Source organism: Zosterops lateralis, assembly GCF_965231275.1.
Source record: "Zosterops lateralis genome assembly, chromosome: 35".
Classification (NCBI taxonomy): domain Eukaryota; kingdom Metazoa; phylum Chordata; class Aves; order Passeriformes; family Zosteropidae; genus Zosterops; species Zosterops lateralis.
The window spans coordinates 72,214-126,844 of NC_139795.1; the positions used below are offsets into that span (position 1 = coordinate 72,214).

At 47.8% G+C, this 54,631-nt stretch overlaps 1 protein-coding gene and 2 long non-coding RNA genes across 7 annotated transcripts; 1 reads left to right on the top strand and 2 right to left on the bottom strand.

Annotated features, from left to right (window-relative positions):
- Positions 1-950: 950 nt before the first annotated feature.
- LOC310921533 lies at positions 951-21,473 on the bottom strand. Of its 3 annotated transcripts, none has more exons than XR_014592156.1 (7): positions 21,359-21,473; positions 19,447-19,566; positions 17,279-18,887; positions 14,627-14,690; positions 2,390-2,497; positions 1,918-2,033; positions 951-1,702 (listed from the first exon to the last, which is right to left on the bottom strand). It is a non-coding gene; the product is annotated as an uncharacterized lncRNA (long non-coding RNA). The 3 variants fall into 3 exon arrangements; XR_014592158.1 differs by lacking the exon at positions 21,359-21,473 and adding an exon at positions 20,114-20,179; XR_014592157.1 differs by lacking the exon at positions 19,447-19,566 and having other exon boundaries at positions 21,359-21,460.
- LOC310921532 (uncharacterized protein) lies at positions 21,383-28,238 on the top strand. 3 transcript variants are annotated; one of them, XM_083881698.1, is made up of 4 exons: positions 21,383-21,620; positions 22,729-22,927; positions 23,726-23,798; positions 23,979-28,238. In XM_083881698.1, exons 3-4 carry the CDS (start codon positions 23,753-23,755, stop codon positions 25,082-25,084), a joined length of 1,152 nt encoding a protein of 383 aa, XP_083737824.1. In that variant the 5' UTR covers positions 21,383-21,620; positions 22,729-22,927; positions 23,726-23,752; the 3' UTR covers positions 25,085-28,238. The 3 variants fall into 3 exon arrangements, with proteins under 3 accessions (XP_083737824.1, XP_083737823.1, XP_083737825.1); XM_083881697.1 differs by lacking the exon at positions 22,729-22,927; XM_083881699.1 differs by lacking the exons at positions 21,383-21,620; positions 22,729-22,927 and adding an exon at positions 22,964-23,276.
- A 10,239-nt stretch (positions 28,239-38,477) lies between these two features.
- LOC310921527 lies at positions 38,478-40,820 on the bottom strand. The gene is made up of 4 exons (XR_014592154.1): positions 40,709-40,820; positions 39,845-39,934; positions 39,082-39,210; positions 38,478-38,720 (listed from the first exon to the last, which is right to left on the bottom strand). It is a non-coding gene; the product is annotated as an uncharacterized lncRNA (long non-coding RNA).
- Positions 40,821-54,631: the final 13,811 nt, after the last annotated feature.

The following is a 54,631-nucleotide window of genomic DNA, read 5'->3' on the forward strand; positions in this document are numbered from 1 at the left end:
TCTCTTTCCTTCTAAAGGCTCTGCCTCCCCAAGACCTGGTTGCCTGCTGTTCTTTGGTATGAGAGCCATTCCAGCCCACAACACAAGGACAGCGGACTTCGACTGCAAAGCCTCTCTCTGCAATGGGAATATCTGGGGACTTCCCGTTCAGTCTCCGTGGGCAAGGGCTTTGTGGGACCAGGGGCCATCACAGCCTGTGACCTGCACACACAGCCAGGAAAAGGAGCAGATCCTGCTGCCTTCTGCTCCTGCTGATCTGAGCAGCAACTCCCCTGGGAGTTCCTCCAGGGAACTTCACACCAAGGGCTTCCATCATTCTTGTGGCTGTGAGAACTTGTTGCTTTCCAGTTCTCCATCATCCTTGTGGATTCTGGAGCATGTCAGCACAAGTGTCCATGGCCCTTCCTTCATCCCCAGCCTGCAGTAGTCACAGTCACTGTTGCCTCCCCCTTGCTGCAGCTCATTTGCCAAAGGCAGCGGAGCTGGCTCAGGATGCCTGTTGGCTCCTGGGCTCCAGGATGGCCTTCAGAGGGACACTTGGAGCGCTTCCTGAAGAGCTGCCTGAGGCATGGGGGGTGGATTTGTCCTCCCTGGGTGGCTCTGGTTGGAGTTGGACACTCAGTGGAGTCCCGGAGTTTTCTCAGCAGGCCTTTGCAGCAAGTTCTTGGCCAATGTGTGGCTCTGCTGCCATCCCAAATCTGCGCTTGCCTTGCCCAGCCTGGGTGCAAGTGGATGATGTGCTGGGCATGGATGGAGAAATCTATGGACAAAATTCTCCCCTATCATCAGCTTTACATCTGCTCATTGCTCTGGATAGCACAAATCTACAATTCTTTTAGTGGAAAGATTGAATTGCTTGCAGATTGTTACATCTGTAATACTAATGTACAAATACACAAAAATCAACTTTGGTTTAAAAATGCAATTTATTTTAAATGGCTATACCTGCACTGCCACTGTTAATATCAATTAGATATTAGCACTGCCACTATTAGCACTGCTAATATCAAGTAGAATTTTTAAAACTAGTTTATTGTTACAATTGTGCTGTGTAAATAGATATAAATATAAACTTGGTAGGAAAATTAATTTATTGCAACCCTCTACAAGCACTCACTATACACAAATATGAATCAAAGTTTAAAAGTTTAATTCATTACATATTACTACAACTGTACAGTCCACATACAAATACAAAAATATCAGTATTCCTCTCTAAAGAATCCCAGACCCAGTACTAAAGAAATAGAATTCTATAATCAGACAACTCAATATATATTTAAATATTTGTAAATTCATAACCATAGAATATACAGATGTAAATCTATAATTCATATTTCCTAGGACATAAAGCAAGACATATAGAAATACACACATAACAAACATATCTATAAATACCCAAATATCACTGTACCAATATAATAATCCTTACAACCCCATCAACACAACTATATAGCTATACATCTGAACAAGCATGTAAATATAAATACAGATGTAAACACATCAATATACATGCATCAAGAGAACAATATACATACATCTATGCCTGTACAAGTACCAGTCTACATAGGTAAACAACCAACAACTTCTAATTCTCTCAGTCCTGAAACCATCTCTAACTCCAACTCCATCAGCAGGGATTGCAGCTGCCCAAGTTGCCAGGCTCTCCCTTGGTCTCTTCCTCCTGTGCAGAGCAGCTTTCCTGGACAGCAGCAGCAGATGGGACATGTGGGAAGCAAAGGGAACATTGAGTCAGGATCGGGACATTTCCCCTGGCATCACCTGCCCTTGAGTCAGGGAAGGGCAAATCTCACTGCCTCCCCAGGAGGGTCAGAAAGAAAAAGTTTGGCCAAAGTCCATGGCCAAAGCCCAGGCCACCCTCATCCCCAGCCTGCCTCACCGGCCCTGCGGCCTCACCCGGGCTCTTGGCTGGCAGCAGCAGCTCCCTGTTCACTGCTGGAGCTGGTGGCCTTCAGATAATCTTCCTGCTGGCTCCTGGCAGTCTCTGCCTATCCTCAAGGTCTTCAGAACAGCTGTAGCAAAAGCGGAGGCTCTGGAATTCGTTCCAAGGCCTGGCAGAGCTGCAGGTCTGGAACCCTCTGTGCTCCCTGCTGGCCTCCTCCATCCCCTCAGTCCCACTGTCCCCTCAGCAAACCCCCGGCCCCTTTTGTTTTCTTCAACCCTCACAGTCTTCTCACCCCACTCAATCCCTTCTGACCCTTCCTGTCCCCTTAGAGCCACCACCCCCTCAGCCTGTGCCACTTCCCTTTCCCCTCAGTGCCACTGTGGCCCTCTGCTCCCCCACAGCCCTCAGTGTCCCCAGCAGCTCAAGGTCACCATCCCTGCAGCGTTACCACTGCCTCAGCCCCCTCAGCCCCCTGTGTCTCACCATCTTTCAGCAGCTCCTCAGGGGACAGTGCCTGGGGCCATCAGCAGCTCCCAGTACTCCAGGGACACCTGGGGCTGCAACTGCTGCTCCGCCCGGCCCGGCCACCAGCTTGGACCCAGCACAGCAACAGGGGACACAGGAGGCACAGGGGGAAAAACAAGAGGCGAAAAAGGCAGCTGAGGGGGGAAAGAGCTAAAAATGCAGCCTAGGCCTACACAAACATCAGTCTAGCCACCTGCATAAATTCACAGACCAATGCGTTTGCTTTGTGATGTCAGGGCACAGTTGCAACATCGTTGTGGTGACATCACAAGGTTGCCTTGGTGCACAGAAGGCTTCAGTGGTGTCAGAGCAGCTCTTGGGCTTGCTCAGTGCAGAAGCATCCTCCTGCTTGAGGCTTTTGTCAGTGGGCAGCTGCACACTGACAGGAGACTTGTTTTAACTAGCATTAGAGCACAGTCTGCAAACTTGCACAGCAGTGCCATAATGATTGAGTATCTTGCTGCTGCAGTTTGCACTGTTTATGAAATAACATATTACAGCTATTTCCTGGCTAACCTGGCATGTAAGTAGAGGTTTTCCCTGGGCATTGTCTAACCTGGCTTTTGTATGTCTTCTTGCTCTTAGTGACTGAGTTGATTTGGAAACAGAAAGACTGTTTGGATGCCACTTGGGTAAAGCTCCTGTCAACACCTTCAGCTCAAAAGGGGATGTCTGTAGCCAGGGCTGTGCGGGCAGCATTTGCAAGGGAACCTGCAGGGGTTGCATTTTCTCTATGGGAGAGTCTGTGGCAGCAGAGTCTGTAATTTCCTCCCTTTGCTGGGTCAAGCAGGACAACTTTGAAAATGTAGGCTGGGAGACCTTCTTGGAAGACCTGCTAAAAATACTGTGGTTGTCTCCAGTTTTCTCAAAGAATCTGGTTCATTTTCCCTTGCCCACTGCAGGTCACCTGAGCCGGGTATTTAAAGGTGCTGATCCTGAGGTGAGTGAGAAAGGCACATTTGATGTTCTGGTGTTTAAGAATTGTGGAGCAAGCTGTGAGCTTGGCCTGTGGCAGTAGAGGGTAGAGGGTTAGCTGAGTAGGCTGCAAGAAAATCCATTTCCATGTCTGCAGCAGCAAGAGCAAAGGCATCACTGGCTATTTCCCAATTTTCCATTTCTTTATTTTCTGTTTCAGAGCTTTCAAAGAACTAAAACCCCAGTTTTGCAGAGAGAACATTGCTTCCTGATAGTAGCCAGGGGGGAATATCGAATTCAGAGCAATTTGCAGTCCAGTTGAATCAGCCCATTTGAATTTAGTTTGAGTGACTTAGAATCCCACTGCTATCCAAGTCGATGATTTGTGTTAGTAGAGCTGGTTCTTGAGCTGAATATAAATAAGGTTATAAATAAGAGGTGATGCCCTGTGTCTCACATCCTGTCTGTCCACAGAGCACAGAAATAAGAGCAGACTCTACTCTGTCTCCCTGTGCTCCTGGAGAAGAGCTCTAAGAGGAGCAAAATTACCACAGCTCTCCAGCTGTGGTCACACCACAATCTGAACTTTCCAAGAGAAATAAGTGCCAGTTCTGGAGGGCGCTGCTTTTAGTGCAAGGCAGAGCTGCAGGTTTCTGAGCAGCCAGCTCTTGCTGTTGGTGGCTGAGGATGCTGAGTGCTGGAGTCCTGCCAGGACTGCCATTCCCCTCAGCCAGTGACACTTGGAAAATGGGCTTTGATCTGTCATGTTTAGGCCCCAAGGCGGCAAGAGAGTGCTCTGGGTATTCCTGCTGCCTCTAAGGGCAGCTTGGATGTCCTGGGGTTTGCCTGAGCTTCCCTGTCTGCTAAAGGCAGAAGCAGGGATTGTTCTTGCATCAGCCGAAAGCTGTGACCTAGCAAATGATCTGGGCAAGTCCTGTGTGCTAGTGGCCAAACTGGATAGAATGGTTAGCTTCCTAAATTCTCCTTAGACTCCTGACTTCTCACCCTTCATCAGAGCAAAAAACTTCACAGAAAGTGAATGGTTTTGGCATTTTGTCTTTTGGTTGTGGTTTTAGTATGGGGTGTTTTCTGGATTTTTTTGGGTAGAGATTTTTTCTCCATCCTGAAGGAGCTCTTCTGCCCCATGTGTCTTACTGGTGTCATTTTTATGACTGCTCTTATTACCAAAGCTACATCTACAGTTGTTTTTTTTTAATGAGAATATTATATTTTTGTCAGTGAGAACTCCTTTAAAAGAACATCAGGTGACAGCAGAAACAGAGAGCAAGAGGTGTTTTTATTGTGTCCCCAATGAAAAACCAGATATTTTATCACAATCTGTATTTAATATCCTAGTTTTGTTCTTAGAAAGATGTGTCCAAGAGACACATCCCTGGGGCGTAATCAGATAAAAGTGCACTGTAGGCATTTCTCAGGAGTGAGCCTCCAGCCCCTCTGCTGGATATTCCTCAGATCCTTGGCACTTTTTCCTACCTGATTCCCAGTCATTCCCATGACTGTTAGAATGCTACCCATTGGCCCAAGCCGTGCTCAGATCAGTCTCTGGAACACACATCAAGCCCTTTGTGATTCTGTAGCACAAGTCATTTAATCTGCTTCTTGCCCACAACAGCTGCCAGTACTGTACTCTCAGATAAGACCTGGCTGGTCTGAGAACAGAGCCCAGCTGACTCTCTATCTCCCATCACCTGTTGGCACAAAAAGGGCACTGATCTGCACCTCAGTGTGTCTGATCTCAGAGCCAATCCTGCTGTGTCCTGAATGGGGGCACCAGCTTGGAAGGGGCTGGGTCTGGCTTTGCCTTCTTGCCGTTGCTTGTCAGTGCTCATGCTTGGGCGTTGCCAGCTTTGCTGTGGTGGCTGCCCTGGCCCTGAGTGCTGGTGTGACTGCAGAGGCTGGAGCCTTCCTTAGCTGGAAGAGTCCCACTGCTGCCCGGCCACTGCAGCGCGGAGCTGCCCCGAGGCGGAGCCCCTTCTGTAGCAAATACTAAAGAAAGGTAAGAAGGCTTTCAGAAAGTCGTGAGAGCAGGCCCCAGAAACAGAAAGAGCAGAATAACTTGGAATTAGCTGCAAGTGCAAAGCTTGAAAGTAGGAAAAAGTACAATAGCACAGCAAACAAGGACATGAAACAATACTTTGAGTTTTTAGGTTTGGCTAGGATAGACCTTCAGACTGCAGAAAAATATGCTTAGCAAGATAGTAGAAGGTTTTAAGCTTAATAATGAAATATTGTTTATTGTTAATAGAAAGCATACAAGCAGGCATTGTTTGAAGCAGGTGTACGTGCGCTTTTAGTGATTGGCTAGAACAATTGTCTGTAAGCTTTAGGAATTTGCTATTGGCTAGAAAGTTTTTTAAGTGCCCTGTAACAAAGAAATCTTTGGCTGCTGCTGGCAGACATGAGCTGTTGCAATCTTTCAATTGTCTCAACCTGTTATAAGGCTGATGTCGCAATAAAGGCTCGAGGAATGTCTCACAGTGATCCCGTTCCATTCACGTACAAACCTCCAACACACTCCTGGTCTGAGCTGACTTCTGCATGGCCTGGGCTGGGCTCACAAGAGGGTCAGCATCTCCTCTAGGCAGCTGTTTGTGTCATGCCAGCACTTGAGGAGCACTGCTGTCCTTGCTGCCCTTGCCCACTGGGGGAAGATGGGCATGTGTGCAGTGCTGAGAGGGCAAGTGCAATGGCAGTGACTGATCCGTGCTGTCAGGGGGAGGAGAAGCAGTGTGGTTCTTCACGTGGGGCATGGGCAAGGGCATCTTTGAGCTCAGCCTGCTCATCAAGGGTGAGGGTCCTGATGCTGAAGGCTCCCTTGGGATTGGTTATAGCATGAGGTGCTTTGGTTTACAAAAGGAAAGGCATTCTTTTGGCAAACTGCTGCAAGGTGGAGAAGATACCCTCCTCTCCTGGGAACGCATCTCCCTGTGCTTTGTTTTCTGTCAAGAGATCTTTTCAAAGGATTGTAGAAAATCAGCCTCTGTGCTGGTCATTTGTACTGCAGAGCTTCCTATCTTGCTGTGGTGGTTGTTGTTGTTACCCAGCTGACCACAAAAGACTCAGAGCCACAGACAGTGGGGCTGTATCTTCTGGATGGTGGGATGTCTGCTTTCAAGTGAGCATCTTGCATTTCGTTTCCCTCAGGGCAAATGGCAAGCATGGAAAATCCTTTAATGAAATACACTGAACAGGAAAATCTTGGCAATGAGTGAGTCCAACCACAGTCATTTCTACACAATCATGGGGCAGGTGATTTGCTGCTGGAATATCTATAAAGTGTGAAGTCAGGCAAGCTGCAAACATATTCAGACACTGGGTTAGTTTGCCCCATCTCTCAGTACCGGCCAGAATTTGTAAGTGTGGTCAGAAATCATTGTAAAAGACACTTCTATTTCATTGCCAGAAATAGCAACCTACCCCCTATCATAGCAGTGAGAAAACAGTTCTCAGGAACATTTCTTCCCAAGAGTTTGCTGAAGGAAATAGTCTGTGGTCAGGATAAACACTGCCCAGTTTGGAAACTGAAATCCGAGATGAAAGAATCAACTGGCCTTTTGAGATGAGGCAGTGAACCCCAATGCTTCAGGAACAGGCCCAGTGCCCATGCACTGGAGAGGAAAATGCATCATCTGCTTTCAGGCAGATCCCTCCTGCGTTCTGCAGGTTTGAGGCATTTACAGCAGACACCTCCTGTCTGGGCTGGCTTTCACTCCAAGATCTAAATGGCTTCTCTTTTCTTTGCTGCTGTTTTGCTTCTAGGACTTTTGAAGATATTTGTAGAGCAGTCGACACTGCCACAGGAGGAGAGGTAAATGGCAACAGCCCCTGCAGATTCTGCTGTGCTTGAGGGCTTTCCTTTCTTGTGTCAGCTGTGGCTGGAGCTTTGGGTCCAGCTGTGCTGCACAAGAAGCACAGACTGGTGCCAGCCTGCCAATTGCATTTGGGACAGTCTTTGTCCTTCTCAGCTGCCAGAAGGAAGGCAAGGAGGGCAGTGGTTCCTTTCAGAGAAAGGATGCTTTCCCTCGCTCTCAATTGCTCAAAGGTGGTGCCTTAGAGCATCTCACTGCTCTTTGAGGCTACGGCTTCAGAGTCCTGAATTCTCATTTCTGGCTGCCAGCAAATACATCTGAATGTTCTTGTCAGTTTCTTAGCCATCCGCAGTGCTACACTTGGGAACTGCACATAGGGAGAGATCTGCAAGGTGTCCCTACAAGCCCTAAGCCCTACTTATAGCCCAAGATCTATTCACAGAGTACCAAGGCATGCATTACTTCTTCTGAAGTGCAGACAGAGAAACAGAGTGTGCTCAGAGCTTTGAGGTGATAGTTGAGACACCATTGTTAACAAGTGGACAAGGCAAAACGTCAGTGGCCATGTGTCCTGTAACTGGCCCCCAAAGGAGCAGAGAAATGAGGTGTTGGAATGTCAGTTCCTAATGACTCCTTTGTCTAATCATGAGGCACTTTGGCATGGCTCGGCTGTGTCATTGCAAAATCACTCACCCCACGTGTGTTGTGGCCTCATGCGACCGACTTCTAAAGTTACTGATTTTCTATGTCATTCTAGGTGGCCATCTGTCAGGGTCCACAAACATATGGGGGAAGCCTGATGGTTCATTTTAGGGATCTCAGAGCGCAAAAGACACAGTGGGGGACAACTCAGTTTACTTAAACAAAAAATGCACCTTTATTTAGTGCCAACAAATGCCATAGTGGGGAGAGAAAATAAAGAATAGTGAGAAAGATAGAGAAAGAGGGGAAGGGGATTATAGCTACCAATGTGCAGGGATGAGTCCTCGAGGCCTAGAGATGCCTAGAGATGCGATCTTCTCCAGTGGGGTGATCACAAAAGTGAGCGGGGGTCTCCAGAGTTTCCAAAGGTTGGTTAAGGTGGGGACCAAAGTGAGGGGCACAGAGCCAAAGGGAACCAAAGCGAGGAGCACAGAGCCAAGGCAGGAACCACCTGTGTTAAGGTTGGATGCCCAGGAACAAGCTGCAAGCCATACCTCTGGTACGGACAGACCAGTTAGGACAAGCAGCCTCGGCTCAGTCCACTGTGACCAGTTCCATTGTTCTTGCACTCCGTTCTCATAGAGATGCATACCAGACCTATGAGACTTGGCAAATGTTCCACCTCAGCCAGGCCAGGGGCTCCCTTCAGAGTCCGGGGTCCCAGTCCCCAACCATTGGAGACAGATGTGAGGCATATCACATCCTTGGACCGACTCTGACACCATCAAGAAAATAAATCTTCAAGGACTGAGGAGAAGCAAGTAACCATTAATGAAATCATAGTCATGAAGAGGAATAAGAGTCCCTGTGTTGTGAATTATTTAGACAGGTGAGCGGTCATGGTCTTACCCCATGAATGTTTGTTTATATACTAAAAGCATGCAAAGTTAAAAAAGACATTTTGGACACTGGCAGAAAATAGAGCTGTTAATTATTGGTTAATCATTATTTCTCTATTAATCTCTAATGGATGGGAAGAGAGTGCATATTATCTGCATGAGTCTTCCTTGGCTTTCAAACACATAGTTGGAAAATTGTCCAAAAACCTGGATCAACCCTACCATACTAACTCAATACCCTGTAAGTTCACTGCCTCCATGTTGTTTCAGGATTGATTTTTTAAAGTTTCTTCAATGCTGATGAAGCATCCTAGAGAGTATTTCCCTTGGATTGTTGCCCCTCTTTTCCATGGCCGTCCATGCCAGGAACACTAGGGGCTTATTTCCAGAAATACCGTGCATGAGAGGTTTTTAATCTTGGCTGTTACTAAAATGCGCTTTTCCCTTGCTGGCCATCTAAGACATCTCCTTTTTCACAGATGTTCTCCTTGAGATTGCCCAGACTGCAAACAATGCACAGCCTGGAGGGAATGTTTATTTCTTTAATTCTGTCCTTGTCACAAAGGGACCCGGAAAGAAGAATCAAGCAAAAAAACCAATGTAGCCATGCATGTTCATCTGCACGGCCTTGTTTCCTTCTTTTAGCTACCTTGTGCATGAGGAACTCTGGCTGGTGATGGAGTACATGGATGGAGGCACTCTCAGCGTCATCAGTGAGACATCAATGACTGAACAGGAGATTTCAGCAGTCAGTTGAGAGGTCAGGGATCCTAGCTGTGCTTCCGAGGGCTTGGGCAGGATTGTCTGGGAAAGGGTCTCAGAACAGGAGCCATTCCATGTGCCAGGCTTTGTTGCTGTGTCACTGGTATGCTCTGGGCAAGCAAGAGCATCTCAAGGGAACTGCCTGCCAGTGCCCCTGCACTCACTGGACTCTGTTCTTGTCCTCTTATCTCCTGCTGTTGCATTCTCACTCTGTCTCTTGCATTTGCTGTTCTCCATCTTGCCTCTCTAAACTTTTGCCTGGCTGCACTGCATTCCTTGCCTGTAAAAGCAAAGGCGGTGGTGGCAGCTTTTGAAACGAACAGCAAAGAAAAAAGATAGACTAATTTCTCTCAGTCCTCAGCTGAAAAGGTTAGCAATGCAGCCAAAATGCTCTTCACTTCTGAGCACATCCACTGAAGCAGCAGTCATTCTGGCTGGTTTGCAGAGGAGTCTTCAACAGCAGTTGCTGTTGCTCTTCGAAAAGCTGACTTGCCTTTCTTTAGAAGGGTGCTGCTTTGCTAGTGCTGGAGCAGCAAGCTCTTCCTCTCAATGGCACTGTGTTCTGCCATTACTCGCCATTCCCCTGGAGAGGGGGAAATCTTTGAGAACTGTTTCCCTTTTTGTGTGATGAAATCACATCACTGATTTTTGCCCTCCTGTTTCTGTTTTCTGTCTCAGTGCCTGCAAAGACTATATTTTCTTCACTCCAACCATGTGATGCACCGAGATGTGAAGAGCCTCAACATCCTTCTCAGAACTGATGGCTCTGTCAAGCTGGGTCAGAATATTCTTGGTCGGGTGCAGAGTTCTAGGGATGTGGGGTGTGGGGCTGCTTTTGGGTGATTGCCAGCTCCCCAGAAATGGTGCTGGTGGTAGTGCAGGGACCCCTGCTGTGAGCTGACCACGTGGTTGCAACATGCACAGACCTATGGCAAGGAACAAGCAGTCCAGAGTGGCATTGCTCTATGTGTGTCCCTTCCAGAGGGAGGGAGCTACAACTCTAAAGCTTCAGGGGAACAAAAGCCACTGCTGGAAGCAGTGCAAAAAATGTGGGATTTTTGAAGTAGCCAGTGCCATATTTCCTTGGCTAAAGTCCTGAGGAAAGAGAGCAGGAACAGTTGTCCAGGAGATTCAGCAGCGCATTCTCAAGCTTCTACTGGGCAATTCTGTTGCTTGCTTTCCTAATTGCACAGGATTCAAATGAAAGCAAAGTCTTTTGCTTTCTCCCCAGCTGATTTTGGCTTCTCTGCTCAACTCACCCCTGAGCAGAGTAGACAGAGCTCGGTGATTGGGACTGCTTGGCGGATGGCGCCTGAAGTGGTGAAAGGTCAACCATACGGACCCAAAGTGGACATATGGTCTTTTGGAACTGTGGGCATTGAAATGGTGAAACGAGAAGTTCTTTACAGGAATGAAAGTCCTCTCTTGGTAAGGTGTAAATACTCTCTGATTCTGCTGTCTTTCTCACCTATCCCACATTCTGTGCACCATTGGACAAAAGGTTCATAAAAAAGAATTTGCATTAACTACAAGTGCATGTTAAAGTGTAACCTTGTTAAAACTGAAGAAGAGCTTTAACTGAAATTAGTAAATATTTTCGGTAGCGAACTCTGTACGGTTAAGAAATAAGGAGTGAATAAAATCATCAGATAAGCTTAGAGAAGGCATGTTGTAACCAGCTCAACAGTAAGGAATGCTTGCAGGTTGAACCAATGTTCAACCACATGTTGAGCAAATTCCTACTTTCAGCAGCTGCTCTTACAGTAAAAGGTTCTAGAAGTAAAAGCCAGTGCAGGGCTGCACCTTCTGCTTTCCTCACGTAAGTCACAGCAAACTCACCCAATCACTGTCCTTCCCTTCTCCACTGCATCTACAATTGTATTCTCTGCATCTCAGAGACTAAAGACAAGGCACAATGGCTTCCACAGAAGGCTAGAAGAGGAATAGGTCACAGGACAAGTAGCTCTCATGGAACTGCTTCCTCATGACTTGATGTTAAGGGTAAACACAATTTGGTTTTTAGTTGGAAAGGGTTATGGAATAATGCCCTGCCAGGACCTTAGAATTCTTTGGAAAGGACAGGGAACTATCAGGGGCCAGTTCTTGGATTGACATATCGTTTGACTGTTACAGATTTCCTCAGGAAAGGAGGACATGATTTATATCTAGATATTGAACTACCCTAACTGAGGCCTGACCTGAGGCCTTGTTGAGGCCTTGAAGCCTGTGACGCAGATAAAATTCCTTAGTAAGTTGTGGTGCAGTTAGAATTAGATATTAAGGTATGTGGGAAAAATAATGGGGTGTTGAAGGTGACTGAATAGAGTTGCTAATAGGCACGTGTTAACCACCTTAAGAGTAAACTAAATAATGTATGTTTGCATCCTTTCCTCTGCTGTGTGCCAATGAAACAGTTATTACATGTATAAACTATGTAGAATTGTATATAAGCTGCCATGCTGCACGTAATAAAGGGAGAATGTAGAAGTAACCACAGTGGTCAGATCTGTGTTGCTTCGTCCAACCCTCTATTATTATTATCGGTATACCTGGCTTCATTTGACCACTGAGAAAAACAGAATGCAACTTTTGGTAACACCCATATAAAGATGAGATTGGGTGCAAAGGCCTTCTCCTCCTCCCAGTGGCTACCAGGTAACATCATGGGCAGCTGAGGAGGGCCCAGCTTAGGCCCCACTGCCCCAAGGAGACCTGGCCCGGCCGGCCTCCGGGAGCTGCTGCCCTTGGGGTGTGGTGGCCTGGCCAGCTGAGCCCCTTTTCCCCCCAGCTGCCAGCAGGGGAGAAGGGAGGCTGCAGCTCAGGGCTGGCCATGTGCCAGGGGCCATGGCAGTGGGCACCTGGCCATGGCTGGGCCCAGTAACAGCTAGCAGCAGGGGAGGGGAAGAAAGCCCTGGCTGCTAACATCTAACGAATGCTAAGCTCGCTTCAGCAGCTGCCCTTGCTGCCAACCAGGGCTGGGGGAGGTATGTTCTTCCCCGCCCCACCCCGGGCCCCAGGGAGCAGCTCTGAACAGCCCAGGCCATGAGATCAAGGGTGGGAAAGAAGGCATCCACCAGCCTCCCCCACCGGGATGGCTATGAGATCTTTGTGGCTGCCGCCTGGCAGAAATCACAACCACTGCAGGCCTTGGGCAAGTTTTAACTCTTTGCTGCCAGCAGATGGAGCTTCCACAGCACTAGCCGTTCCCAGAGTGAGAACAGACAAAGTGATTGAACTACAAAAAGACATAGCAGGAAATTGAAGTCAGTCAAGAGAGTGAAAAGACTATTTAGAACAAAGAAGGAGTAGTAGCCTAATTTGGCTGGACATCTCTAGCAAACTATGGAGAATGGACTTTTTTTCCTGTAACATATGAATGCTCTTGGGGGGGATGTAAAGTTCTAGCTAGAAGTGATATGAAGCTCTTTGCTCTTAAGGAAAAGGACATTGTTTAGCTCTTGAGATGAAGATGATTTTGGAGACAGAAGAAGAGAATCTTTGTTTTATACTAGAGGAGGCATCCTTAAACAGTACCCCTACTAAGCAGACATTGACCTATATGCAGTGTTGGGAAAGCTGCTAATGAGTAGGATTTCAGTTTGCAGAGGTTTCTTTTAGACTGCTGCAGATTTGTGGCATGGAAGCCACCAGAGGACTGTACCTCTTCTGGCAATGTCTCCTCCATAGGACTCTAAGAGAGACTCCTCTCCCCAAAGAACTGATGAAAGACTATTTTAAATGCTGAAACTGACTCAAAATTACAGGTTTTGTCTCTTTTTTGTTGTATGTGAGAAAGTGAATTGTAGGAGTATCCCTCGACAGCAGGGAGAGGGAACTCTGGAGATCAAGGAGGCTCTTGGTTTATTGCACGGGTCGTGGGTGAAAGAGCCTTGCCTTCAGCCACCAGTCTTGGCTGAACAGATGTCCCTAAGAGAGAGGGCTAGCTCCTTGTTACAATGCATTATATCTCCTTTTGTGTTGAATATTCAAATTTACAGTAACCAACCGGCATGAGATACAAATCCTACAAAATCTACATACAGCCTATAAGAATCACTATATTACCATATAATTCTGTATTCTAAACCTTAAAGGATACTTTCTTACCTATCTTTTCCCTGATACCTTGGTGGGGCTACACCCTTGAGCCCCTTGGTGTCCCTTTGTTTGCTATTATCAAACCCATCTCTAGCTAATCACCGTCTTCCTGCCTGCCATGCTTACATCTCAAAGATTGCTTTCATTTCTATTTCACTCGCAGACTTTATATTTTCAGAATCTCTTGCCAAGCAATCATAATTGTAAGCTTTTCCTGTCTCATCTTTCCCAACAGTGAACTGATAGTGCTTTGAAAGTTTTCATTTTGATTTTCATTTTTCCTTCTTCTGGTGTGTGTTAATAAATCTATTTGTTTTATCTTTAAACTTGAGCCTGCTTTGCCTCTCCTAATCCTACTTCACAGGAGAAAAAGAGAGTAAACACTGATTTGGCAAACAGAATTTGGCAAATGTAAAACCACTACACTTGTCAGTGTGTATTTGGCTGCATGGGTAGTGGCAGCCACACTGCTCTTACACCCTGTATTGCTGCGCACGACAGCCCAGTGCTCTGAAGCTTCGTTCTTTTCCTTTTGTAACCTGTGGCACTTTCATTCTCCCAGAAGCGAATGGTTGTCTACTTCACACACAGAACACTGTGCCAGCAGTGAAGCACTCCTAAGTATTGCTTCTGCTGAAACACACCTGGGCCATGCACTTTCCTTCTGCATACTAGATATCTCATCATTCTGCCTTTCTTGTCTGAATCTAAACGGAAAGCTTCTCAGCTACATCTCACCTAGATTCCTGTACCTAGACATCAAGCTTGCCCGGAGCTTTTATTTGTATTTGAAACTTGTATTTGCACCATATCGAGGGACAGTCCTTTTTCTTTTACAACATGCAAAGCGCCACCAGATCACTGTGCTCTTTGCATGGTTCTTCTCTGCTTGAATACCACCAAGCAAATTACAGCTTCACAAGGACTAAAGACATGGAGAGACGTCCGCAGAAAAAAATGTGCCCAGACAAAAACATGTACTTCATGTCCCCTTTTTGTCACTCAGACTGTGGTGCTCTGTTGAATGCCTTGGACACAGAACGACTTACCCAGCAAGGGCTTCTCTCCTGCCACATTTCACTGAGCCAGAGATACATGGACAGTTTAGACGCTCTGAAACAAATAAGATATGAGTGTACACTTAAGCTGAGGAAAAACTGTGCACAACACAGAGTGGTTGTGTGTAGTATACATGCTGTAAAGTGGCAAAGCTGAATGCCACTGCTGGGCTTTCAGTTCTGTCTGGATCACCTAAGGCAAAGAATGGAGCAGCGAGAGCACCAGGCTTGCCTGAGCAGATACCAAATTGCAAAGGTCCAGCAAAAGCTCATTCACAATCAGAGTCAGCTGAGCATTCTCTTGCTGCTTGAAAAAGTATCATGTAACCGTTGAACTTCATCTCAAAACATGGTGATAGTCTTTCTTACATCTGAAGTGTTGCAGAGTCCTTTACCTCAAAATCATACCAAATCACTCCAAAATCACAGGAAATCACTGCAAAATTGGCACTGGCAACCTCAAAACCCCCCCAAATCACCCCAATACCCCCCAAAATTGTCACAAAAACTATCCCATGATCACCTCAAAATTGCTCCAAAAATCACCACAAAATTGCCCAAAAAGCACCAAAATCACACCAAAACCCCCAAAACTGCCCCAAATATCACCTCAAAAATTGCCCCATATCCCCCAAAATAACCCCAGAAATAACCCAAAAAATCATCCCCAAATTGCCACATCATCTTCTGAAATGACCCAAAATCACTGCAAAATTGGCTTAGGCTCAACAAAAAATCATTACATACTCGCCCAAAAATGACCCCAAGATTGCACCAAAAATCACTCCCAAAACCTTAAAAATGAACCCAAAATCACTTGAAAATTGGCTTTGGCACCACAAAAAATCATTGCAAAATCACTCCAAGATCAATCCAGACCTCACCCTAAATTGGCTTCAGCACCCCCACAAATCAACCCAAAATTGCCCCAAAATAGCATTAAAAACATCTGAAATCACCCCAAAATCTGCTGGCCTGGGCAGAATTACCATGGCTCAGAAAGGCCACAGGTGGGGCAAACGAAACCAAACCCAGGCCAGTGGTGAAACAGCACACAGTGCTAGGCTGAGGGATTGAGAGAGGATAAGGATGATGAAGAAAGAGTACTCCCTGTCCTTGCCTTACCAGAGGGCGCTTCCCCAAGAACTTGGAACCTGCCTGCAGGTGCCTGAGCTCTTGGTCCCCTTGGCTGTGGCAGTTGTGCACACCAGTGAGGTCTGTGAGAAGACAGGTTGACCTCATGGCACTGGGGCTGTGCCCTTGCAGCTCTGGGGACACTGGGCACAGTGACACTGCAGTCCTTCCCTGGGCACTACCCAGCACAGCCCAGGCTGCCTCCAGGGAGAGGCCTCGGCTCTGAGAGGGACAGGATTTCCTGTCCCAGGGACCAGAATTCAGGCCTTGGCCCTTCTGCTCCATCAAACAAAGGATTTGCTCAGCACCAGAGCCACCTGCCCAGTTCCTCTGTCTGCCTGTAATCACAGCCTCCAATTATTGGCTCCAATGAGGCCCTGGGGAGGCTTCATCAGAAAGGGCTTTCACTGGGAACCCTTATGCTCCAAGACACTTTGGGGTTTTCTTCTGACTTGGATTTCTTGAGGGACTGCTGCTATCTCCTCTCAGGATCTGAGGATCATGGAACAGGACACTAAATACACTACAGGGCTCATTAAAATGAAGAAAGGCTTATTGAGTGGTTATGTTCCCCTTTGTCAAGTCTTCAGCACTTGTACAGCTAATTAGAGAAGTTTGAGGACTGTAGATAAAGATTCCAGTGACCACTTTGAAGACATGATTATAGGATTGTACATCTGGCACTGATCCAGGGTATCCTAAGGAGACCACAACCAATGGAAAAACAGTTCCTCACAGCCCAACACAGGATGGAGAACTCTGTCCATCACCTCCACCCCCTGCCCTTTGTCTCAGTGGCCACCTGGGACCTGCCTCACTTTCTGTGGCGTGAGACTTCTACATTGAATACTGTAATGATGTTACAGCTCTTTTGCAGCAACTTCCACCTCCCTTCACTCTAGATCTGCCTGCAAACAGGCATGGGAGGGTTTCTGCTAATTATAAAAAAGAAAATATCTTAATTAAAAGTAATAAAAACAAAAATAGCCCCCCGCCCCCCAAAAAAAACCCACAAACCCAAACCAACACAAACAAAAACAAAATAAACAAGTAAAAAGCCATATACCAAAACCCGCAGCAAACCCCATAGTGAAACATAATAAACAGTAAAACACAACAAATGTCACCCACATCCTCCATGACCTCTGCAGACAGTGCCTGCTCAGGCAGGGAGGTGCTGCAGAGGGCCAGGTCGGCTTTGTGCGCCACCCAGGGACCCCTCACAGCCCCGCAGGTCCTGGCCCCGCTGAGGTTTTGGGGGGTTTTGGCTGTCTCTGCCTCACCCCCCGCAGCTGTTGGCATATCACGCTGGCTCTTGGATGTCCCACTGTTCATCCAGGACTCTGCCACAAGTCTGGCATTGCCCAGCAGGCACAAGGACATGGAGATGGCAAGGCCTGGGGACAGCAGAGCTGTCACAGCCCTAAGGGCACTGATGAGCCCCTGGCTGCTGCTGCTGGGGTCACCTGGGCACTACTGTGGGTGGGTGAGAGTTTTGCCAACACTCACCTGAGCAAAGGACAGCAGCAGCGTTCCCGTGGAAGCAGCGTGAGACCCCCAGAGCAGTCACCGGGCACTGCTGAGGGTGGCCTTCAGTCGCATCCCAGTGGAATGAGTCCCTCCAAACAGGTCTGGTACCTCTCCCAAAATTTGGGAATGGACTTGGCAAACCCACACTTGAGGTGGCCACAGAGAATGTGGGCGTCCGAGAAGTCCCACTGGGATGCACAGAGGGTTCCCTGGGTCCCCAGAACCTGGAACTCCACTCTCCCCTGCCATTCACCAGCTTGAGCCCTGTTTCCTCGAGGACAGAGAAGGTGAGAGTAGGAGGTGGGAGCTCAGTGGCTGGGGGAGAGGCCACGGGGACAGCATGCACAGTGCCATCAGCCCTGTTACTTGGGACCCTGTTGTTTGGGACCCGGCACAGCAGCAATTGCGAGGCCCTTGCGCTCCGCCAAAGCAGCATTTGGGGTGCATGGCAGGGACTGGCAAGGGTGGGCAAGAGGGTGGCAAAGCAGGGATGAGATGTGGGGTGGAGAGGACACGAGGACACCCCAAAAAGCCACTCAAATCGTCCCATCCCCTCCCCAAGCCTGCCCAACTTCACCTCTAGGATGGCTTCAAAGTGCCCTGAAACTGGTGCATGGCTGGGGATGTGAGGAGAGGAACATCCGGACCCTCCCACCTCTGTGTCCCAGCAGCTTCACACCCAGGTAGGAGGAGTAGCAGGGCCAGGCTTGACAGGGGGTTTCTGCAAATTTCCCCCACACCAATGACACTGCCGGACACTTGGGAGGCTGCCTCAGCCCTCACTGTCCACCAACATCCCAGGAGCAAGCAGGAAATCCACCTTCAGACACTGATTCTGGAGGCTCACAATGTTTCCTTGCTTCCATGAGGTTCTGTCAAATCATAGTAGAACCTTGGTACCATATTGTTCCGTAGCCTCACAATGCTCTCCTGAGTTTCATGAGGTCCCTCTGTGACACACTGCAGCCTTGGTTCCATGAGGGTCTCTTTGGTTCCATGAGGCCTCACTATGTCCCATTAGAGCCCTGCTTCCATTGTATCCAATAACCTCACAGTGTTCTCCTGTGTCCCATGAGGCCCTGCTGTGGCACACTGGAGCTGCGGTTCAAGTAAGTTCCATAAGCTCACTAGCTTATGGAACCTAACTGGGTTCCATGATGCACACCTTTTTCACATGAGTTCTGTCAACTGACAGTTGCCATCTGCATTCCATGAGGCCCAGCTAGATCACATCAGAGTTTTCCTTGTTTTCCTGAGGTTCCACTACCTGACTAGAGTCTCCTGAGCTCCATAAGGCCCCACTGTGTGACACTGGGGCATTGGTTCCATAAGGTTCCATATCATCACTGTGGTATCTTTGGTTCAGTGAGGCTTCTCTAAGTCACATTAGAGTCCTGGTTCCATTGGGTTCCATAACGAGGGGAAATAAGAAAAGCCTTACAGAATAAGGTCCTTTTTCACCTTTGTAAAATCTTGTTCATTTCTGTTCACTTTTGTTCGCCAATAAACACTCTGGGAAGGGTTCAGCTGCAAGTTGGACGGCTGGGGACTGAGTTGATGGTTGCCTCATGCCTGAGGCAGCAGTCGGCTGGGGAGACGCGTGAACACCACATGATTAGAGAGCTGACTGGGTAAAGGGACACGTCAACAGTGACACCGCAGTGGCAGGCAGCCAAAGTGTGCTTGTTTGGGTAAAGTTTCGGTGGAGTCTGGATGAAGTTTCAAGTATAAAATGGCTTTGTTCATTACGATAAACAATCTTCTTCAGAGCAAGCAAGGAGCTCTGTGTGTCTTTTTTCCCCATGGCTACAGTTTAGATTTGGGGTTCACTCTCTAAAAAACACTGTTCACCCAGAACTCTAAAACCAGTATAGACCTGTATGAAACAGCATCAACCAGTCTGGACCAATATAGACTGGTATAGGCTGGTATGGGCCAGTATAGACCAGTATGAACCAGCACAGACTTGTAAGGGCTCTCCCAGTCCCTCCCAGTCTGCTTTTAACCCTTTCCAGTGGCCTTCCAGTATAAACCAGTAACCCCAAACTCCCTTTTAACCTTTTTTTTACCCCCTTCAAACCCTTCCCAGTCCAAACCAGCACCTTCCCAGTCCCTCCCACTAAAAACCAGTACAAACCAATACACACCAGTCCTCTCCCAGTGCTCCCAGTGTGCACAGGTTCCGTCAGCTGCCCACCTGACAATCCCGATGGATTGGCCACCAGGATGGCGCTGGTCAGGGACAGCACCTGGGTGGGTGGCACCCTCTGCGGGGCAGGTAAATCCCAGTTCAAACCAGTATAAACCACTATAGCCCCAGTAAATCTGTTTCATCTCAGTAACTCCCAGTACCATTAGGGGCAACATCTGGGCAAGGGGCGGCCCCTGCTGGCCAGGTGAGGAGACCATGCCCAGTCCAAACCAGTATAAACCAGTATAGCCCAAGTAAATCCCAGTGCCCGCCCAATCCCCTCCCAGTCCAGCCTAGTAACCCCCTAGAGACTTCCCAGTTCATCCCAGTAACTCCCACTGATCTCCCAGTATGGCCCAGTCACCCTCCCAGTTCAAACCAGTGACGCCCCTGTATAAACAAGTATGGCCGTCACCTCCCAGTATGGACCAGTAACATCCCAGGGACCTCCCAGTCCATCCCAGTCCCAAACCAGTACAAGACTAGTATAAAGTACAGTATAAACCAATATAAAATACCCTTCAACCCCTATTTATCCCCTTTTTTAAATCCTTTAATCCTCTCCCAGTCCTTTCCAGTCCCCTCCCAGTCCTCCCCCAGTATAAACCAGTACAAACCAGTACCCCTAGTAAGGTGTCTTTGGTCAGTTTCTCCTCTTGCTGCCAGTGTCGGGTGGAGTCTGGGGGGTTGGGGCTTGAGCTGCCCATGCTGGGACAGGGAACTGGGATGGACTGGGAGCACTGGGAGGGATGGGGAGGGGACTGGGATAAACTGGGAGGGTCACTGGGCTGTACTGTGAGGCACTGGGAAGTTAGTGTGAGTTACTGGGATGAACTGGGAAGTCCCTGGCAGGCTACTGGGCCATACTGGGAGGCACTGGGAGGGGAGTGGAAGGGACTGGGAAGTTATGGTGAGCACTGGGGGTCACTGGGAGGCGACTGGAACTAAATGGGAGGGACTGGGATGTGACTGGGAGGGACTGGTAGAACTGGGACATACTGGGGAGGGCTTTGTAGGCAGTGGATGGGACTGGGATGTACTGAGAAGAACTGGGAGGTTACTGGTGGACACTGGGGGGTACTGGGAGCCACTGGGAGGAGGCTGGGAGGGGAAACTGGGAGCACTGGGACAAACTGGGAGGGGAGTGGTTGAGACCTGAAAGGACTGGGAGTAGATTGGGGAGGACAGAGAGGCACTGGGAGATACTGGAAAGGACTGGGAGAAACTGGGAGCACTGGAGGGTACTGGGAGGGAACTGAGAGGGACTGGGAAGCACTAGAGGAGAACTGGGAAGGGATTGATGGGGACTGGGATGGACTGGGATGAACTGGGATATACTGGGAGGTGACTGGGAAGGGAATAGTGATAAAGTGGGAAGATACTGGAGGGCATTGGCAGGCACTGGTGGTAACTGGGATAGTCTGGGAAGGGGTTTGTGGGCATTGGAGGGGACTGGGAGGGACAGGAATATACTGGGAGCTACTGGAAGGAGATGAGGATGGACTGAGAGAAACTGGGAAGGAGTGGGGGATACCGGGAGCACTGTGATGTGACTGGGAATTGGTTCATGTGGACTGAAAGGGACTGGAACATACTGGGACATACTGGGAAGCACTGGGAGAGAACTGGGAGGGGATTTGCAGGGACTGCGATGGACTAGGAGGGGACTGGGAAGTTACTGGGCAGTTAGTGGCGGACACTGGTGGGTACTGGGAGGGAACTGAGAGGGCACTGGGAGACATTGGGAGCACTGGGAGGTTACTGAGATGAATTGTGAATGCAGTGGGAGCCCTGGGGGATGGGGGAGGACCCTCCGAGCCCGGACGGTTCCATTCCCGCGGGGAGGAGAGGAGGAGCTGTTGCCTCACCATTTCCTCCGCTCGGCGCGGGGAGTCCGGGACCTGCGGGCGACCGCGGCTCAGGGGGGTCCCGGCGGATCCCAGAGGATCCCGATCCTGGTGAGATCCCCCTCGCCTGACCCCGGGACCCACCGGAGCGCCAGCGACTGCTCAGGACTGCCGGGAATGACGGCGCCGCGGGGGATGCTGGGATAGATCAGGAGCCGTCGCCGGCGGTTTTATCATCCACAGCAGGCCTCAGTGCTCGCGGGAGCAGCGCAGGACGATGGAGGTGATGAGGGGGAAAACGCGGTGTGTGTGTGGGTGTGTGTGTGTGGGTGGGTGTGTGTTTCAGTCAGGAAAATTAATCCACAATGCCAGAGGTTTATGTCCAAAAAAGAAGACAGAGGAGTCTTGTAACTTTTTTCGAATAAAGAGAGAGGCCATAGGGCATTTCCTATCAGGTCTCTCAAATGGTTGGAGGATGCAGCCTCCCTTTCATCTTAAGGTCCCTACTGCATCACCCTCTTCCTTTTCCCCATGGCTGAGGTACAGACTTCCAGAATTGCCTGCTCTATGCCCCTTCCCCGCCCGGCCCCCCCCCCCCCCCACCATGCACACCCTCTTTCGATATAAAGGCAAGAAAAAACTATTCATTATTTTACTAAGTCTTTGTTCTGTTGCTCTAGGTTCAGGAATTTAAAACTGCCCTGGCTGAGCAACAGTCTGTGTTGATCAGTAACATTCTCTAGAACTAATAACTTCTGTTACTTCCTGTATAATTAGTTCCCCTATCTGAATCTATTGCTTCTACAATCCCATATCTTGGAATTATTTGTTCCAAAAATACTTTAATAACTGATCCAGTGATTGCAGAAGCAGTTGGAAATGCTTCTGGCCAGCCTGTTAGGTGACATACTATTACCAGAAGATATTTAAACCTTCCCATTTGGGGCATTCTGGTAAAATCCACTTGACATCTTTGGAAGGGACACACAGCCCATGGCCTCCCTCCTCTGGTAAGTTTCTTTTTAACCTGGTGTCTTAGGGATGGTTTTTTATCTCATATAATTTTTGGAGTTTTTTGTTTTGTTTTGTGTCTGGGGTCATCACTGCTCCAGGCATATTGTAATGAGTGTGAGCCAGGCCAGGGTTTCCAGAGAGCATTGGGGGCAAGGTGCTGGCAGCCCGTTTCCCTCCAGGCCGGCTGTTGGAGTGGCCACACCACTGGTGTCTCTGACCAGGGATCCTGCTGCTTCTGTGGGTTCTGCCTGGGGGTTTTTGTTTCTTCGGCACTGTGACGGGGCTTGCTGGTTTACTTCTCTGGTTCTCTGCTGCTTGGGAGCTCAAAGCCCCGGTGCGTGCCACGTCAGGAGTGGGAACATCACGTTCTCTGCTAGGAGCTGCCTCCTCTGCAAAGCCCGGGCCCCAGCACCAGCCATCACCGGTGAGAAATTGCAAGGAGCGATTCCCTGCCCAGCCCCACTGATCTCTGCCGCTGCTTCAGAGCTTCTTGACAGACTGTAAACCGACACCTGGACACCCCACAGCTTCAGGCATGGCTTCGGAGTTGCTGCTGCCTGTTGCTTGCTGCCCCGGGTGAGCCTGCCCTACTGTTCCAGCTTGCTGCTTCTGAGGTTCCTGCTACAGCTCCTTTCGCTATTGAGAGGGAGCACGTGGACCAGCTGCCCCGGGCGTCTGTAAAGGAAACCCCTTTTCCATCTCTTGAGTTCACAATTATAATTATTCCAAGGGAAGGGGGTCATATTCTCCATTCCAGCCTTCCTTAGCTGACACCTGTCTTTCAGACCTTGATGTAAGCACAAATCAAGCAACCTTCAGCAGCTCATTGTGCCATACCATAAAGACCGTAAGGCAGGACATCTTGAGGAAGGCTTCTTCCAATCCTCAAGAACTCCAAGGACTCCGTGGAGTTGTTTTAATATTTGTAAGGCCAGAACTTTTGTTATCCATTGTTTGCCATCCTCCGGCACCCTAGAGGAGTGGGGTAGCCTGGAAATGAGGAAGAGATGAAAGGGGTGCCAGGAGAGGGATGAGCCCTGAGTGCCTGGAGTGGGGAGAGGCTGGGGCCCATGGGAGCCAAAATAGAATCAAGGGATAAGGGACTTGTGGGACCCCTGAAACCCCTCAGGCATCCCAAAGGAGGACCGCAGAGTGGGGGGATCCCCAGGACCCATGAGAGCCCCAGCAACCCTGAGAAGAGGGATCCCACAACCTCAAAGTGAGGACATTAGAAAGGGAGAGGCTTTTTTGAGACTTACTCTTGGTTATTGGAGGTTTTATGGATACCAGACACCAGGTGATTTCTAGAGATGGACTTGGGCAGGAGGAACCCCCAAACCAAGGCACTCACACATTTTTTATCCCCAAACCCAGGATTTCCCATTCCCAAACCTTGGCCAGATGGAGAAGGAGGCTGTGAAGAAGATGTCCCAGGACACCCAGGCAGGTGAGGAGGAAGTCACTGCCCCTTTCCTCCTCTCTTCTGCTCCGTCTCCCAGCCCAGCATCACCCCTGGCTGCAGGACAACCCCACTGCTGATGCCATCTTGCTGGGGATGCATTGAGGGGGTCTCCTTCCCTCTGGCACAGAGGCAAATCCCATCCTCTCCTTGTCCTTCCTCCCCCAGGCAAGGAGCTGAGGATGGAGAGCAGGGAGGACAAATCCCTGTGTCAGAACCTTGTGGAAGAGGCCATTTTGAGTGGCTCCACAGCACAGGAATCCAACAGGGAGGAAATGCCCCCGAGATCCCACATGAGGAGGGGCCCAGGGAGCTGTGAGGAAGAAGGACGCACTCTGTGCCAGGAAGGCAGCCAGAGCTCAGACCTGGTGCTCCCTGAGCAGCATCAAAGCAGGGAGAAGTCCTACAAGTGTGAGGAATGTGGGAAGAGCTTCAGCCATAGCTCCAACCTGATCCGCCACCGGAGGATCCACACTGGGGAGAGACCCTATGAGTGTGGGGAATGTGGGAAGAGCTTCAGCCGGAGCAACAACCTGGCCCGCCATGAGATGATCCACTATCAGGAACAGTGCTACAAGTGCTCTGAATGTGGGAAGAGCTTCAAAAAGATGTCCACATGTGACCAGCACAAGAAAAACTGTAGTAAGGAACGACCCTATAAGTGTGGGGAATGCGGGAAGAGCTTCAGCCAGAGATCCAACCTGATCCAGCACCAGAGGGTCCACACCAGGGAATCACCCAACATGTGTGGGGAATGTGGGAAGAACTTCAGCCGGAGATCCAACCTGATCCGCCACAAGAGGATCCACACTGGCGAGAGGCCCTACAAATGTTCCAAGTGTGGGAAGAGCTTCAGCCAGCAGTCCCACCTGAATGTCCACCAGTGCACTGACACCAGGGAACAGCCCAACAAGTGTGAGGAACTTGGGAAGAGCTTCAGGAAGATTCAAAACCTCCCCAGCCGCCCATCTGTGGGAACCAGGGAACGGCCCTACAAGTGCTTAGTATGTAAGAAGAGCTTCAGGCAGAGTTCCCACCTGAAAGCCCACTGGCGCATCCACACTGGGCAACGGCCCTACATATGTGAGAAATGTGGGAAGAGCTTCAGTGATCGCTCTAACCTGAAGCACCACCAGAGGATCCACACTAGGCCCTACAAGTGTGAGGAATGTGGGAAGAGCTTCTCCAGGAAGTCTCATGTGACCCACCACCAACAGAGACACCAGGAAAGAACTCCCCACAAGTTCCCCGATGGCGGGAAGAGTTTAGTCTGATGCTCTAACTTCATCACCTAAAGCCTCACCATTTTACTGCCTTTTGGGAGGGGAAATTGTTTTTCAGGAGATATTCTGGAGGATTTGATGGTTCTGGGGTATTTGGAAAAATTTTCTCCATCATTTTTTGTTTGAAAAGCCAAGAGGGATAGAGCCATCACCTCAAAACCACTCAATCTCACTTAAAATATCCCATCCTATCCCAAAATGGCTCAATCCCAGCCATAAATTACTCAATTCCACAGCCCCTTAGGGTGAGTGGGGTGGAAGGGGATTGGGTGAAATGTGATGCGAATCGGAGGGGTGAGATGGGCATTTGGTGTGGCAGGATGGGTGGAATGGGGATTGAGAGGTGTGGAACGGGGGAAGTCGGGCTTGGGAAGGGGCTCTTGATGTCCAGGAGGGGTGGGATGGGTTTATGTGAGGATTGGGAGGGTGGGGCAGGGTCTGGAATGAGACAGCTGAAGGTAGGCGCAACCATGGGGCATTCTGTTTCTGAAGGGATTTTGGAGCATCCCACATTTTGGAAGTGGTTTTGGGGTACTCCCCAATTCTTGAGGGATTCCTGAGAGCAGCTCCATGGAAGCTAGTTTCCAGGGTGGTTGCCATGGGCATGAGCTCAGAGCTGTAGCCAGAGTCCATTGCCTTGGTGTTGGAGAGCAGAGAAAATAAGAATGGCCCCAGATATCTCCAGTGTGAGTTGAGGGGGGCAGAGCAAGTTCTGCATAGGTGAGGCAGTCAGTGCCTCACCCCCCAGCCACTGCAGCCTCTGGTCCAGCCCCAGAGTGTCTGCCAAGCCCCTGGAACCCCAAACCCCCCCCCGTGAGAGGGACCAGAGCAGGTAAAGGCTGTGACATGGGTGTGACATTGACATGTCCCACAGCCCTGGAGCTCACAGCAGCTGAGATGGCATGTGATCCAAGGCCGTGCTATATTTCTCTTTCTCTTTTTCTCTCTCTTTCTCTTTCTTTCTCTCTCTGTCTCTGTCTCTCTGTTTCTCCCGTGCTGTTGTCTCCTGACTTCCTTTTCTCAAAATCTGGATAACTTGAAGTTGGACAGGTTGGAGTTTGTGGAGTCAGTGCTTTGTGAAGTGCCTTACCATAATTCCAGGTTTAATATAAGTAATAATTTAAGTTAAATACTATCCCTCTGTAAATTGTTAAGTCATAGGTTATAAGCTAGGTTAAATACTGTTAAGTGCTGTTTCTTTGCTAAATTGTTAAGTTTAAGGTGTAAGTTAAGGTTATGATTGAAGTTCTCTTAAGTCTGAGTGCTGTTAAGCTTTATGGCCATATTCCTTTTATCCTTGCCTGTTGGGATACAAATCCCTCTGGGCCCCATCCACACAGGCCCAGAGGTGTTCATAAATGTGAGAGCTGAATTAAAACCTTCAGAGAAACTAAAATACATAAATCCACACAGACATGAGATAAAAATGCAAGTTTAGTTTTAAATAAATAGAGAATATTTTAAGTGCCTTAAGCAAATAAGAAACTGTATTAGTAAGAAAAAGCCCTAAAGCCTAGTTTAAAGTTCAGTGGCATCACCTTTTACAAATTTAACTAAGTTCTAGACATAACAAAAACATAATGTAGCCTTGCTAGCATTCCTAGATAAAACAGATGAAGTATGTACTTAGAATTTGTGTAAGAAATTATGACCACTTTCACGCATCAATCTTAGATTTGGGTAACTCCAGCAAGGCAGTAGTAGAATCATGTTTGTAACTGATTGGTTAAAAATAGAATAAAAATGCATTGCTCGGAGAATCACCACCACCACCACGAATGGAAAACACATCACAGATACTGTTGCTGCTGAGAGGCTGCTGCTTCTGCATGGGACTTGAGGACTTCATGTTAGAAGACCAACTCTACCCTCATGAGACTGATTTTAGCCATGCAAAAAAGGACTTTTACAACTCCCCAGCTTCTATGGTCTCTGTGAAGACCCCCACAATACTTGACACTTGCCCTCACCCTCCTTTTGTCAGACGCACCTAAACACATAAGGACAGTTCTCGGTTTGTTTCTGGTTTGATTGCCTGAATTCTGTTTAGTTTTGTTGTTGCTTTGTTTCCTCGGTGTGCCTGAACTTTCCAGTCAGGAGTAGAGTGACTCTTGCCAGCGAGCTCTGTTGTGTCTGTGCTCCTAATTGGTAATTTTTGTCAAATATGCTAATTTGCTAAAATTATAAAGTTGTATTCACCCCATGGCGAGGTGGCCATTTTGTGGACATTTTCCGTATATGCCCCTTGGAGACCTCCAATAAAGATCAGCCTTTATATTACCTCCTATACTAATATTATCTCCAAAGGATGTTGTTTAATTTCTAAGGCCTTTAAGGCATCAGTTTTTCTGGCACCTCAGATGGAACTGGACCCAGCAGCCTCTCTCTGGACAAGAAACATCTTGCAAGGAATTCTTTCTTTCCAAAGACTTTTAAGAATTTCCCTGCAGTGGCCTGAGGGATGAGGAACCATGGTCCTGGGACCCCACAGAAGGTAGCATAAAGGCAGGTCTTTTTGTTGGGTAGTGTGAAATTGTGTATTGTGTATTTTCAGGAAAATCTGAGTTCTTAGGAACCAAATTGTCACATGTTACAGCATCCCACCTGTTTTGTAAGGTTTGTTAGGTCACTTATTCTGTCCTGGCATGGTGTGGAGAGGGAATGTGCTTTTGCAGTGGTTTCTCAAAGTTTTGGGTTTTTTTTCTTTCGTCACTTTTTCCAACCCTTGTACAGCCAAGGTGAGCAAAGGCAGAGGTGGAGTCCAGCCCCATGGAAAAGCTGATGTCACCTTTGTAGGTGAAAGCTGAGACCTTTCTTCCAACCTTTAAAATATGAATTAAGAAAACACTGGGTTGTCACAGCACAGCTGGTCTATAGCTGGACAAGGCAAATCTGGCCACAACATATACCTAATTTAGCTAGTCTGGTTTGTTCTAGAAAAGAAGCAGAACAAGTCCCTGTGAACAATGATAGGATAGATTTGAACTGAAACAGGAACCTCACCCAACCATGTTCAATCAAAAGTGCAGAGATATCACTGGTCAAGGAGCTGGGCAGTGTTAAGACCCATACCAATCAGCTATCTAAATCTGGGAAGTTCAAACCCCCTATAAAAGAGGCGGACATAATAAACTCAGTGCTGTTTGTTGAGGTTGCTCAGTGAGTTTGTGTTGTTTCTGTCTCCAGCTAATGACCCTTAATGTAATACTGGGTGATTCATCAGTCTCTCTATTTGCCAAACTCTTCTAAGAAGGATCTATTGGAATTTTGCAACATGGGGAGATAGTTTAGGATGGTTTACTGAATTAAATTTTAAAATAACTTCTCCTGCATTCCTGTGAATAAGAAAGGCCAAGGACTGAGTGAAGGTAAGAAGGTAAAAATATGGACTAATTCTAAATATGCATTTAATATTCTTGATGAAGTAATCTGGAAGGAAAGAGGACTGGCAACTCAATGCCAGTGCATAGTAATCATGGTCCATGGGTCCAGCCTGTCCCGTTCCCTCTGCAGAGCTTCCTGCCCTCCAGCACATCCCCATTCCACCCAATTTGCTCTTATCTATGAATTTACTGAGGGCGCGCTCAATCCCCTCATCCAGATCATCAAGAGAGGCACAGAACAGGATCATTCTGGAAGATTCCAGACATCCCATGGAGCCAAATGTCAGGCTCATGGCTGTTCCATTTTTAGGTGTCCTGGAGACTGTGCATGTCCCAATGGATCAGATTTTCTCCCTGACCCCAAATCTTCCTACTCTTGATTCTGGTGCCCTGGTAAATGGGCACCTCTGCTCATTCCCATGACTATGTAGTGTGATGATCCTGGCTGGACTCCTGGTGCCCCCCAAATTTGTTACATCTTTCTTCTCTCCAAAACCTGGACAGCGATAAAAGCTCAGGAAAAGCTCCTGAGTTGGGATAAAGGCAGGCAGAGATCCCTCATGGATTCTGGGCAAAAGGGACTCAGCTGGGGGATACTAATTCGATCTATCCCCAGTCAGAATCAGAGCAGGAAAAATGAGAAGGAAAATAAAGCCTAAACCACCTTTTCCCAAGCCCTTCCTCCTTCCCAAGTCCCACTGTATTCCCAATTCTCTCCCCCTTCCCTCCCAGCAACACAGGGAGACAGGAATGGGGGTCAGGGTCCACCTCAGAAAGAGGAGTCAGATCCTTCTCTCCTCCAGTGTGAGTCCCATCCATAGGGTCAGTCATTCAGGAATTGCGTCAGAGTGGGACCTCATATGAACATAAATACTACCAGACAAAGAGGGGTAAACTGAAGGCCCACACACTGCTATCCAGGTGATGTCATCTTTCAGAACATAGAATCCCAAAATGTTTTCATGGGGATCTCTTAACTGCAAAGTGGGCAGCTGGCATCTGTGTCTTGCCCAGGAGTCAGAAACTACCCTTGGTGGTTTAGCACATGGCACTTCCTCCAGTGATTTTCAATGAATAATGGAATATCTTGAACTGGAAGGGATGCACAAGGATCATCAAGTCCAACCGCTGGCCCTGCACAGGACACTCCAACAATCCCACCTTGTGCCTGAAAGCATTGTCCAAATGCTCCTGGAGCTCTGGCAGCCTTGAGGCCATGACCATTCCCTTGGGAGCCACTCAGTGCCTGATCACCCTCTGGGGGAAGAATCTTTTCCTGATACCCAGCCTGACCCTGCCATGGCACAACTTCAAGCCATTCCCTTGGGTCTTGCCACTGGTCAACAGAGCTCAGAGATTGGGGCCTGCCCCTCCACTGGCACTCAGGAAGAAGCTGTAGACTGCTATGGTGTGAAAAACGTAAGTTCACTCTTAGACTATTTTTAAAAGTTTAATAAGGGAATAAAAAAGGACAATGTCCAGCTCTGAGGTGCTCCTGGCTGTTGGCCAGTGAACACACTGGTACATTAAGGCAGTGTTATCAATATACAGTTACTTTACTGAGGCACATACATATTCATAAGTTTCCTGCATTATTCAAACATACTTGGGAGCTTTTGATGTTGTAGGAACTTTCTTTTGTTTTGGTTTTTCACTTGGACTTATCTACATGACATCCTGCAGATCAGGTTAATATAGTTTATACCTTCTTGTGGCTTCATTTTGTGTTTCACACTTTTTTCACACTTTTTTTCACACTTGATAACGAGGCGTTAACAAGTTCCTCTCTGATTTTCCTCGGATGTTCTGGTTTGTGTGTCATGGTTATCATGAGGTCAGTTAGCAGATGTGGGAAACAACATAATTGCTTTATACAATTCTCTCAGTTACATAGCGGTATTTTAACATTTTACGTTTTGCAAACACCTACAGTACAATACATTAATCACACTGTTATTTCTATAAACATTGTGGTGTATATATAAATATAATATATTCATCACACTACTATTTCCATGGGCTATACAGTGCATACTTAGAATGATAAATTATGTTATATTAGCAAGCAGCTAAAAGGGGTTATAAATTGCACAATATTTGAATAGTTAGGATCAATAACAACATGTAAAACCTAATACATAAATGCAAAAGCCAGTATTATAGGGTCATTTTTAGCAACTTCTCCCTTTTGTCTTTTTTACTGTATTTGGTTTGAGCTACAACTTTTGAACCTCTGCATTTCTGGCATACTGATATCTTTCATAAATCTTAAATGCCTTCTCTAGGTTTTTATCATCTTTATTTTTTCTCAACACCGTAATTTTCTGCTTTTTTCTATGGTCCTCAATGCTGGATGGGTGGGCATTGTCATTATTTGCATATTTTGAACCACATAAGTAATTAATCAGATAAGGCATGGGATTAAATATGGAAAAAAATTAAATTTGTTATTCCACATAGCACTACAAAACCTGATTTTTTTTCTACCAGGATATTCCAAAAAAATCTTCTAACCATCTTTTATTTATTATGGATTCCCATTTTTGAATTGCTACATGGGCTATTTTCCAAATCTATTTTTCCAGATATACATGGGCTATATCCAAAACTGCATCCTCATTTTCATTAATTTGTAGGCAACAGTTGGACATTTTAAACCTTCTGCAAACCTCTCCCTTTTCCTCTAATAAATAGTCTAGTGCTAACTCATTTTGGTAAACTGCAGCCCTGGTTTGTCTTTGCTGGCTGACTATTAATTCCATGGCCCCAGCTATTTCACTAGTTATGATTTCCACAACTGTCAGGTAAAAGCAGGGAAGACCCTTAAAAATAATGAGAAGTTAGACGGGAGCAAAAAACGCAGATCCAATCGTGAATAATGCTACGTTCTCCGTTTATTTCATCTAAAATGGCAGGTTTTATACTCTTCTAGATAGTTTACAAATGCAGATACATTTTCATTGGCACACAACACAAAAAGAATGTAAATAGCTATTGTTTCACTTTTTCCTTAAGGTGGCTAAAGGGTTCACACTAATAACTGTACCTATTAACACCTAGAAAACCCACTATCTCCCATTAACACCTTAATACCTAATTTTAACTGCGTCACAACTTCACCAACTAATTTCTTACTGTGCCACAGGCTTCACAGGCCTCAAAGTGAGGCCCAGGCTGGCTTAGTTCAAACCTTACTCCAAATATAAATCATGTCCTCGTCCTCTAAGAAAATCTGCAAAGTCTGGTGTCTTATGGTGCGATTTAACATTGGGGTTCGATACCCCCAACTCCTATTTTGTGCCCAGGTGGCTGAACCATATGTCTGTATTATTCATTCAGGATGCCACTCCTAATTGCCCCACTTTAGGTATACCCTGATTTCTCTGATTAGTTCTCTCTTGTTTATTTTTTTTAAAGCATCATACACTGGTATTCCTAAATAATCTTTGTCTCGGTTTGGTAACAGGAAAAATCCGGGTTGTATAATTCCTAGAGTATAACTTCCTTCCCATAGTGGAGGAAGTTTTGGATAAGCCCTTTTCCCAAAAATCTGGAATAAGCTTTTGGGTGCTTTTCAGTACTCATTTCTTTGGTTATTAATGTTGTCCCAAAATTTAGATATTTCAGTGATCCCATAATACGGATTTTTCCTAGGGTCATTACACGGGAAAAGTTTAATCTTTTTTTCATATCTACAACTCTTTTTCCTCTCCTGGGTCCAATATTGTGTTGGTTTTTCAGGAATCTGCCATGTGAAAGTTTCATTATGAACTTTTTATCTTTTGTAGGAGGTTTGTCCTACTTTGTCCAAGAATTCTTTTCCCATATGCCAGAGGCACTCCTCTCCTATTATTTCTGAACTTAATATCCAATCTTCTGGTCAGTTTTCTCCTTATATATTGGTTCTGTTCCATTTTTGAAGTTCAACTGGGACTAGGCTACTACCTTTCTATGGCCACTTTTCAGATATTAAAGCTCCCACACACACCTGGCAGTTAACAACATTTAGTTCTTTCCTAATTCTTTCCTCTAGATCTACAATCATGTTCTTTCCTAATTTTGGAATTTCTATTTTGCTTTCTAATTGTTGTTTGAGATTTGAATATAAACCTCCACAGGGAGTTGGCTCGGGAGTGGGTTGCTGTAGTTGTTTTCTTTGCTTGCTATTATTGGCTCCTGTATTAAATCTTGCATCAAATCTTGCTCCCTTTTCTATTCTCAGGTTTAACCCATGGAAAAACAAACCCATTTGTCACCTGGTGGGCATCCATGTTTTGAACCTAGAACCTATGTAACCCCATACATTTGGGCATTCTGTAGGCAGGTGTCTACTTCAGATGAGTTTTAACAGTGGTGGCTGAAAGCCAGGATAGTAATCAGTAGGGTGATGAGGATGAGGAGAAGCAGAAAAAGACAGAAGTGTGGGACAAGGAGATGAAGCTGGAGAAGTGTCTATGGAAGAGAAGGGGGAGCCAGGAGAGCAGGCAGTGGAAGAAAGAGAAGAAGTGACACCTAAGGAAAAGGGAGAGGCTGTGGAAGGATAGGCAGAGACAGCAGAAGTGTGGGCAGCAGCTGCTGAGAACCAGAAAGAAGTTGCAGAAGAGGAAGCGCAGGGATCCTGGGAACTAGGGGTTTTCCTAAGGATAAATAATCCTCATAACTGCTTGTCCCATACAGAGAGGACTGTCTATTGTTCAGGGGGTTTAAATCCCTTGGAGAGGCAGAACAGGCATTAGGGAAGACAATGTTGTTGCTGAGCATAATCAGGAGAAGGAAAAGAAGCTGCAGACAGAGGGGCTGCTCACTGCCAAGTCTGATTGTATGAGGAGACTTCAGGCAGAGCTTGGTGATGGATATGAGAGAGGAAATCTTAGAGGGAGAATGACAGGATGTATAGTCTATAGCCCTAAACCGAATTCAAACCAGAGAAGATGGTCAAGGTTCGCACACTGCAACCAAACATTACCATAAACAATGACTGAGAGATCCAAGTTATTTCAGGATCAGTTAAATTAAGAGGTGGGAGACCATGTAAGTATTCTCATCCTGAATGTGAAGGTTGTGTCTGCATTAACCCCAAGGACAAGCCATAGGTGAAAGCACACAAAGAGCTTTTAAATAGTGGCTCAGTTATTTACCCAAGTGTAGTGGTGTGGTTTTGGTTTTATCAGTTTTATATATGTATTTGTTCCTTGTTTTATATTCTTTTTATAAGTTGTAATGGTTTTCCCCATGTCACCCATGTTCCACCCTTTTTGGTTTTACCCCAATCCCAGTTATATGTCAATCATAAGTTATACAGCCCCTGGGTCTTGTCTGTCACTTTGGGGTCTCTCCCAAAAGTCTGGAAAGTTCCAGTAAGGACCCCAAGTGATTGGACAAGACTTTAGCTGTCTCCCCACCCGAGTTATTGATTTGTTACAATGTATGTCATTTACCTGGAGAGCCATACCCCCTTGGTCCCTGATTTGTCCCCAGTTAAACCCATCCCTGGGTTCCTCCCCCCAATAAAAGGCATCACATTGGGGGGTTTCCCGCTTTTTTTCCCTCGCCTTTCTTCCCCGCTGCTTCTGCTGAGGGGTGTCTGCTGGAGCAGATACCCTGATGAATAAAGCCAGCAGTTAACCCTGAACAGCCTCCCTCTTTTTTCCTGCTGTCGTTGCTTCACTCCTTCGGGCAAGCAAGAACTCACAGGGATCGGTAAGGTTCATCCTGCTACCAAGCCGTACCCTTTACTGTCGAGGTGTCAGGGCTAGCCGAGGCAGAGACAAGACACCTCTTCACCCAAGGCCAGTTTCATCCAACTAAACAAAGCCATTTGTCTGCCTGGGTGCTACAGGACTCGGCCAGGGGAGAAGGAATCCAATGTATCTTTGACAAAAGAAGCCAATTAAGCTTAAGCACCACACATGATGACCATTTTTCATAGATTTATCCACTGTTGGAGGTGGTGACTTGAATATCTTTGGGCACTTCTTTGTGGGTAGCTACCACCGCCCATGATAAATAGCATTGTATCCATGTGAACTAAACAGTGTGAAAAATCTATTTACTATAACAAGCTGCACAGATTAACGTCTTAACCAGGTTAATTCTCTTCATCCAAGAATACTCAAAGAACTGACGATATTATCACAAGGCCTCTCTCGATGATTTTTGAACAGTTTTGGGAATCTGGAGATGTCCATCCTGACTGGATGCTGGCTAACAGTTTTCCAAAAGATCAAGAAGGATTAGCCTGGAAACTACAGGCCTGTCAGTCTCATTTCAATGCCTGGTAAAATTATGGAGAAGATTATTCAGGGAGGCATTGAAAAATATCTGGAGGACAATGCAGTCCTTGGTCAAAGGCAGCATGGCTTCATGAGAGGGAAGTCCTGCTTCTCAAACCTGCTTGGATTTCATGACAGTGTAACCCACCAAGTTGATCAAGACAGGTGATGCTGTCTTTTTGAATTTCAGTAAAGCTTTAGATCCTGTCTGCCAGGACCCTTCTGAAGAAAATGTCCAGCCCCCAGTTGGATAAACATGTCATGTGATGGGTGAGCAACGGGCTCACAAATCATGCACAAGTGACAGTGCATGGGTGACATCAGACTGGTGACCTGTCACTAGTGGGTTTTGCTCTACTGTCAGCCCTGTGCTCTTCAACATCCTCATGAAGGACCTGGATGCAGGACCTGAAGGAACAGTAAGCAGAGTTTGCAGACAAAACTAAATTAGAAGGACCTGTTTACTCCCTCAAGTGCAGAGAGACCTTTACAAATAGGAGACATGGGCAATCATCAACCATATGAAGCTTAACAAGGCTGAAGGCACTTGCAGGAGACCCTGTATGTTAAAAATGACCCTATAATACTGGCTTTTGCATTTATGTATTAGGTTTTACATGTTGTTATTGATCCTAACTATTCAAATATTGTGCAATTTATAACCCCTTTTAGCTGCTTGCTAATATAACATAATTTATCATTCTAAGTATGCACTGTATAGCCTATGGAAATAGTAGTGTGATGAATATATTATATTTATATATACACCACAATGTTTATAGAAATAACAGTGTGATTAATGTATTGTACTGTAGGTGTTTGCAAAACGTAAAATGTTAAAATACCGCTATGTAACTGAGAGAATTGTATAAAGCAATTATGTTGTTTCCCACATCTGCTAACTGACCTCATGATAACCATGACACACAAACCAGAACATCCGAGGAAAATCAGAGAGGAACTTGTTAACGCCTCGTTATCAGGGAAGTGTGAAACACAAAGTGAAGCCACAAGAAGGTATAAACTATATTAACCTGATCTGCAGGATGTCATGTAGATAAGTCCGAGTGAAAAACCAAAACAAAAGAAAGTTCCTACAACATCAAAAGCTCCCAAGTATGTTTGAATAATGCAGGAAACTTATGAATATGTATGTGCCTCAGTAAAGTAACTGTATATTGATAACACTGCCTTAATGTACCAGTGTGTTCACTGGCCAACAGCCAGGAGCACCTCAGAGCTGGACATTGTCCTTTTTTATTCCCTTATTAAACTTTTGAAAATAGTCTAAGAGTGAACTTACGTTTTTCACAATTTGGAGGTTCCACCAAGATGCAGACCTCGAGTCTCCGTGGCTCTGGGTGGTCCCTGGCAGGAGGCACCCCACTTGATTAACCAGCTCACTTGGGTTTTCTCTGCTGCTACTGGACTGCATGTTTAACCCTCGGAAGGAAATAAATTGTCTTCCTCCTCCATACCCACCAGCCCTCAATGCACTCCCCTTCCACAGCCGCACGGACCCAGCCAGAATACCAGGGGAAGAACGGCCCAGCAGGAGGAACTGAAGAATGAGAACCAAGCAATATCATTATACCCCCTTCAGGAAGTCCCACTGGGAGGAGCACATGGGGGAATTGAGTTTATAACTGTCCCACTTAACTCCTGCAACGTGAGGAAATTTAAAATAATAATTGAGAGGTCTACTAGAAGATCCTAATTGGATTAGCAGAACAAGTAGACCAGTATTTGGGGCCTAACATTTATACTTTAAGATAAAATGCAATCCATACTAAACCTTTTGTTTACATACAAAGAAAAACAAATTATCAAAGTAGCAGGGATGCAGATACAGGAGAGGGAACATGCAAATGGATGCCCTGGGGAGAAGATTCCATCACAATGCCCAATGTGGGACCACAATAACCCCAGGGGAAGGCAAAACATGGAAGAGCATAGAACACTAATTATCAGGGGAACTAGGGAGGCTGCTCCCCGAAGTCAGAATGCCCATAAGACATTTGCTGAACAGCAAAAGAAGGAGGAGACTCCAACTGAATGGCTAGAGTTTAAAGAGAAATATAAGACAGTACTCAGGATTGGACACCGATACAGCAGTTGGACAACTTTCGTTAAAAGTAAACCTTGTCACTCATGCTTGGCCAGATATAAAAAGAAAAACAGATTAAAAGATGGGCAAAATAGAGGATTAAATGACTGGTTAAAAGAACCCCAAAAAGTATATGTATCGAGGGAAGAGGAGAAAGCAAAGGCAAAAGCTAAAGTAATGGCAGTGGCTATTGCCCAAGAAAACCACTGTGCAAAGACCCACTCCAAAAAGAGGTGAGGCCTCATTCAAGCCAGAACAAGGGGGACCGAGAAGAGATTAAGGTGAAAAGAGCCCTCAGAGAAAGAGGCCCTAAAAAGAAAAAAAGGGAAATTTAATAATTGAGGCCAATCTGTCATTATTGCAAAGAAATTGGACACTTAAGATGAAACTGTCCACTGAGAGAAAAGATCTGAAGTTTTCAAAGAAGTTCAAGAAAAAGACAAATAGAGGCATCAGGAGCTCTGTCTCCTAGAGTTGAAATATCACAAGAGCCCTTGATAACTTTAAAACTAGGTCCTCAGGAAGAGGAATTTGAATTTTTTGTGGATATGGGGGCAGAGAGGACATGTGTTTGTAGAATTCCAAAAGGATGCTAAAAAAGCCAAAATACAATTCAGGTAATAGGGCCAAAAGGAGAAGGATTTAAAGCACTAGTTACAAAACATGTGATATTTGAAAGAACAAACAAAATAATGAGAGATGTTTTATTTGTACCAGGGGCAGGATGTAATTTGCTGGCAAGGAATCTACAAATACATTTAGGCATCAGGGTGCTGCCAGAAAGGGCGAAAATGGTAGCCAAACTTCTCTGGTTAAAAGAAGAAGATGAAAAGAAGATGAAAATTAAAGAAGTAGTCTGGGCCAAGCCTGGAAATAGGGGCAAGTTAAACATAACCCCTATGGTAACTAAAATAACTAACCAAGATTGCCCAATTTCAGTATGGCAATACCCATCTTCTTTGGAGGCGAGAAAAGGGTTGCAGACAGCAATTCAAGAATTAATTAAAGATAGAACTTTATACCCATGCATTTTGCCCCATAATACTCCCATATTACCAGTAAAAAAATAAAATGGGACATACAAGCTTGTCCAAGACCTGAGAGAAGTAAACAAAAGAAGGGGAGGACAGTGTCAAAAACTATGTCCTGTCTATAGCACAAGCTTTAGAGGATCTGCAGGAAAAGGGGAGAATCCCACAGCCTGCTACTCTAGATTTCAAAATTCATAATGTAAATCTTGGGGACTAGGTAACAGTTAAATCATGAAAAGACCAGCCTTTAACCCCCAATGAGTAAGTTCCTTTCAGGTTCTGCTCACCACCAAATGAGCTGTACAAACTGCAGAGCAAGGCTGGACTCATGCTATCAGAATAAAAGAACCAGTAGAAGAACTCTACGACTGGAAGATCATCACCTCCAGAGAAGAACCGAAAATTACTCTAAAACGAAACACACGGGCTCAATGTGGCAAGTGAACTATGGACAACCACACATCAATCCAGACTGGAGAAGAGTTTCCTGTGGGCTTTATCAGCTCTTTTATATTCCCGATATAAAAGGGATATACTCCCCAAGGCCAGAGGCTTTCCAAACTCTGGGGCAGTAATTTTACTACCTCCCCAGTCAGGGGGTTCAGGATTATATACATTAACAAACACTGGGTCCATAAATCCTAGAGTTTTTGCTTTAGCCTGTGACCTGCAAAAAGAAACCCCATCAGCTCTCTCTAGTGAAACATTTTCCAGATTTATTCCTGGTCACATACCCTGCTTGTAACATGCTGGAGCAACACATCCAAACCGGATACAATGTCAGTGTGAAAACTGTGGCCAGTTCTAGTGGTGTAACTCCCCCAGGCAGCAAGCCTGTTGTAAAATTTGTCGAGAGAAAGGAGAAAATTCAAACACCAATCGAAGGTAAGTACCAATTCTAACACTTTGCTGTGGAGTTGAATGGGTGCCTCCCAATATTCATGAGCTATTAAAAGCTGAGTAGATGGCTGTAGTAAATCAAAGACCTTCTTTTGAGTGCAGACAACAACTCCATATGATGAGGAGGTAATAAATTCCTATTCTACAAGTGAAATTAGTAAGTGCTGGCTGATTAAGGAACAATAAAGAACCACAATACAATAAAAGCAGATGACAAATATAATTTTGTGATAAAGGGATTAGGAGGCAAGACCAGATTAATGACTATACGCGCCACCAAGAAGATCATACTTACATGGTGCGGGCAGCAATCCCGTAAGGTATGGAAGATGGGGATACACATTATGCTGGACTCCTATTACTCCTAATTAGTCTTTTCCCTCTTGGGAATTCAGAGGATCCATGTCACAAATGCAACAGACTGCTGTACCATGAAAAAAGTCAAGGTTCTTATTTAAGCTTTCATATCACCACTAACAAGACTGGGTGGGCTTCATCTGCCTGAAATGTACCTGAAGGCGCTTCAATAAATACAACCACTTGTTATTCCCTTAATTTTGTCTGGTCTCTCTTTTTAGGCAGTCCCAAAATGCCATCTGTTCAAAGTGCTCTCTTTTCCCCCCCTCTACTCCACCTTTCCCATCGTGCCCTGAATCCCCAGCTCCAACCCCCGATCTTAGCTGGGGGGTCCCACTCCCCTCCCACTCGTTTTGGGGATCCCACCCTGCTTTTCTTCCCTCCCTCCCACATCTCCCATCATGTCCCCCTTCCCGTGTTCACTGCCCACCCAAGTTCTCTTGGCTCTTAGCTGAGGGGCTTCCAGCACCACCAGTATGGCCCCAGCTGCCCCCACAGGCCCCATCCGCAGCTCTGGGCAGGTGCTGACACCCCAAAAGCAGCCATGCTGTGCCGTGGGAGGCTCCAAGATCATCCGGTGTTGCTTGATGCTGTCGTCCAACAGGATGGTGTTGGCAGTGGGGTTTTCCTGCAGCCAGGGTGATGCTGGGCTGGAGACAGAGCAGAGGAGAGGGGGAAAGGGGCTGTGACTTCCTCCTCACCTGCCTGGTTGTCCCAGGGCATCTTCCTCTTCCTTGAAGCCTCCTCCTCCTTCCAATGGCCAAGGTTTGAGAAAAAGAAATCCTGTTTTCCTGAGAAAAACAAGGTTTGAGAGCATTTGGTTGGGGATTCCCCCTGCCCAAGCCCATCTCTAGAAGTCATCGGACATCTTCTGTCCATAAAAACCTCCAGACCACCAAGATTCAGCCCAAAAAAATCTCCAGACTACTTCTAAGATTTAGCAGACCTCAGAAATACCAAGACTGAGCCCCCACAGGACTTGGACGGATCATGGTCATCCCAAAACAAGCTCCCCAAGAGTTTCCCCTCTCTGCTCTCTACACTTTGGACTTCTGGGGGTCCTGCGTATATTGAGGGTTCTCTCTGGCGACCCCCCCCCCCCCCCCCCCCCGCCCCGGCAGGCTGTCAGGGGCCCCAGGAATCCCTAGGGTCCCCCCCCTCTCTGCTCTTCCGAACCTGGGCTTCTGGGGTTCCCCCTTCTCTATGCCGCTGGGGGTTCCCTGGCTCCCCCTCGCTGGGCTCCCACTTAGCGATGCGAGGCTTTTGGGGTCCCAGTGCTCCCGTTTCCCCTGACTCTGCTTCAGGCTGCAGGGAGCTCCAGGGGCTTCCCCTCGCCAGGCTGTTTTCCTCTCCAGGCTGAACCCTGGGGATCTCCTCTCTCTGGGCTGCACACTTCGGTATCCCAGTGTCCTGTCCCCCGTCCCCCCGAAGAACAACCTCCCGGAAACCCCCCAAAATCTCCCCCAAAGGCATTTGCGGCTCAGTTTTGGAATCTTTCAAGCTCCAAAAAGCCCCTCTCTCTCTCCCCCCTACACCCTCCGTCCCCAAAAATACCCTCCACGGACCCCCCAGGATATTTGGGCGAGCTCCCTATCCGCGATCACTTGCGAGATGGGGCGGGGGACAATGCGCCATGGGATGGGAGGGCTGCGGACACAATGACGGCTGGCCCGCGTGGCCTCTGCGGTTCCACTTCCTGCTCCTCCTCCTCTGCTTCACATCTTCCTCCCCTTCCTCCTCCTCCACCACCCCTCCTCCTTCTTTTAATCCCCTCAGTCCTTCTTCCGCTGTTTCTTCATCACCACTCCACCATCCCCACTCTTCCTTCCCGCCACTCTTCCTTCCCGCTCCCCGAACTCCTGGCAGCCCGCAGGAGGAGCAGGGATGGAGCCGGGACAGGTCGGATGGGCAGCGCGGGCCTCTCGGCTGCTCCCACCCGCTGGGGACGGGGGAGAACCCGGCCCAGGGAAAAGGAGAGGGGAACTGGGAAAATTGGGGGCTGCAGATCCAAGCTGGGGCTTGTTGCCGTCCCCCCCCCCCCCCCCCCCGCCCCGGGTGGGAAATTCCATCCCTTTGGGCTCTTCCCAGAGGCCTGGAGATGTTGGAGGAGATGGATGAGAGATCCCAAGAGTTGGATTTTGGGGATAGGATCCGTGGGGAAGGGAATGTGCCGCTCCCTTCCCGGGGCAGGGTCACACCTCAGCCAGCTGTGCCCGCTGTGCAGGGGACACCTTGCCCTGATCCCAAGCCCTGTCCCACCTGCACGATCTGCTTCCCATCGGCCTCTTTCTCCTGTGGCCCTAAACCCAGCTTGGTGCCTAACAAAGGGTCTGGGGCGAGGTGCTAATGTTTGGCCCGGGCTCTCTCACTGTTCCCGGCCCCCGGAGAGTCCCGGGCTGACCGGGCACCGACTGCCCAGCGCCGCAGGGCCCCGAGCCCTTGCTCCGCAAAGGGTCAGTGTCCATCGCCAGCCCCTTGCCAGGGGCTCCGGACATTTCCCACCTGCGGCACAACCTGCAGCTCCCACCGCAGATCCCTGAAGTCCTCCCGTTGAGGACTGCAGGTTCCCCAACGAGACAGAATATTCAGTTCACAAAATCTTTGTTATCTCTGCTTAGATGTGCAAAACTAGCTGCTAGTGAGACAAATCTATCTCAGACTGAAGGATTCCCCCCAAAATGCTACATTCAGTTCTGATACACTATTAAGAAATCCAAGAGCAAAACAGAAAACTGATTACAGAATCTTGCAAAATCACATCCAAGAACATTTCGTCACAAAATCGCAAATATTAAAAAAAGCTGAGAAAGTCAATAACATTAGAAAACAAGCTTTGAACACCAGGACTAGAAGAGCTCAGGCAATACATTTGATTGGAATGAACCCCCTCTGACGTGAGCAATCCCATAGAATTTCCCAAACCAGGGAGCCCTGGCAGTTTCACACACAGCGATGAGACAAGCAGGGCAAACTCAGGACAAGCAGCTGCCAAAATTATAACTTCTACTTGCAATTAAGAACTTTGGTTTCAAGTTCTACTATAGCCACTATTAATATAGAGTTAGAAAGAACAAAAATAGTAGTAATAATAACTGTAACATTAACAATAATAATAATGATGATAATAAAACTCATACTAGGTTTGCATGGCCAGGCTTTGGTAAGGGAGGGACTCTAGGAGAACCTTCTGTGAAAGGCTGCTGGAAGCAGCTGCTCCTCCATGTTCTGCAGAGTCAACACCAGCCAGCTCCAGGATGGACTGGCTGCTATCCAAGGCTGGGCTAGTTAGAAACAGTGGTAATGCCTTTGGGATAACAGATTTAAAATCGGTTATCATGTAGTTATAACTGTGACCAGGGAAGAGCAGGAGGCAGAGGGTGAGAGGGTGAGAAAATGTCAGAGGAACAACTCTGCACACACCCAGGGCAGGGCAGGAGGAGGGGCAGGAGCTGCTCCAGGAGCTGATTGCCCTGAGATTTCGTTGTGGAGTCCATGGTGAGGCAGCTGGGCCCCTGCAGCCCATGGAGGGCACCGAGTGCAGAGATGCACCTGCAGCATCTGCAGAAGCCTGTGCTGGAGCAGGGGGATGCCTGAGTGCAGGCTGTGATCCCACGAGAAACCTGTGCTGGAGCAGGGACCTGGCAGGGATTTGCAAACCCGTGGAGAGGAGCCCACACTGGAGGAGGGTCCTCGTAAGACTTGTGAGCCCATGAAAGAGTGACCCATATTGCAGCAGTTTGTGAAGAACTGCTGTCCAGAAGATGAACTCATGTTGGAGAAGTTCATGGAGAAGTGTCTCCAGGAGGGACCCCTGGCACAGCAGAAGAATGACTCCTCTCCCTGAACTGCAGGAAAAAACATGTGATGAACAAACCAGAACGCCCATTCTCTGTGTCCCTGCACCCACTGGGGGAGGAAGTAGAGCTGGGAAGGAGGGAGGAATGGGCACAAGGTGTTTTTAAAGTTTTATTTTACTTCTCACTATCCTGCTCTGATTTTGATAGCAATAAATTCAATTAATGTCTCTCATTTTGAATGAGAGACATTTAATTTTTTTCCCATTATGGCATTTGCTGAGTGATCTCTCCGAGTCTTTATCTCAACTTATGAAGCCTTCATTCTATTTTGTCTCTCCTGTCCATCTCTGGAGGGGAGTGAGAGAGCAGCTTTGGTGGGTGCCTGGCATCCAGCCAAGGTTAACTGACTGCACTTCTTTTCTTTCATTCTTTCTTTCCAGAGGTCACAGTGAAGAAGTTGAGTGGGCCTTTGATGGAGAGAGTGAAGGTGGCAGGGAGTTGCAGGGACAGGAGCCACAGGGATGTGGTACAGGCATCAGAGGGGCACAGGCAGCTGACAGGGCAAGGCCTGTGTCCCTGGCCCAGCAGCAGCCCCACGCCCTGCTCAAGGCACTCCCACCAGGGGCTGGGCCCCAGAGGCAGGGGGAGACCCCAGTACCAAGGGCAGCGTTTCTGCCCCAATCCCTGTCCAGCCCAGCCTCCCCCATGTGTGCAGTGACCGCCGGCACAGGCTGCTCTGAACAGCGTGACTTGCTGGGGACATTGTGAGCTGCCCCCACTGTGACACTGCCCTTGGGAGTTCACAGGCACCAAACAAATCACAGCTCCGCTCCTCATGATGTCACAGGCACCAGAGCACATCACGGCCCTGCTCCTTGTGATGTCAGAGGCACTGGAGAACATCACATCACAGCCCTGCTCCTTGTGATGTCACAGGATTTACAAGTGTCATGAGTGTGGGAAGAGGTTTCAGAGCAGCTCCTACCCCCTCCTACATCAGAGGATTCACACTGCAGAGAGGCCATACAAGTGTCCCAAGTGTGGCAAGAGCTTCAGGCACAGCTCAGCCTTGATCCAACACCAATGGAGTTAGAAGCCCTGAGTGTGGGAGGAACTTTGTGTGCTGCTCCAGCTCCATTCCCCACGGGAGGATCCATGTTGGATGATCCTCAGTGACCCACATTAGGCAGAGCTCTGGTGATGCGTGGTGCCAGTGATCTGTGTGGGGAAGACACCTGGCTGGGGGGCTCCACCTCTTCCTGGCTCCCAGTGGCCTTGATTTTCTTTTCATTTCTTTTTGTCCTTTCCAAACACCCAAAACCGGGGTAAAAATAAAGACCTTGAACTAAGACATGGATGGAAACATGGGGGGAACTAGCAGGGGCTGTGGAGGATGCTGGACTTGAGGGAGTTGAGGGCCCCTGGGAGGCACTTGGGAGTTGCTCAGGACTTTGGGGACCCCAGGCTGAGTGGCTCTGGCTGCGCTGGGAGACCCTGGCTGAGGATCTGGGGCAGCTGATAAAGGACCCACAGCCCTGGACCTATCCCCATGTCCCCCTGTCCTGATTTCTGGTATCCCCTGTCCCTAATGCCTCTCTCCTCACTGCCACTCCCGTGCACGTTGCCCCTTCTGGTGTCACCCCGATCCCGTCCTAGTCCCATCCCAGTCTGGATCCCATTCCCAGTCTCACTCTCTGTCCCTGTCACGTATTCTGTCTGGTTGCCGTTCCCATATTCTCAGTCCTGTATTCCCTTTCCTGTTTCCGTTCTTGAAAAAAATGAAATTTGGAGAATTGAAACCCTTGATTGTTATGTAATAAGTGTACTAATATCTTGAATGTTTCTTTTGTAATGTAACAGTAAAAAGCCACCTCCGTGCCCACCCCCCCCCCCGGGCGGGGCGGGGGGGGCAGTGAAAGGGGGCTGCCTGGTCGCTTAAAAGCCGCCCGCAGGCACCCTCTCTCTGACCCCAGTGTAGACTGCCTGCCGCCTTGAAAGAGAAAGAGCCTGCACCCCCCCCCCAGACCCCGGACCACCTTAAAAACAGACCTCGGGAGCGGGCTCGCCCGCTCCCTTCAAAGAAGCCTGGCACCGCGGCTCCCCACCCCCACCCCCGACGCCAGAGTGAGACGCCCGCCGCCAGGGCCGGGCACTCCCGCCGGGGCCGGGGGAGGGAAAGCTTGCCCACTCGCCACTGCCGCTGGGGCCGCGCTCCTGGACTCCCTGCTGCTGCCACCGCTGCTGGAGCAATGCCATGTGTTCCCGCGGTTGCCGCCGACCCCGGCTCCCAAACCGCTCCAGCATGGCACAGCCGATAAGAGCGGCCCGCCGCGCTTTGTTCTCACCACAGCCTCGTCCCACAGCTGCGCCGATAAAACAGCGCGTCCCCCGGCAGCCATGGGGCCGGGTGCCCCCGCCGCTGCCGCCAGGCAGCCAGCCGCCGCTGCTAGACGGCGCGTCCCCGAGCTCCTAGGCCGCATCCCCGGGCCGCCAAACCGCCGCCGCAGCAGCTGGCCCCGGCCCGAGCCCGGCACAGAAAACCCCAAAGCCCGCAAAACCACCACATGATGCACTCAGCCGGGCAGCCACCAGACTGCCGCCCCGCTTCAAAAAGAACACGCTTCGTCCCCACCTCACAGCCCCGGCGCTGCCCACCATCGAGACCTCCGAGACGCCATATCTGATTGTGAAACTGCCATGAGGTTCTTAAAGCCTGCAGCCCTATGCCCCGGAGCAACCCTGTACATGCAAATTAGAAATCCCAGGTGCATCTTGGGACCCTTTTAACACCAAAAACCCCTTATAAAAATAAACCGAAGTGACATTTAAACCCACAAAAACCAATACTAGGCCGTGTGTACCCTAGAGCATCAGTGAAACTGATTTTTCCAGTTTTTGTAACTCACTGTGACTTTAAAGTACCAAACCAGGAGTGAGACCCCGAGGCAAACAAAGAGAATTCAGAACTCTGGGAACACTCCCAGTGAGGGAAGAGTTCTCCAGCCCTGCTGAACTTCCTGCTGCAGAGCTGAAAGGACCCTCCTCCTCCAGGGCGTCACCGGGCTGCCAAACCCCTCGAGCAACCATTGTAAGAGCTGATTAATAAAGGCATTTTAAGGAGAAAAATATTATCTCCACCCATTTATAACAGTTCTCGTACTCCCATTTGCATATTTCCATTTCTACATTCCCTCTTTCGTTCCCACATTCCCATTCCCGGTCCCGTTCCCATATTCCAGTTATTGTATTTCCAGTCCCGTTCCCTTATTCCCATTCCTGATCCTGGTCCTATGTTCCTATTCCCCATCCCATCTGGTTCCTCTTTCCATATTCCCAAACCCATTGTTCCCATATTCCCAACTTCTGTCCCGTTCCAGGTCCCAGTCCTGTATTTCCAGTCCCATTTCCAGTCCCTGTCCCCTCTCAACGGATGTCACCGCCATCGCTCCGGCCCCCTCCGGCCCTCAAGTGGCCAGGGAAACACCACAATGGTCCCGCCCACCAATCAGAGTGCGTGCTCCCCCTGTTATTTGCATAGCTCAGCCCCCTCACCGACTGCGCCCACTGCTGGCTGTAGCCGCGTCCGGGCATGTTTCCTCCCAGTTCCTTCTCAGTGCTCCCAGTAACAGCGATACTGAGAGGGAAGGCGCTCCCAATTCCTTCCCGCTGCTCCCAGTATTGCTCCCTGCTACTTTTGCCGTGTGGGGCGGGGCCGCTTTGGGGACACCCCCAGGGCATAGTGCGGCTTTTAGGTGTCGGCACTGGCCGTGCCGGACTGAGGGTGGAGGAGGAGTGAGAGAAAGATGAGAGAGAAGGAAGAAGAGGAAAAGGAAGGAGAAGAAAAGGAAAAAAGGAAAAGCAAGAGCGAGAGTGAGAGGAAGAGGGGGAGCAGAAATAGGAGGAGGACGAAGAGGAAGAACAAGAAAGGGAGGGAGAGAGAAGGAGGAAGAAGAGGAGTTGGGATGAAGAGCAGCAGCAGAAAACCACGTGGTTGCCCCGTCCGCCCGCTCAGGCCGCAGCTTCCCTGGCCACGGCAGCATTACCCCTCCCGCTCTGAACCCGTGGGTGAGCGGGAGCTCGGCCGAAATTCATCGGTGGGGGGGAACCTCTGGAGGTATTTTTTTGCGGGGTCCCCCTGAGCAATCACCCGGTGCCAGCCAGGGGGGGCGATATCGGTGTTGGGGATCCCTTGGTGAGAGCCGGGGTGGAATGCCGGAGACTCGGAATGAGGAGACCTGAGAGGGGCGACCCCCAACCTGGGGGACGCCCAGTAGATGGAAGGGGTGGGGGGAAAGTGGAAATGAGCGTGGTCCAGGCCACACGATGCTGAAATGGGTGGTGACTTTTCGAGCTGGATGTGGGCAGCGGGACCATCAAACCCAACACGCTCAACCCTTGTTTTTCCCTCCCAAACTAGGATTTCTGATTTGCAAACTTTGGCAGTATAGAGGAGGAGGCTGCGAGGAAGAGGAAGATGTCCCATGACCCCCAGGCAGGTGAGGAGGAAGTAACTGTCCCTTCCTCCCCCCCGGCTCCTGCTCCATCTCCCAGCTCAGCATCACCCCTGGCTGCAGGACAACCTCCTTGCCAGGGATGGACTGGAGGGATCTCCTTCCCTTTCTCCCTGGCAGAGGCAAATCCCATCCTCTCCTTGTCCTTCCTCCCCCAGGCACTGGGCTGCAGACAGAGACCAGGGAGGACAAAAATCTGTGGCAGAACCTCATGGAAGAGCCTGTTTTCAGTCCCTCCATGGCACAGGAACCCAACAGGGAGGAAAAGCCCTAGAGATCCCACATGAGGAGGGGCTGCAAACAAAAACCACAGAGATCCAAGGACAGACTCATCCTGGGCCAGAAAGGTAACTGGAGATGCAGCCAGAGCTCAGCGCTGGGTATCCATGAGTAGCTTCACGATGGGGAGAAGTCTCACAAGTGCTCAAAATGTGGGAAGGGTTTCAGTAAGAAATCCTACCTGACCTGTCACTGGAATATCCCCACTGGCGAAAGACCCTATGAGTGTGGGGAGTGTGGGAAGAGCTTTAAAGACAGCTCTGGCCTGATCATCCACCACAGGATTCACACAGGGGAAAGGCCCTATGAATGTGCAGTGTGTGGGAAGAGCTTCAGTGAGAGCTCCACTCTGACCTGGCACCAGAGGAGCCACAAGGGAGAACGACGCCATGAGTGTGAGGAGTGTGGGAAGACTTTCAGCCAGAACTCCCACCTGATCAGCCACCAGAGGATCCACACAGGGGAACGGCCCTATGAGCGTGGAGAGTGTGGGAAAAACTTCAGAGACAGCTCCAACCTGATCTCCCACCAGAGGGTCCACACAGGGGAAAGGCCCTCTATGTGTAGAGAATGTGGGAAGAGGTTTAGATGGAGCTCCAACCTGATCCGGCACCAGAAGACCCACACTGGAGAACGGCCCTACAAGTGTGGGGAGTGTGGGCACAGCTTCATCCATAGCAGCCATCTGATCCAGCACCAGAGGAGCCACACAGGGCAGAGGCCCTACAACTGTGGAAAATGTGGAAAGATGTTTCCGACCACCTACCATCTCCTCAGGCATCAGCGGATGCACACAGAGGAGAGCCCCCACGAGTGTCCCACGGGTGGGAAGAGGTTTCAGACCAGCTCAGATCTCCTCAGGCATCAGCAGATTCACATGGATGAGAGACCCTTCTGCTGCCCCAACTGTGGGAAGGGGCTTCAAGTACAACTCACATCTCATTAGGCACTGGCGCATCCACACTGGGAAGGGCTCTATGAGTGACCCGAGTGTGGGAAGAGCTTCTCCAGGAGCTCTCACTTGACCCAAGACCAACAGAACCACCAGTAGAGAAGCCCTGTGAGTGTTCTGTGTTTGGGAAGAGCTTTGTGTGCTGCTCCAGCTCCATCCCCCATGGGAGGATTGGCATTGGATGATCCCCAGTGAGCCTCATTGCGCAGGGCCCTGGTGATCCATGGTGCCAGTGATCCATGTTGGAAAGACACCTGGCTAGGGGGCTCCACATCCTGCTGGCTCCCCGTGGGCACCTGGACACATCCACAGACCAGCATCAGAAATCCATGGTGGAGAGCCAATTTGTCGACTTCTGATGCCAGAAAAATCTCCTCTTTTGCATTTTCTGGTGGCATCAAGAAACACTGGATGGCCTTGGAGGTGTTCTCCAACATAAATCCATCATTTTAATCCTCTCTGGCCCACAGGCATCTTCCACAGCCAAATGGGGAAGGATTGGAGCAAAACCCATGATTTTGGAGACAGTGGGGTGGGAACCCTTCCTAAAAAGATTCTTCCCACTCACCTAAGCACGTGGATGCTCAGCTGGCACAGACACATAAATCCTTTTGGTTTTGCCTTGATTTTATTTTTGTTTCTCTTCATCCCTTTGGAACCCCTGAAACTGGGTAAAAATAAAGATTTTGAACTAAGACATGGATGAGGACATGGGGAGACATGGACATGGGGGACATGCCCATGGATGGAGACATGGGCGGACTTGGAAATAGGTGGGGACATGAGGAACATGGATGAGTGTTGGAAAGAGGGAGATTGACTCAACCGATGTTGATCAATCAGGCTCAATTTTATTTGTTTCCTCGCTTACATTTATATTCTAAGTAATAAGCTCATACATATTGCAAAAGCCAAGCTCTTGATTGGTAGTGACTAAACAATAGCTTACTTCATGCTATATCAGCATATTGCAAAAGTCATATCTCTTTGTAGTGTTCAGTTCTTCTTTTCTCATGATCTCAGTTCCTCACCCTCATTCTGTTGTTTTCTAATAGTTCTGCCAGGAACATGCTGGCCTTGTCCTAGCTTCTAATTACAAGATTAATCTGAGAGTTATTGTGTCCCTTATCCTTTAACCATTCTTCAGCCATCTTCTCCACAGATGAGGGGGACAATGGCATGGGTGCGGACATGGTGGGACATGGACATGGATGGGGACAAGAGGGGACATCTGTTGGAGTCCAGGGCATCCCTCTGGGCACCCTGGGAAGATCACAGACCTCGGGAGAGAGGCCTGGGACCCGAGAAAGAGGGTCTGGGAGCTGTGCAGGGGGGTTTGCCTGGCACAGGGCCCAGAAAGACACAGTCTTTGATTTTGGTCCATGAGAAAAACATCCAACAGAGAGAAGAATTGCAAGTCACAGATGTGTAACAGAGAGTAGTGCAGTTTATCACTATGTAGAAGATTTTGTAGTTTTGGGATTTTTAGAATGTAGATGCAAAGGGACAAGATGGAGATTTTAGGGCGGTGCCCTGGGTTCTTCTTCTCCCTTGGCATCCATCTTCTGCAGTGATGTGGGCACAAAGTAGTTTAAGTGGACTGGGTCAAAGTAGACATGACCCTGTTAGTATAGGTGATAGACATTGGCACAGAATTGTAAACAGCCACGTAGTTTTCTGTATAAAAGTAGAGTGACCTCCCATCGTGGGGGGAGTTGTTGCTAAATTTCTTAGGGAAAGAAAACATGGTATATATATATATATAGATATTGAACTACCTTGACTGAGGCCTAACCTGAGGCCTTAGGCCTGTGACACAGGAGTAAATTCTCAGTTAGCTGTGGTGCAGTTAGAATTAGATATTAAGGTGTTTGGGAAAGATAATAGGGTGTTGAATGTCATTGAATAGAATTGTTAGTATGCAGGTATTAGCCACCTTAAAAGTAAACCAAACAATGTGTGTTTACATTCTTCTGCTGTGTGCCAATGAAAAAGTTGTTACATGTATAAACAATGTAGAATAGTATATAAGTTGCTGCACTGCAGGTAATAAAGGGACTTTGTAGGATTAACCATAGTGGTCGGACCTACATTTGTTTCAGTTCAACCCTCTCTTATCATCGGTATCCTTGGCTTCATAATGGTGCCCAAGGACAGGGACCGCTTCGCTTAAATGTGTTTGTTCGCTTAAATGCGTTTCACTTAGATGCGTTTGCTTAAATGCAGAAAATCGTCTAGATGTGTGTTTGAGAACTCTGTTTTAATTACAGTGAGAGTTCTCGTGCGGATTCTGCCTTGCATGCAGGAAGAACCTGCAGAAGTTCTAGCTTAGATGCATTAAGAACTCATTAAGCCTCCTTGCTTGGACCTGATGCAGAACCAGTTTGAAAGCGGAGCGAGCCGAGACCGGACGGACCAAGCGGAAGGAGCGAGAGGGTTGGAGCCGCGGGGCCGACCATTTGAAAGCGTCAGTGCTATCCCGTGGCGAGAAGGTAAGCCACTTTTGGGAAACAGCTCAGAAACAGCACAAAGACAAAACATGAATGGTGACCTTAGCATGGCAGTGTGGCTACTTTATTATATTCTCTCTATGAGAGATAAAAAACTGAAGGAGTGTGAGTTAAAGCAGTTAACCCTGTGGGCCAAGAAGAAAGGAAAGTTAAGCAGACCTACACTTGCAGCAGAGCCCGCACGGAAGAGAAGGGGGGGCCCGCCTCCTCACAGAGCAACTGCGCGGAGTGGCCGTGACAGCGACAACAGCCCCGGCACAGCCCCGCAGCACCAGCGCAGCGCTCACCACACGCCAGCAGCCTGGCGCCGGCACTGGTGTGGGCTGTGTGGGGGTGGCACGGGCCGGACAGCAGGGGCTGCCGGTGACAGCGGAGTCCGGGCAGTGCGGAACGAACAGAGCAAACGCAGAGTTGGAAACTACAAATCCCAGGAGCCCTTGTGGCTGGTGCATGCACAGGCACAGAACCAGGGAACACAGCACAGGCACAGAACTATGTACTACAAACCCCAGAATACTTTGCAACAGGAACAAAGCGAGCGGGATGAAGCTCAAGCAGCAAGATCGCTCAGGGCAGCCTCCGGGGGACGTGTCGAGAGAGGACACCCCCGTGGACAGCGCCGGGCCGGCACAAGCAACACCAGAGTACAAGGCAGAGATGGGAGCGAGGCGGCACGGCCCCGCCCCTCCCCCGCATGGGGGGAGCCAGCCCGGCCTTGCACAGTAACAGCGGCGGCAGGCGGAGCCAGCGCAGGCAGGATCGGGGCACATGGAGGATGTGCAAGCAGGAAGCAGGTGTGGCCAGGGTGGAGAGTTTCTCCAAGGTGTTACCCCTCAGACCAAATGCCGGGGAGCCTGACCCCGCCCACAAGCAACACTAATACAAACACAGCAAGTTATATCCCTTCAGGTACAAAGAGAAGGGGAAAAGATGCCACGGATGACAATAACCCTCTGGTTAAGAGGGGCTGCATTCAGGCAGAATAATAAATCAATTAAAGTTACAGGTTTTATGAATTCAGAAGCAGAGATCTCGAAATCATTGGATGTTTGCAAAGCAGCTACATGATCAGAAACAAAAGACCTATTGTTATGACATGGAAAAGGATTTTTGATTATAATACTGAGGTATCTGGATCCAAGTTGAGTTGTGTCTTAGTATTTTACTGATATAAGAAGTGATTGCTATGTGGTTTTAAGTTTTGTTAAATATAAATTAAGTATAAGTTTAAGATTTGTTAAATAAAGTTGAATTTAAGATAAGGATTTATAAAGTTTAAGTGATAGATTTACATTTTATAAATTTAAAGTTTTATTGTATGTAGGTTTTAATTGTAAGTTTTGTTAAGATATGCTAATTTAATTTGCAGAATTTAGGGGTTTTTTTCAGAAATAAGAAAGTTTCAAAGGACACAGCTGTGATGAAACACTGAGAAGTTTGTGAATGAAAGAGAAGAAAATTTAACATTGTTATTGTTATAGGTTGTAAGTTATTTTGTAGGGTTTTTGTGTTTTAAAATAATAAGTTTTAAAATAATAAATAAGTTTAAGATAATAAGTTTGAAGTAATAAGTACTTTGAATTGTATCATAATACACTTGAGAATTTTTTATTATGTTCTTTAGTTGTTTAAGCATTTTATAATTATTGTTGTTAAAAGCTTTGTTTTAAAAATGTATTAAAGGATATCACTCTGGATAAAGCTGGGTTCTGGCCACACCTTGATTTTAACTAGAGGAGATGTGATCATTAACAAACCCAGATGTTTCTGCACCAAAAAACCAAATACAAGTCACTTTGACTTGACAATTTGACCTTATGACAGCTGGACCAGCTTTTGGAATGAATTTGGGAGCCTTGCCCAGGAAAGGATACCCAAGTCTTTATTGAAAAAGAGTTTTTCAGCTGTTGCAGAATCTGGGACAATAAGACTGCATTTTGGTAATTGACAATCATTTAAATTTACATGTGTTGTTGTTTGACAGTTTTAACTGTTTGTCATTTGGAAGATTTTCAGTTGTTGCATGTGAAACTTTTCCTGATAGATTTCAAGTTTGAATAAGAGTTGTACATTTTCAATTCAAAGTACAGTTTTTTACTAACCTATGGCAAAAAGTTTGCTTGTGTTTTCACAGATATAAAACACAAGAAAACTCCTGCAATGAATGCAAAAGTCATGTTAAGAACAGAATCTCTAACAGCTTTAAAAATAGAAAAGTGAGCACAAAGAATTGAACAAATGTTAAGACTGTAACCATCTTTTTGCCTTGTGTACAAGGACTTATAGCTTGGTTGGTTTTTTTCTTTGTGTTGTATAAATCTGTTTAATCATTTTAATTTACAAGCAGTTTTTACAGCTAAAAAGTAACATAAAAAAACTTATAGTTCTTAATACTCCTTTTAATAAATAGTTCAATTTATGTGGTTTTGCTACTTAAAAACTTAATCTATTTTGAAATTATTCTTTATTGTTATTATAATTATATAAATAGTTATGTTCTATGTGTTAAAGTGTATACAAAATGCAATTTGCCACGCCTTTGACTCAGTCTAGGTAGTTCAAAAGAAAAAATGGGGATCTGTTGCTAAATTTCTTAGGGAAAGAAAACATGATTTATATATAGACATTGAACTACCTTGACTGAGGCCTAACCTGAGGCCTTAGGCCTGTGACACGGGAGAAAATTCTCAGTTAGCGATGGCGCAGTTAGAATTAGATATTAAGGTGTTTGGGAAAGATAATAGGGTGTTGAATGTCATTGAATAGAATTGTTAGTATGCAGGTGTTAGCCACCTTAAAAGTAAACCAAACAATATGTGTTTACATTCTTTCTTCTGCTGTGTGCCAATGAAAAAGTTGTTACATGTATAAACAATGTAGAATAGTATATAAGTTGCTGCACTGCAGGTAATAAAGGGACTTGGTAGGATTAATCATAGTGGTCGGACCTACATTTGTTTCAGTTCAACCCCTTCTTATTATCGGTATCCCTGGCTTCAGAGAGTCACCTCGTGTCCAGGCTGCTGTGAACATCTTGGCTGGACACAGGGGAATCACATCGTGTCCGAGCTGCTGTGAACATCTTGGCTGAACACAGAGAATTGTAAGATAAGAACTAATAAACAACGCGAGAAACCAAGAAAACCAAGACCTTGAGACTTCTCATCCTTCTCGCGCCGAACACTGAGCAGACACCACAGAACCAGAGACAGAGTCAGATTTAAATCCTTCAGAGGTCAGGAGGGAAAATCACTCCCTCCGAGCCCACACGAACCACCAGCCTTGAAATCTCGGGTGAGAAAGAACCAATTAAACCCGAGACATCAACATGAATGGGGACACGGGGGGATATGGACATGGTGAGGTCACAAACTAGGACAGCATCAGTGTCACCAGCACCTTCATCTTGGCCATGGCAAAGTGCTGCCTTTATGCAGTT

Excerpts from the sequence above, each read along its gene's own strand:
- LOC310921532 (XM_083881697.1), top strand. Across the intron at positions 23,799-23,978 it reads GTCCCAGGACACCCAGGCAG|GCAAGGAGCTGAGGATGGAG; the intron begins GTGAGGAGGAAG and ends TTCCTCCCCCAG.